We start from the raw sequence: 72,089 nt of genomic DNA, 5'->3' as shown, positions 1-72,089 counted from the left end.
CATTTGCGGTTTGCGTGATAGCGGGGATAGGTGATTTAAAAATGAAGAAGTTAGTTTATTCACTTCCACGGAGAGAACATTTTCAAAATTCAGAAACCAGTCATTAGAATTACATCTGATGTCACTCCTAGATCATCATGCAGAGACCTCTTTAAGAAACTTGGTATTCTAACTCTACTTCTCAGTACATATACTCATTGATGTCCTTTGTCTCTTTTTACACAAAATAGTGCAATACATGATTATAGTACCAGAACCAAAAACAATCTGTATAAGGACTATAAAAGCTTAGCATTAGTACAAAAAGGAGTCAAATACATGGGTACTCATATAATCAATAACTTACCAGAGCATATCAAGGGTCTTGTATGTGATAAAGATCGGTTTCAGACTGAATTAAAGAACTTCCGGTTTGCTAACTCCTTCAACTCCATAGCTCATAACTCGGTCTGCGTTAGAATTGTACAATATCCATGTATCTGAGTAAAAAAAAAAAAAAGAACAAAAACAAAACAAAGAAACTTCGACTCGTAATGTATCTGTTTTTTTCCATATATTCATCCGCTTTTAATGCTGAAGGGCGATCCGGACGCGATTCACCTTAAACATATTCTCGGTCATCTTGGAAACTCTTGAACCACTCAAAAACTTGCGTACGTGGTAAACTGTTTTCTTGATACACTTCTTTTTAGTGAAAGACGAGTTTCACTAGCAGTTTTTCTAAGTTTCATGTGAAACTTCCTATAGTTCGTTGCTCTGTTATTATACTAACGATATTTCCGGGAAACAAAATAACAGCTCTTACAAAACCTTAGGCCATGGCCACATTGATTTGTTTACAGATAACACAAATGTTACATTCGACTGATACGGCTTCAGCTTATAGCCATTGGTCACTCATATTCGGCGCATGCGTACTTACTCTGTGACCGCACCAGTCCCATTATTTTATAGCCATTCCTCACATTTCTGTATGTATCTAAAGCTACACTCAATAACTTGATTCATTTTCTCGTCAGCAGCTGTTAGCTCACTGTGCCTGAGGTGGAAGTGCTTCGCAGAGACACCTGTTGTAGATTCCACGAAGTTAGCGGCCCTACCCGGGCCGTCGTTATGGGCCTATCAGCGTAATTACGGCGGCGTTAATAGCGTTAGTGTATTGACTCCCGGTCGATACACAGACCGCCAATTCAGCTGTCAACTGATTGCCGGGGCCCCCTCATTACAGCCGTGACGGCGACATGTGTCAGAGCTAGGCTATCGGTCTGACACTGGGAAACCATCACGTGCTAACGTAATAGCGTATAAAGGAGCGTAAACAGTCCTCAACGAACTGTCCCCATACTCTTATGCTTCCGTCCGCTGGCGAATTGTATTTCCTGAAAAAGGTTATTTTCTTGCGTGATCCGTGATTGTTATGTTACAGACTAAATTTCGTTTCATTTGCGATTAGCAAATTTCGACCCACTTGGCATCATCAAGTTACGTTATAGAAAAATTACTTTATAAACGTCAAGCAGTTTGGGAAGCATGAAAATAAGACCACGTAATGCATCCAACCATGTATCATACGTCCATACGTCTTAACACTCTCCGAAAGTATGAGCTTAAACGTAATGATGCAACTTTGACAGAACTACTTTATCGACGCCGAAAAGCATGGATGTCATGAACATTACTCACGCGAAATCGAACTGACACTTCTCTGTTGCTTTTCTTTACATGATCCTGAAAGCCATCGATCTAATATTACTTGAGGTCCAAAACATAGAACACGTCAATCGAATCGTATTTTAATGAAGGTGCGGTCATTTGGGGTATCAAACGAAATTTGTTGATGGACTGATGAGGGAAAACTCAGAACGTAATCTTGCTTCTAAAATCCAGAGAACCTGAAGTGTCAGAAATTTGAAGATAGGCGCTGTCTATCCCGTGGAAGTATACATTAAAAGTTTCACGAACCAGTGTTAAGTAAAGTTTCTAGGTATGTACTTCAGCTCGCAATGTATCGCTCTCAAAGAGGCCCTGAAGAAAAGATTGATCTTAGTGTCCACAGAGGCATCTAAGAATTCATTTCGGGCTCTTTCACCACATAGGACAGAAAGAACTCTTAATACTGCGTAAAACGTGAAGTATTCTGTGCCACACACTTCTAAGTGTTTTGCGGAGTATGGATGTATATGCTGATCTGAACGTATCTTGGGTCTACATAGAGAACATCTTTGATTCGATGCCAATACACTTTATTCCTTAAACACTGCTGTGCAGTCGGGCTTTATCTTGCTGGAATTTAAGCCCATGATGCCTTGCTATGTAGCGCAATAAAACTGGGCGTAGAAAATCGTCGACATACCTCTCTGATGTAAAGTGCCGCGAATGGCAACCAAAGAGGTCGTGTTATGAAGTGAAATCACTCCTGGATGTTGGGCGTCAGTCAGATTGCCATCCCACTCTTGCCCGTGGCATCCCCGGACGCTTATTTGGGCTGAAACACATTGACTGGAGCAGAACTGGCTTCTGATGACCAGCAAAGACGTAGCTGGACTTCCCCCAGACAGCGGTTTGATGGCAGTCTGACTGTCGTCTGCCATACAGCCCAACAACCTGGGGTGCCATTTCATTTCATAGCTGGATCTCTTTGGTTGTCATTTGCGGCACCCTTATATCACAGCGGTTCGAGAACGGCTGAGCCATTTTGGGGAAGGCTCTCGAACAAGCTCGTGATTTTGACGATCTAAGGCGCCAATTCGGCCCACAGCAATCGCAGGGTCGGCGTGATTACAACGGATTTGGTAATGTTAGTGTTAGGGATGGCCAGATGCAATTCCTGCCACCAACCTCGTATCCCCCAACAGCGATTCGATGTACCCCAACTGTCTGCGTCTAGTGTAAATCGTGAAATAGTGCAGACACGTTTCAAACGTCTGAAACGGAACGTGGGGACCAGCCCAGTATTCACCTAGCAGGATATGGAAAACAGCCTAAAAACCACATCCAGGCTGGCCGGCACACCAGCCCTAGTCGTTAAACCACCGGGCGGATTCGATCCGGGGCCGGCGTAAATACCCGAGTCCAGAAAGCAGCGCGTTAGCGCGCTCGGCTACCCTGGCGGGTCCTTGTCTGTATATGTACATAAAATCTTCTGATTTCCGTCCTGTTTCAAAAATTCCTTCGTGATTGATGAGTATTTCTTTTGTCGTACAGTGTATGATCATGTTTCGTAATGCCCAATCCGATGAAATTATCTGATCATATATGAAATACAATAGGACGCTCATTTCAAGTTAAAAAACAAACAACAGCCTCAAGCAAGAAAATTATTTCTTTCGAAACTTACATGTTCACTGCAGTGTACCCATTCTTCGTCGAGACAACATAGGCTGCTTTCGATTTCGGGTTTGTGTTTCTGAGGGATCTTCTTTTTGTAGATAACTGTTGCGAGAAGAATGTTGAAGAAAAAGCTGATTCATGAAAAAATGACATACGTAATAAGCCATCAGACGAGAAGTGAAAAACTTCTGTTCGTAAAATGGATCATAGTTTTAAAATTGTTGGCATACGGTAATTCCAATCCTAACGATGACATGGTAGAGGATGGAAATCACCGACAAGCGACTCTTCATCAAAAGCTTTAACGAAACGTTTAAGCACAATACAACTGAAAAACTCATAATGGCGCGCAGAAACGAAGACAACGACAGCAGCGTGAAAGATAGCAGCGTCAAATACGAACGATAGTGTCCTGGTGGTAGATGGTCGCCACATGCACCTCCTCGCTTCCGTAGAGCGCACCTGTGCCGAACAAAGATGTAATTCTGCAGTTATTCGAGCCTAGCATTAAAATCATTAGGTTCAAAGAAAAGACAATGCAGAGACTACTTAGCTCCGTATACTTACCATTCTCAAATTAACTGTACCACGTCAAAGACTGACTGATATGTATGGGGATAATCTTAAAATTCTTCAGTTGAATATAACAACAGCTTGCAGGTGAAAGCACTGTTAAATTACTGAATTAAAGCAGTACTGTTACGTTGGAACAAAAATAAGTGAGACAGGAGACGATGTGGTTTATTGTGATTACCTTTGCCGAGGAATGAAGCGATCTATATAGAAGTTCAATTGTAAGGAAGCTGAATGAAGCAAAGTTACATGAAAGAAAAGTACTGAAACAGTATAAAAAAGGCCATACAAATTTAGAGAAAATTTGGTTAATTCGTACAAAGCATATTTATTATAAAATCTGTTACCGTTAATTTGGAATCGACAACAAAAAAGGATAATTAGTCAAATAATGAGGTTTAATGGTAATGCTAGCATTTAATTAAATACAATTACACAGAAAACAGCATGCTATGTGTTTTTCACTACTCTTTTTATTCTCTTAGATGCGGCCACTATTCGGAGCTACGATAGTCGGAACACCAAAAAAGTAAAACATGGTGTCTAGTGTAACCAAAGAAAAGTGCTCTAGAAATATACGACAGCCACAGTGATCACAAGAGGTAGTTTGGTAATCATGGATGAAACGTATAGTAATTGTACGAACTTTGTCTTCACTTGGACTCGATAAATTCAATAGCAGAAGACAAACAAGCGATTAGTTGTATAGGTGATTTAGTTCTGTATTATCGATGAAAGGGGTCAACGGACGTACCCATATCGGATTAGATCCAGAGATTGTCTCATTGAAGAAATGATTAGTTCAATTCCGTTTTGGGTCACGGCGGTGTTACAGTACTAGAGGGACTCGTATCGTTTTTATAGTTTTAATTTTGCACAGTTGTTAAAATATTATTTTTATTCTCCGGTGGACAGTTGGGTAGCGTAAACAGGTCGGATGGGTTAAATGATTTCTGAACGAGTTTGACTCACACCCGCATTACTAATCCACACAATGCGTAGAAGTTTGATTACGTACATTAACAGAACATTGATGTGGGAGCGAAATTGTTTGGTACCAGAAGAAGCTGTTACGTGGGTGAAGAAACTTACATGCAGGTGAGTAACATTTCAGCTGATGGCGGTTACAGAGTTAATTTGTGTGCTTATTGGGAAGCTCTGATAAAGGGTCCACAGTTAAGCAGTACTGTGGCTCAGGAAAACTAGCAATGAACAACCTGCGGATGGCTAACCGACTTTCCAGCGGTTAGTACATGTAATAAAATATTAATCATATTTCATTCAGCTATTTCCCATGTTTAAACACGAGCATCATCTCTAAATGTCGGACTGCTTAACTGGATGGTAATGTGCTTGCCTCCCATGCACTGGGCCCGGGTTCTATTCCTGACCGAGCTGCAGATTTTCTACGCTCGTAGATTGGGTGTTGTGTTGTGCTCATCGTCATTTCATATTTCATCTTGGGTGTTGTGTTGTGCTCATCGTCATTTCATATTTCATCTTGGGTGTTGTGTTGTCCTCATCGTCATTTCATATTTCATCTTGGGTGTTGTGTTGTCCTCATCGTCATTTCATATTTCATCTTGGGTGTTGTGTTGTGCTCATCGTCATTTCATATTTCATCTTGGGTGTTGTGTTGTCCTCATCGTCATTTCATATTTCATCTTGGGTGTTGTGTTGTCCTCATCGTCATTTCATCCTCATCATCGGCCGCAAGTCGCCCACTGTGGCGCCGACTGAAATGAGACTTGCACTTGGCGGCCGAACACGAATGGGACCTCCCAGCCAACAATATTATACGATCATTTCATTTAATCTCTAAATCAAATGTTTCGTAGCACATTTGGGTTGGAACGTGGGAGGGGGAGGAAGAGAGTATATGTAACCAGAGAAAATTTATTACTCTTGGTGAAACTCTAAAACAATACTGTGTAGTACAAGAAAAGTGTCTCTTCTGTCTTTGTTTGCCCATCTGCTCCCCTTTCTACTGTCGGACGGAGCCCAGTACTACATTACTGCATGCTTCCCGGTACGTGTCGTAGCCTCTTCTTTCTTGTAGCACTAGAGAAGTCCGAGTTCAAAATACACTGTTGCCATGCCGACTTAGATATCGGTAAATCTCTTCAAGTGATTCCTGAGCTGATTTCTTTCAAAAGGAAACGGTCGAGTGCATGCCCCATGCTTCTCGAATCCGACCATGTGCTAAGTCTCCATTTCACTTATGCTTTTTACTTAGTATGTGTGATGTAGACATCATTCTGAGATATTGATCCCTTAATCGTCTTCACTACCGTCTCTGTGAGAACAATTAAGGTACAGACACCGGGTTATGAGATAAACAGATTACCTACAAAAAATAAAATACTTTATGTTATGAAATTTTAATTAACATTTAGGATTGCATTTTTTATTTATATAAATCCACAAAATTTTCAAATATATGCCAGTGGCAATAGTGTCTTAATGACTGTTGTGTAATTTGTAACTATTGTGAAACTAGAATCAGAATATAAAAAACAGATACTGAATCTACCACGCACACAGCTATGATCTATCCTCCTTATCATCATTTTCATTAAGCGCATTCTCTGGCTTGACGTTCAGACAAAATTGTCTATTGACTACAGGCAGGAAACCTAGTAAATTTTGTTAAGACTTTGTGTTTCAGTGATTATCCTTGCTTTCCACCTACGCATTTGGGTACTAGGTTTTGCAAGGCAGCTACCAACTCTGACGAAATAAACTGTGGTCTCCCTTGATGTGACTTGAAGAAAATCGTGAGCTCGCACGACTTCGATAAATATTATGTTATTTTAAAAAACAGCTCATGGCCAACTGTCGAAAACTTAATCATTGTACGAGGGCAGTTCAATAAGTAATGCAACACATTTTTTTTCTCGGCCAATTTTGGTTGAAAAAACCGGAAATTTCTTGTGGAATATTTTCAAACATTCCCGCTTCGTCTCGTATAGTTTCATTGACTTCCGACAGGTGACAGCGCTGTACGGAGCTGTTAAAATGGCGTCTGTAACGGATGTGCGTTGCAAACAACGGGCAGTGATCGAGTTTCTTTTGGCGGAAAACCAGGGCATCTCAGATATTCATAGGCGCTTGCAGAATGTCTACGGTGATCTGGCAGTGGACAAAAGCACGGTGAGTCGTTGGGCAAAGCGTGTGTCATCATCGCCGCAAGGTCAAGCAAGACTGTCTGATCTCCCGCGTGCGGGCCGGCCGTGCACAGCTGTGACTCCTGCAATGGCGGAGCGTGCAAACACACCCGTTCGAGATGATCGACGGATCACCATCAAACATCTCAGTGCTCAACTTGACATTTCTGTTGGTAGTGCTGTCACAATTGTTCACCAGTTGGGATATTCAAAGATTTGTTCCCGCTGGGTCCCTCGTTGTCTAACCGAACACCATAAAAAGCGAAGGAGAACCATCTGTGCGGAATTGCTTGCTCGTCATGTGGCTGAGGGTGACAATTTCTTGTCAAAGATTGTTACAGGCGATGAAACATGGGTTCATCACTTCGAACCTGAAACAAAACGGCAATCAATGGAGTGGCGCCACACCCACTCCCCTACCAAGAAAAAGTTTAAAGCCATACCCTCAGCCGGTAAAGTCATGGTTACAGTCTTCTGGGACGCTGAAGGGGTTATTCTGTTCGACGTCCTTCCCCATGGTCAAACGATCAACTCTGAAGTGTATTGTGCTACTCTTCAGAAACTGAAGAAACGACTTCAGCGGGTTCGTAGGCACAAAAATCTGAACGAACTTCTCCTTCTTCATGACAACGCAAGACCTCACACAAGTCTTCGCACCCGAGAGGAGCTCACAAAACTTCAGTGGACTGTTCTTCCTCATGCACCCTACAGCCCCGATCTCGCACCGTCGGATTTCCATATATTTGGCCCAATGAAGGACGCAATCCGTGGGAGGCACTACGCGGATGATGAAGAAGTCATTGATGCAGTACGACGTTGGTTCCGACATCGACCAGTGGAATGGTACCGTGCAGGCATACAGGCCCTCATTTCAAGGTGGCATAAGGCCGTAGCATTGAATGGAGATTGCGTTGAAAAATAGTGTTGTGTAGTTAAAAGATTGGGGAATAACCTGGTGTATTTCAATGCTGAATAAAACAACCCCTATTTCAGAAAAAAATGTGTTGCATTACTTATTGAACTGCCCTCGTATACATCCTGTACATCAACTTTTGGTTTGGTGGTGGGATCGGTAACACTCTAAACGGTTCCCAAAACCTCAGTGTCGATTTTACAGACTGATAGGCTGAAACAATGGAGTGTGAGGTTACGGGGCGGCACTCCTTCAAGAGCTTCAAGATTTTACGAAGAACTGGGCATTTGTGTAGCCAATGAGCCTTCCTACACCAATGAAAATTTGTGCTTTTGGCCCGTATGGAAGTGAATATCAGAGAAATCTATGAAACAGCTATTTGGAAATATTCATATATACAGTGTAAGAGTACAGCACTGATATAGCTTGTTCACCCTTAAGATCAACAGATGTACGGGGCACGACTTACATTCGACAATCCCAAAATCGACGAATGTGTGAATTAGGTTCGTACAGTTCTCATCGACTTAGTTCCTACCATTCGGCTTCCATGGAATTCTTCAGAAGAGTTGGCAGTTCGTCTCCGTGTACTTAAGTTCTCAGATATGTCAACGTAACAGAAAGATAATGGCAAAATATTTGACGGAAACCAAACTTAAAATTGTAACAACTTTGAATGTTTCTTGATAGCCGCATCCGTAAAATAAATCACGCACAGAGACTGTCAACAAGTAGTAAGTTTCCAGCTTAAAATGACACAGCTACACCTGTCCACCAGAAGCCACCTTACGGTGTGTGATGGAGGGTACTTTGTGTACCACTGTCACTGCACTCCCTTCCTGTTCCAGTCGCGAACCGTCTGCGGGAGGAACGTTCGTTGGTAAGCCTCCTTGTGAGCTCGAATCTCGTACATGTTTTTTTACCGAGATATAAGTAACAAGAAGTAATATATTGATCAGCTCTCAAAAATGCGTTTGATGCAGTAATACTAAACGTGGGATAATTCAGATTTATTATTGACTCGGAAGGTAGTGCAGAGACACCTCTGTGTGAAGTATAGGTAACTGTTGAGAACCCGTGAAGTATCCGTGACGGTAGTAAAACATTATCAGACTTCAGTAGAGGTTGTTCAGCAGCAGCCTTGGCTGTTGCCATACCAGCTGCGTATTGGATCCTACCTGACATCCACTGAGTCAACTCAATGTCTGCACAACCAGGAGAACTCTGGCACCATGGCAAGTTGTTCGCTGGCAAGTGCAGCCATGGCCCAGCACAATGTGGCTCTCACTCTGGCTTGTGGAATATCCTTGGTCACACTCCGAAGTCTATGATGACCCTTGGTGACCCATATGCGATAGTGTTGATAGTCATGTGTTCAGTTGATCATCTCCTTAACCATGGTAGGTTTCAACACCCGGAAGTACTGAAACTTCCCCTTTTAACAGTTACAAACGACTGTGCTTAAACTGACACACAATATTTTGTTAGCGCAACGCAATCTGACTTTCAAAATTCCCTACAAAAGAATGGCCCTGACTAGCATTAAACTATACCTTTCACAAATCACTTACCTCACAAAAATCTTCGCTGCTCAAGCTACTGCAATACAGTGAGCGCCACTACTGCCAGCTAAATAAAAGATTCAAACTATGGAAGGCACTAACTACTGATAGGGATAGTTAGCAAATGAAAGATATTAATAGAGAACAAACAATGTATTTACCTTGATATCATCATATATAAATATAGCAGTTCATGACAAATTACAAAACTCCGCCATCTCTCTCCCCACATCCACCACTGCTGGCGGCTCACCTCCAACTGCGCAACGCTACGCGCTGTTCACATCCAGCTGCCGCTGCCCAACACTACAATGGCGAGTATTACAACAATGCAAAGCAGCCACAGACTGCACACAGCACAGCCAGTGATTTTCATATTGAGCGCTACGTAACGTTGCCAATAAGAAAACATAAAGAGCCTACTTACATAGAGAAAACATAAACAGCCTACTTACATAGCCCCCATGCTCCCCACAAAAAATTTTACAAAATTTTTTTTGGGCAGTGGCCAATAATGATTTGATAAAATTTTTCATAATTACAATAACAAAGAAATCAAATGCACACACTTATTGATACAATGTTGGTCAAAAGCTAACCTTTTCTCACAGTCCATAAAGACAGTCCTAATCGTACATAACAGGAGAATAGCAGTGTTTTTCTCCAAGTCTGAGCAGTAAAAGAAAATGCCCACGGAAGTAGTGGATTTCCATGCAGTCTTGAAGAAGTAGTGTTGTCCTTCCAATGGAAAGACAGTGCTGACTCTTGACATGCAGACAGGTAATGGGCCACAACATAGCAAACCCACAGCAGAGTCATTCGACGTTTTGAAGAATATTGGTAGGTAGGTCATCACAGAACAGACCCACTGTAGTCCTGGTAGAGATTACGGTATTGGTGGGCCACCAGAGGTGCAGACCCACTGCAGGCCTTGTAGAAATGGCCAGCAGCCATCTGTTGCGACTGTGCAGGTGCACAATCACCATCGAAGAGTCTTGCGGAGAATATAGCAAGTCCATAAACCACCACTTGTGCACTCACAAAGTTTTTGGAATTGTCCTTAGAACCAGCAATGCTGTTATCCAGTCCCTTGCTGAATTAATAACACACGTGCAAACACTAACAGTCCCAACTTCTCACATATTGTCCATATACTATGACCAACAGAAACGTGTGCAGTGAAATGTAACTCACAAGTTACTTAATTTGATGAACTGGTGTCAAGTACAATTTTATAACATGAGAATACAATTACAAAGATACAGAAAACATCATTGAAACATAATAATACAGATAACATTTGTAGATAATAGGGGCTTTACAAAAGAATAGAAATAAACATATACATCAATGTTACAGGAATTATGACATAAGCAAATACATAAAAGATCAGAATAACTTGCGAAACATCAACTTCACACATGAGCATTAAAACAAAACAGAATAAATAATGTCTAAGCATCTTTACAAAGTAAATAACAGAGTATTAGAAAAATTCTACAACATAGCTCTCATCAGCTAAACACATAAAGACAGGAAAAACACAAATACACAAGGGTACACAAACATATAGAGGGATGACACAAAAGGAAAGGACAGGGTTTGTTTTACTGCAGTATTTTGCATGGAGATCTCCCTTCATTCATCATTATTCCCAAAAGTCCTATCTAAGCCTGCCTTCTGTATTTCGTTCACGTCCTCTGTCAAAAATAGTTTTTCTCTCTGCTTTCCGTATTCTGTTCTCATCCTCTGTCAATAATAGTTTTTCTCCACTGTACAGTATTCTTTTTATTTTGCCAGACCATTTTCTGATAGCTCCTCAATGCATTTCTTATAAATTTATAATAGTTAGTTTCTTATATAGTCTCCTCTTAACCTAACTTAAATCTACTGAGCTCAGATACTAAACTAAGGGACGAGGCAATGCAGCAGCACATAACAAATTAACACAAACAGCAATGCAAAAAAAATGGAAAATTGCAAAGCAAGCTACAGTAAATATAAATTACCAAGCAATGCAACATTACAACTAACATGAGCCAATGTACAGTAGCAAGAAAAATAAGTCAGTAGTAAAATTAGCTTAACAGAGTAACACAATTTAAAATTCAGTAGCACTATGCCTGGCAAACAGCAGCAACAAATATAAAAAATATAAAAAATATAAAACTTATATCTATACATGACAAAGCTCAAGCAGAAAAAATATTACAGTAAAACAACAATGCAGATAAGGGAAATGTATATTCACATCTTAATATCTATGTAATTAAAGTGGTGCACCACAACAACTGATTGTAAAAAGAAATATTACCATGTACTTGAAAAGAAAATTATGTGTTACTGTTACTAGTTCCTTCTTATTGTTCTTTCCTTTCCAAGTGCTCCTTTTTTAAAGAATGTGGATCATAAAATAATTATTTAATAGATCTGTTGACAGAAAGTGTTCACATTAGCAACTGCATTTTATTTTATAAAAGCAATGCTGCAACACAGCTGGAAACCAGATATCAAGTGAAATAAGCAACTACGAAAAGCAAAGCATAAAAATATCATTCAATAGTCATGTGGCATTTCGTAAGTCAGTAGCTCTCAACTCTCGTAGAAAGACACTTGTCATAATCAGGTGCGCAGATGTACGAATATATCCCATCAATTCATAAGCATTTCAGTAATTAGCACAAAGTACGAGTAATCATATGTTTTCAGGTAATGAGCGTGTAATATTTGCGATGCTTTCTACAAAGGAATGTCAATAGCAAGGTTAATGGAAGTAATGAGGGTGTCGCATTTGCAATATTTTCTCTAAAGGAATGTCAATGGCGAGGATAAAGGCCTGCCTTTTTTCTTTTTTTTTTTTTCTACCTGTGCTTCCGGAAAGGCACACCCTAATGGCTTGTTCTCCAGGTGTTTGACACAGCTGCGTGCTCACGACGCATTACGTGCAGGTGGTCACTTAACTTTCTTACGGAAATATTTACAACACCAGTTTCCACTACAGTGACAGTCTCACATAAAAATATTTCGCAGGTCAAGAATTAGCGTTGCAAATCTGTAGAAAGAAAATCCTATGAATATAACGTTGTCCAAAAAATTTTCGCCGGCATTGTGATACATTCACGCAGTTATACACATTTCATAACTCTTAAAGTACGATTCTTGGTTTCCAACATCCTTTTCATAAATCAGAGTCCCTAAACACTACTCATTATTCCTTACCTCATTATACATATACATATTCGTCGACACTTCTTCAATATTTCATCATGAGAAATACGTAGCATAATAAACATTCCTCAACAACATAATACACATCGTCGTCGTAATAATAACATCATAACACTTCAGTCAAATCTCAAAATCGTCGTAACTTCCTCCAATAATTTCTAAGCCTAAAAAAATTCTCTGCTCATGTCAAAAGTGTCAGCTGCCTCAAACGTACTTTAAAAATCATGAATCCATACCAAATACATCATTCAAAGCTCTCATAGTATCACAATGGTTCTGAAAAAATATGAGCATTTCACAAAGTACAGACAAAATACAGTTTTATAAGTGTGAAGTTATCCAACTGTGTAATTACGTAAACATCTGTCACTGATGTAATAAAAAAAGTTTATCTCTCAGTTAAATGATCAGATAGCTGTGTAATTTGTGTGTTAGAGAAATATGGTACCGATGTGTAAAGTTGTTTAAGCAAATACCATATTAGCTAGGGTTCCTTGTGGTTGCCAAACACATGGTACACAAAGTAAGCATGTACCCCCCTGAGGATTAATGTAATTATACCCTCAGGTGTTACAGATTACACCAATGGAATGAAATATATCACGGAAAACTTTCTTTGTAATTCAAAAATCATTAAAAAAAAATGTTTTAAGTATAAAATTGATCACTCAAATACGTGTAATGTAGCGCTAAACTGTGCGTCTTGTAACATAATCTCTGTGGAAGTGTCGTACTTATCGTCCTCCGAAAGCTAAGTTCTGCAGAAGTCAATGTACACTCCCGGAAATGGAAAAAAGAACACATTGACACCGGTGTGTCAGACCCACCATACTTGCTCCGGACACTGCGAGTGGGCTGTACAAGCAATGATCACACGCACGGCACAGCGGGCACACCAGGAACCGCGGTGTTGCCCGTCGAATGGCGCTAGCTGCGCAGCATTTGTGCACCGCCGCCGTCAGTGTCAGCCAGTTTGCCGTGGCATACGGAGCTCCATCGCAGTCTTTAACACTGGTAGCATGCCGCGACAGCGTGGACGTGAACAGTATGTGCAGTTGACGGACTTTGAGCGAGGGCGTACAGTGGGCATGCGGGAGGCCGGGTGGACGTACCGCCGAATTGCTCAACACGTGGGGCGTGAGGTCTCCACAGTACATCGATGTTGTCGCCAGTGGTCGGCGGAAGGTGCACGTGCCCGTCGACCTGGGACCGGACCGCAGCGACGCACGGATGCACGCCAAGACCGTAGGATCCCACGCAGTGCCGTAGGGGACCGCACCGCCACTTCCCAGCAAATTAGGGACACTGTTGCTCCTGGGGTATCGGCGAGGACCATTCGCAACCGTCTCCATGAAGCTGGGCTACGGTCCCACACACCGTTAGGCCGTCTTCCGCTCACGCCCCAACATCGTGCAGCCCGCCTCCAGTGGTGTCGTGACAGGCGTGAATGGAGGGACGAATGGAGACGTGTCGTCTTCAGCGATGAGAGTCGCTTCTGCCTTGGTGCCAATGATGGTCGTATGCGTGTTTGGCGCCGTGCAGGTGAGCGCCACAATCAGGACTGCATACGACCGAGGCACACAGGGCCAACACCCGGCATCATGGTGTGGGGAGCGATCTCCTACACTGGCCGTACACCATTGGCGATCATCGAGGGGACACTGAATAGTGCACGGTACATCCAAACCGTCATCGAACCCATCGTTCTACCATTCCTAGACCGGCAAGGGAACTTGCTGTTCCAACAGGACAATGCACGTCCGCATGTATCCCGTGCCACCCAACGTGCTCTAGAAGGTGTAAGTCAACTACCCTGGCCAGCAAGATCTCCGGATCTGTCCCCCATTGAGCATGTTTGGGACTGGATGAAGCGTCGTCTCACGCGGTCTGCACGTCCAGCACGAACGCTGGTCCAACTGAGGCGCCAGGTGGAAATGGGATGGCAAGCCGTTCCACAGGACTAAATCCAGCATCTCTACTATCGTCTCGATGGGAGAATAGCAGCCTGCATTGCTGCGAAAGGTAGATATACACTGTACAAGTGCCGACATTGTGCGTGCTCTGTTGCCTGTGTCTATGTGCCTATGGTTCTGTCAGTGTGATCATGTGATGTATCTGACCCCAGGAATGTGTCAATAAAGTTTCCCCTTCCTGGGACAATGAATTCACGGTGTTCTTATTTCAATTTCCTGGAGTGTACTTACCTCATGATAAACAAAAGTGAAATGCTTTGCGTATAAATGTCTTAGTTATTACGCTTATTGCCGTGATGAGGAAAGTACTGTGCCGTAACGTATTGTTGTGCTACGAAAAGGCTGTCTCATTGTAGCTATACCATGAAAGTTACTACTAAAACATGTTTTTCTTCCTAGAAGAATTCAGAAAACTGTGCAGATATAAAACAGATACCCTGCAAAAGCAACATTGTAAATTGTCACTCATTAGTAGCGTCGTGATAACATCATGTAGCTGTCACATAAACTAACCACTGTGTCCTTTGGTATCTCACAGAAAGTACTTTAAACCCAGAATGTATTTTCAAGTAAACCAAAATGTTGCATTAAAATCTTATTAGCAGTACCAGTATGTGTCCTAAGTATGTAAGCCTGATAGTCATTACGTAGTCGTGCAACTAACAAGCAAGAATGTACAAATGCAACACTGTGTAGTCTGTTCACTATAACAATGCATTCGTAATTTCTGTTTAAGAAAGTTCTCTTGGTTCTAGACTGGATATTTAACTTCAAACATTGTTGCATGTTAACAGATTCTAAGTCTGGCAAAGCATACTAGAAATGTGAAGTGAAAAATTTTGTGGGAAAGACAAAGTTAAAAGGCAGATTATCTTTCAATAAACGGTTTTACAAGTGAAATGTGGTACAATCTTTTACTCTTCAAAGTACTCAGAATTTCAGCTTGAACGCAATTATCATGCAGTATACGTCAGTGAAGAATACTGGAATTTTTCACAAGGTTAGCGTCTATGTTATTTTTCTCTGAGCCAGCCGGCGCACGTGGGTGCCTGCGGCGCGAGTCATTGTCTGTCTCTTTGTTGGCGCGCGTTGTTAATGGGATTAGGAGACCTAACTTCTACAAATGCACCGTGACGAGAGGGCCCAGCTCTGTTAGAATCCCGCCAGTTCTGATGAAATTCACGTCTGTCGTTTTGTCGGTAGTTTACATAGTTTCTTGTTTGTCGGTCATGTGGTGGAGAATTTCTCCCTGAATCGTAACTCTGCGCCGAACTGTTGCGTCTGAAGTTATTCTGCCTCCCTTGATAATAATTATTTTGGTTCCCAAATTGTCTGTTTCTCTGATTGTCTCTGTGATAGTCACTACCGCGGAGAGGTGATCTTTCCCTGTAATTATTACTACTCTGCCAACGGTTGTCATACGGGTGGTGTCTGTTTTGGTCACGATTTGTGTTGTGAGAATAGCCTTGTCGTGTCAAATTATTACTTCTTTCATCGCGGAATTGCGACGGATGTGACCTGTAATTGTTGTGTTCCTGGTTTCGCGTTCCGCGATTGTCAGTGTCAATTTCTAATTCTTGTAAGAGTCCCTGAAATGCTTCAATGTCGTCTTTGCAACGTCCTGCCAAAATAATATGTCGTAAATGTTCAGGCAGTTTGATTAAGCAAATGCGGATGAGTTCTGAGGGGCTGTATGGGTTTGAAAGATATTGATTCTTATGCAACATGTCTTCAAAATATTTCATAAGACTGGAAAATTCAGATTGTTCGAAATGTTTCATCATTATGATACCATGTTTTACTCGGTCCTGTGTGGCTTGAGACCAATATGCTGAGAGGAAGGCATGGTAAAACTCTCCTTCACTGTGGCAATCGTGAATTATCGATCGCATTCTTACAGCTGGTTCATTCTCTAAGTAGCCACACATAAATTCTAATCTGTGTTCCAACGACCAGTTGGGAGGAAAACAATGAGAGAATTGATGGAGCCATGCTTGTGGATGAATGTCGTTGCCAGAATTCTTAAATGTTTTGAATTTACGTGTAGTAATGAACAGCTTATAGTCAAAATCATCATGTCGGCAAGTCGCATGTCGGTCATGGTTACGTCGTTTCGGCGGTTCCATCTCAAAATTCGGTGCACATTGCCAATTTCTTTCATAACATCCGAAATGCCCTGTGTTATTATTTTGCGGCTTTTCCGTGTTTCTAAGTCCCTCTTCCCGTGTTGGAGCGCGAGTGTCCTCTGAAATACGTAATTCTTGTACTACTTGTGCCAACTGATCTTGCACTTCCCGGATTTCTCTTTTGTACTGTGTATTGATTTGATTTTGATTTTGTTTGAATTTTCTAATTTGTTCATACTCTTCTGTGTCATTAAAGACTACCGGTCTTGCATCAATCAGATTATCATCTACCTTCGTAGATAAATTAGTGAACTGATCCAAAAGTTCGGCTACTTTCTCCGATAGTGTACTTATTTCCTCAGTGTGTTTTTCTGAACCAAGTTTCAGAGTATCTACTGTGTCCTTAAAGTTTTCCTGAGTTTTTGCAAGTTGCGTAACCGAATCGGTAGATGCAACTATGTCAAATTTAGCTTGCAAGGTCTCATGATTTTCATGAACAATAATTTGCAGTTCTTTTATGGCTGCTTCGTGATTCTGTAATGCATTTTCATGCCGCGAAAAAATAGGTTGAAAATGCTCACAAATTTGAGTTTTTACGTCATTACAGACTTTTTGACATTTCGATTCAATGTGATGTAACTCAGTAGTTAAATCTTCACGCGTTTGTTCAAGAGTTTGTTCCAATGAGTCTAACTTTTGAAGATTTTGTCCCATTTGTTTCCGATTTTGTTCAAGTGTTGTGTCTAACTTTTGTAGTTTTTGTCCCATTTGTTGCATTAACTGTAATAACAATGCACTGGTGTCTGAAACATGTTCCTCAGTGCTTTTCGGCAGTGAATTTGCACCGGCAACATTCGCATTTTGACAAGCGGGAAACGTGTCTTGACTCATTTGGGAAAACGGTGAGGACGCAAAACCTGAATCTACAGTATTTGCAAAATTGTGTCCTGTCATTTCGGATTCCTGAGGCGAGCTGTTGCCGACCGATCGATCGATAATGCTTCCCTCTTCACTAATTGTTTCACTGTCCACGCCATTGTTTGCAGCCCGCTCCATTTCCCTATGCACAATTACCAAATTACTACTTTGAACATCAGTTAATTCATTACTCGGTGGCGCTAACACACTGCTTTCATTTTCACTGTCATTTCTCAGTTTACTTTGGAGCCTAGTATTACGTTTTTCACACGCCATTACTGTCACAATATTTCAAACGACAACACAGAAAAGCACAATTTGAAGAGCAAAAATAAGAGAACACATTAACATAGCACTGAAAATAATATCTAGTTAATTGCAGCTGCGAAATACTTGGTGCAAATCTACATGCATACCACAACTGTTTTACTGTACAACAATGAAAGTCTGCAACTACAAAGGAGATTTTCTCTACAATTACGCGCTAGCAGTAAACAATAGCTACACTAATTACACAAACTACAAGAAAAAATCAGAAGATTCCAGTGAGGTATCCTCGGCTAAGGGTCGACATATGAAACTTCCCCTTTTAACAGTTACAAACGACTGTGCTTAAACTGACACACAATATTTTGTTAGCTCAACGCAATCTGACTTTCAAAATTCCCTACAAAAGAATGGCCCTGACTAGCATTAAACTATACCTTTCACAAATCACTTACCTCACAAAAATCTTCGCTGCTCAAGCTACTGCAATACAGTGAGCGCCACTACTGCCAGCTAAATAAAAGATTCAAACTATGGAAGGCACTAACTACTGATAGGGATAGTTAGCGAATGAAAGATATTAATAGAGAACAAACAATGTATTTACCTTGATATCATCATATATAAATATAGTAGTTCATGACAAATTACAAAACTCCGCCATCTCTCTCCCCACATCCACCACTGCTGGCGGCTCACCTCCAACTGCGCAACGCTACGCGCTGTTCACATCCAGCTGCCGCTGCCCAACACTACAATGGCGAGTATTACAACAATGCAAAGCAGCCACAGACTGCACACAGCACAGCCAGTGATTTTCATATTGAGCGCTACGTAACGTTGCCAATAAGAAAACATAAAGAGCCTACTTACATAGAGAAAACATAAACAGCCTACTTACAGTACATGAGTCTTAAACAGGAGTGTCGACCCCATGAGGCCCCTTCGCTGGCTTGTGCATTGAAGTTCCATGCTGCAGCACTCTGTGATGTGGCATTGTTGGAAGAGACAGTCAGTTTCTCCATCAGTAAATGGTAGGCGACGCGTTCATCAGGTGCACATCATCATCTTGAGCACATCTTCAGCTAGTTTGTGCTGGAGCATGTAGGACATGGTTGTTGGAAGTGACAGTCAGTTTCTCCATAAGTAAATGGTAGGCGACGCGTTCATCAGGTGCACATCATCATGTTGAGCACATCTTCAGCTAGTTTGTGCTGGAGCATGTAGGACATAGATTCACTACAGTACCGTAATCATGGAATCGAGTGCTATTGCTGTGAATGTCATCGATCCCAACGATCAACCCGTCACCAGAGATGGAGTGCTGATTTAAAGCAGGCTTGTGTGAAGTTATGACTAGTGGCTCGCTTTATATTGACTGCGTGTGATATCCTCATTCTGCTACATTCCCTAGACTGCTAACCGATGTGTCAGTTCCTCTCTATGTGCTCTTGTGAAAGAAATAGGGTTTCTTGTAACATGTCTTACAAGCTAACAGATAAGCTTTTTTCATTTCTTTTAGTTTTCTGTCATTCTCCTTCCTGCTGAATGTATATCCCCCCAGCACATACTTTCACAATGTGTCAATGATCTGACGCGTTTGCGACATACTGACTCACTTCCTACTTCCGTCTCTGTCTCTGGTCTGGCTTGATTTCCCCTCTAGCAATGTCAATGGATTCCAACAAAATTTTCTTAATTTCTAACCCTCTGTACTGTAATAGAATGTACTTTCTCCAAATGAGAAGAGTAGATCACACTATGATGCAGAATGCCTATCTTGACACATCTGCCAATGAAATTACACTACTGGCCATTACAATTGCTACACGAAGAAGAAATGCAGATTCATTGGACAAATATATTAAACTAGAACTTACATGTGATTACGCAATTGGGTGCATAGATACTGGGTGCATAGATACTGAGAAATCAGTACCCAGAACTTCCGCCTCTGGCCGTAATAATGGCCTTCATACGCCTGGGCATTCAGTCAAATAGAATTTGGATGCCATGTACAGGTACAGCTACCCATGCAGCTTCAACACAATACCACAGTTCATCACGAGTAGTGACTGGCATATTGTAACGAGCCAGTTGCTCGGCCACCATTGACCAGACGTTTTCAATTGGTGAGACATCTGGAGAATGTGCTGGCCAGGGCAGCAGTCGAACATTTTCTGTGTCCACAAAGGCCCGTACAGGACCAGCAACATGTGGTCGTTCATCTTCATGCTGAAACGTAGGGTCTCGCAGGGATCGAATTAAGGGTAGAGCCACGGGTCGTAACACATCTGAAATGTAACGTCCACTGTTCAAAGTGCCATCAATGCGAAAAAAGGTGACCGAGACGTGTAACCAATGGCACCCCATACCATCACGCCGGGTGATATGCCAGTATGGCGATGACGAATACACGCTTCCAATGTGCGTTCACCGCGATGTCGCCCAACACGGATGCGACCATTGTGATGCTGTAAACAGAACCTGGATTCATCCGAAAAAATGACGTTTTGCCATTCGTGCACCGAGGGTTCGTCACTGAGTACACCATCGCAGGCGCTCCTGTCTGTGATGCAGCGTCAAGGATAACCGCAGCCATGGTCTCCGAGCTGATAGTCCGTGCTGCTGCAAATGTCGTCGAGCTGTTCTTGCAGATGGTTGTTGTCTTGCAAACGTCCCCGTCTGTTGACTCAGGCATCGAGACGTTGCTGCACTATCCGTTACAGCCATGCGGATAAGATGCCTGTCATCTCGACTGCTAGTGATATGAGGCCTTTGGAATCCAGAACGGCGTTCCGTATTACCATCCTGAACCCACCGATTCCATATTCTGCTAACAGTCGTTGGATCTCGACCATCGCGAGGAACCATGTCGCGATACGATAAACCGCAGTCGCCATAGGCTACAATCCGATCTTTATTAAAGGCGGAAACGTGATGGTACGCGATTCTCCTCATTACAAGAGACGTCACAACAACGTTTCACCAGGCAACGCCTGTCAACTGCTGTTTGTGTATGAGAAATCGGTTGGAAACATTCCTCATGTCAGCACGTTGTAGGTGTCGCCACCGGCGACAACCTTGTGTGAATGCTCTGAAAAGCTAATCATTTCACATCACTGCATCTTATTCCTGTCGGCTGAATTTCGCGTCTGTCGCACGTCATATTCGTGGTGTAGCAATTTTAATGGCCAGTGGTGTAGTTGAGAACTTCCATGGAGCTTTCGCAAATAGCAGATGAACCTGCAACGTAATGAGCTACTCTGCTTTGGATCTTTTTTATTTCTTCTATCAATTTTATCTGGTACAGATGAGTGACGAGCAATGTTGAAATAATGATAGTGTAAGATACCTCTTTTTTGGGAGGACTACATGGATTACACTTCCTGAGAATGCTTCCAATGATTCTCAGCAACAGCCGCTATTAGTCTTATGTGGTTGTCTCACATGATATTATTCTCCATGTATACGAGTACTCCTATATGTTTTGTGGATGTGACACACTAACAGGCACGATAAATATAAAAGCAGAGTGCTAGGCGATGAGACGTGAAGTAGTGAACGCTCGTTCCATTATTCACATCGCGTCATGCCTTGTTTTCTATCATTGGTTGCAGTCCAGTGGTGTCTTATTTCTTATACAGTTACCGCCATAACGTTGCTGTCTTCTCTTCGTGAGTGGCAGCAGCAGTGTGTATCGATACTAGTACTGCTGTACAATCTTTGGTGTGGCGGATATATTTTCTGGGTGCGCTGTGTGTGGCAGTCGGTCAGTTGGGGGAGAATAGCGAGGAAGTTTCCGTGGCGCGTAGCCGGGCCGGAGCTGCTGGCTCAGTGCAGTTGTGGAGTTGCGAGGGTTCGTCGCCCACCGATCCTGGACACTAAAGTTGAGTGCTCACTTAACCTACTATCAAGCTTCAACTGCTAACACAGCTCTTCCTTTGATACTGGTTGTCGCTTTCTGGGAGATTCCCGTGAGCAACAACGGGTGTGCATTGAAGTCGGCTAGAATTGCAGCCGTCTTCCTGTGTGGTGTTTAACTTAAGTTAATTCATTCCTTCATTAATGAAGTGTACCAGCGGTATCTTCTGCCTCGTGGCCGTCGACGTTCCGGTTACCTGCCCTGGTTGTTGAAGTAGTTTTCGGCAGTGTATTTTCCTCATCGTGTTGATGCTGTCCAGCACGGCGTGTAGTTCGGCAGCTGAGGTTGTTGGTAGTTTTGGGCGTTTATTCTGACTTGGCACCAGTATCCAGAATGTTGTGCTATTGACAACTTGTTGTCGTTTTGCTGGTCAGGTGGAGCAGAACTGATCTTGTTGGTTGGTTCGTCGTGTGGCTATCGGTTGGGTTGCCTTCCGATTAAGAGGTTGTCGGTCTGGCTGCCTGTCTCACCACGGATTCGATCGTAACATAAATATACACATCCGGAAAAAGATGAAACAGCATCAAGGACTGTGTTCAGTGTCACAAGGATGTAATATGTGCCTCCTGAAGGCCGTTGTGTTATGTTTAGTTTGTCACGGCCATCGGCGATCAGATGGCGCCCAGGATGCCTATGTGCGCCTTCTGTTGTGACTGTACTGAGTCTAGAAGTGATTAGTGTTTGCAACATTCGTTTTGCGGTACAACCATGTCCCCTCCACCGAGTACGTACTCTCGTTGAAAGGGGTGGCACTGTGGACCTGTGGGAAGCTGGATAAACGTGTCGACTGATTGATGCTCGCGTTGTATCGGTGGTGTGTCACTGCTTCCAGCAGTGTTCCAGTGCCCCGGGTTCTCGGGTTCTTGACATGGGCGTGGCACAGACGCACATCATGATCGACTCATTGTGCGAGGGGTGGTGATCGACACAGCACCATCGCAGGGAAGAAATCCGGGCACATGTGGCGCCTGTCGTGTCACCAACGACCACTGGGAACCTGCTTCCAGCAGGATTAAGATCACGTGTGAGTCTGACAAGGTTAGCACTCACACAACTAATCTTCCAGACATCGCTGCTCTGGCGTCGTGAAAGAGTCGCCTGGAGAGTGGAATGCCGCCCTGTGGTCTTCAGTGGTGAGAGTAGGTTCTACATAAACGTAGCCACTGTCAAGTTCAATAAAACTTTTCTGGGTTTGTGACGTCACTGTCAGTATATATAAAACTACCGAAGTTTCGGTCTCTGTTGAAAGGTACCCTCTTCAGGGTGTTTACAGTAAACAAAAGCACCCTAATGTAGGTACCTAGCAACAGGGGTCGAAACGTCGGTGGTATTATCTATACTGAAAATGCGGTCACAAACCAGGAAAAATGTTATTGAAAGAATAGGTTCTGTCTACATGCGAGTGATGGATGTACAGGTGCACGGTGTAGGCGTGGTGAGTGGTCTGCCGGAGTGAACTTTCTCACGACATGCAGGTCCCACCACCACAGGCCTCTTGGCGTGGAGGACTATAAGTTACAACTCGTGGTCGTATTTGGTGCTTTTGCAGGGTCAAGTAAGCAGTGCCCGCTACATTGCAGAGGTTGTACGTCGGTGCAACTGCCATCTCTTCGACGGAAAGGGGATGTGTTTATTTTTAGCAGAACAATGCAGGTTTGCATGTGGCTACTGTACCGCAACCTGCTGTTCGTGGTGTACAACAGCTATCCTGGGCAGCAAGATCACCATATCTGGTAGCAAATGAACAGGTATGGGGCATAATGAAAAGAAGGGGTTGCCGCAAGAAGGGAGGGAGGGGCGGGGGGGAGGGGGAGGGAGGAATGTTACGCTGTGTATTGATCCGAATGTTTGGGACACGTCTTCTGTGACATGTATGTTTTATTTGGTCTGAATCTGTTGTATAACCCTACAATAAATAACTACCTATCACATCACTTCTCAACAACCCGGCCTTGATCTTGATGGTGTTTCATTTGTTTTGCGGTATAGTAGATGGACCGTACTCAGTAAGTGGATCTTTCCATCCCTATTACATCCCGAATGCATTGGAATGTCCTGTGAGGGTAAGGATTTCACCACTCATCATTGAGAACCCTTCGATAGTCAGTACAGAAAATGGTACGAATGGCTGGATTTCAGACCCAAAAGTTCTTTTTCCCCGTACAGTATCCCATAATGACATCAACCTCTTGAAGTATGTTAAGTAAACTAATTTCAGTGTCCCAATGATGCTGACTGGGGGGAGGGGGGGGGGGGGGGTACTCTGACAGTCGTAAGGGTGGCTGCGTTAAGCTTTTGCATAGTAGGTATTAGTCTTCCACGAATGCTACCGATCATCAATCCTATAAATGTAGAGCCTTCTGTTTTACTAATCGTGCCATCTTTATAAGAGAGCGGTAAGCCAGCATGAAACGAATTGCGTAAGAAATTGCATCTACTTTACAATTACACATGAGTCTGTCTTTCAGACACAGGAGCTCTTAGATACAGGAGCTCCATTTCTCCAGAAAATGATGTGCTGTACTGTTAATTTTATGCTCTGAGTCGTTATCATCTGCAAACAAGACAGTTTAAAATTTCTGTGTTTTAAAGCTGACTGTATAAGGAAAAGAAACGGCCCAAGAATAGATCCTGGTGGGACACGTAGCGATGTAGTAACGGAGTGGTTAGGTTAGCTCACTACGTAGATGCCTGAATATTTTGAGTAAAAGGTTTTCTGCTACTCAGACAACACAGGAACAATCTGAACAACTTATCTCAAATTCCACAACGTTCTTCTTTCTTTAATAACATTTGGTTGACTGCATATTATGTCTCAGACAACAGGTAATGATCTCAATTTTCAACATGTTTCCTTAACTTCTGTAAGAATAATTATGTTTGTTGCTTAGAGAATAGCCCCCGGTTTTTCGGCCTGCTGTTGGTATTCAAATGGTACAGTATTTTTTGTGTTAGATCCTGTCGCCATGATGAGGAACGCTGGTAAACTGACAATCTGACGTGGTGCATCTTCTCCGGTTTTTTGTTACCCGTACATACACTGACAGGCAACGGAAACTTCGACAGACATCCCCATTAGCACGGTAGCCAGCCAACTGTACTGTGAAAACACTACCAACTCACACTCATGCCAGCTGTGAGGATTGTAATAAAACCGTTTAGCTCACTGGTCTTGCATCTATCCCCACCACCGTCCGTGACCTCCAAAACAACTGCCTCTGCGTTGCTTCGCAAGGCGGGTGAGGGGGGGGGGTGAAAGGAGGGAGGGAGGAAAGTTAAAATCGCAGTCTAGTCTCCTCAGACATACATCAGTCCAGTCCATTATATAGGACATTCCTCCATTGAACGGGATTTTCGCATCTTATTATTTTGATATAGCCAGGAAAAATGGGCACTATTTCATAATCGAGTTCCTTCCCTTTCATTTATTCATGTAACTACATCCAGTCTCTTTTCACGTTAACCCCGATTCCAGTTTCAGACAAGTTATTCTTAAATTCAGTAGCGTAGTACTGACTCGTTATCGTTCACAATTTGTTAGGCTAGTGACCTTGCACTTCCTCAACTAATAATGCATAAGCAGTGATTTGGTTTGAGTGTTTTTCATTACTTTTGCTGAGAATCACTGCTACCTTATGTAAAAGCATAAACGTGAGTCATATTTCAAGTTAATATGAAAGTATCTCCATACAGCTTACAGTACGTTGGGAGACGTCTCGTAGTTCGAAGAACTAACACACGCTGTGGAAACACGTCCAGTAAATAGATAATACATTCAAACGGACTTTAGTCCAGGTGACGGTTTATTTTCCAGTCTTAGAATCTGGGTTCAGTAGTAGCTAAGTTAACACAGTGTTGCATCTTGATAGCTTCACATTTCCCTGGAGAGTAACATTTTTCTGTTCAAAGCAACAAAAAACTCACATTTTAAAGGACTTGGATAAACATATCGTCAGATCTGTACGTACATAGGCGTATGATGGATTCTGATGAGAGGCGTTCAGTAGGTAGGTCTGCCAAATGCAGAATCGATCAAGACGAACAACACGTTACTTGGTGCTGTTAAGATCGCGGACTCGTAGATTTCATATCATTCGTCGATACAGGATATCTCAGTAGTAAGTTTTCGATCCTCACGTCTATATTTCATAATTTCTGGTGGGCTTTTTTCTTCTGGTATATGTACAACATAATGGCCTAACTTACCAGTGAGTTATTTTTCAGCAGAGCATTTGGGACAGTTGTTGAGGCCCTTACGCTGTCACTGCATTCCCGCGTATACCTGCTAGGTGCCATAAATAACCGTGCCGCCAGTTAGCGAAGAATGCTGTAGGGATTCCCCGGACATAGTAATACACCGTCATTAAGCTAACGTGGAGGACCACCCAGGCACGCCAGCACCGTTTATCACCGCGATTACCGCGAGACGTTAATTAATTTCGTCATTGTAGCGCAGGCGGCTAATGGTCGTGTTCCGGGAACAGTGGGAGCCAGGCTGCGTGGCTGTGCGTGGCTGTGCGTGGCTGTCCCACGGCGGGACGACGTCGCCCCCCTGCTTTGTTATGGTGGGGGGGGGGGGGGGGCGTGGGGGGACCCCTCAACAGCCAGTCGTCAACGGCTCCATCTACGGGAGAACCTTGTACACGCGCGCGCAAGGTCCCCATTCGTTACCGGCAGTACCTCTGGAAATCTCTGCGGATGAAGGCATTAGGGTTCCAGAAATATTAACACAATGTCAGTCTGGTACGTAAGCACACGAACAATTAAAAAAAAAATCGCAAACTGCAGCGGAAGGTTGGGTTCTTTCGGACGTGTAAGTTTGTCGAAGTTATAAATTTTTCTGGAGGTTTTATTGGAACATTCTTCGCGGTAAAGCTTACTGTGATACGTTACTTAATCTCTAAATATTATAAAAATGTGTGTGTGTGTATATGTTTGTGCCACATCGTCTCTTAAACCACTTTAGCGATTTCAGCCGAACTTGGTACGTGTACTCCTCACTCTCAGGCAACAGTTGCTGTGCCAGTAAGAACACATTTCAAAGGGGTGGGGGTGTAAAAGAGAGCGTAGCCAGTGACGCGTGAATTCCCGCAACCCAGTAGTTGAGAATCAAAGCACATGGTTACTTGCAACAAACTGTACCCATAATTTCAAACATTTACGAAATTTCTCGCTGACAACCCCTACAAAATGATGAAAGGAAAAATGTTTCTCGCTTGCTACTTTACTGCTGTTCATGCAGTAAGAGTATCGCACGAGACATGACGTCATAATTAGCGTCTTTACAACTAACTATATTCGCGACACATTTTACAGACAGTATGCACATACACCACTGAATGTAAGTGCAAAATTATACCATTGTGCGACACAGTAGGACAAATGACATCATAAACAACGAAATGCGTGAAAAACTGCTGCATCGTGCATGGCGTTTAAATTTATTACTTATTTGCTTCTAACTATATTAGCAACAAATTTCTCAAAAAGGATCCACATAAGGCGCTGAACGTACCTACAATATTACCTCATTGTGTGACACATAGCTGAGGAGATATGAGGTCATAAACATTACGCACAAGACCGGACGCTGCATGGTACAGGCGTGGAAACTCAGCTATAAATAAATATCTGGGCAACGGCTGCTATCTCAGCTAGTAGAGTTATAAAACTCCGTAACATATGGATATAATGTTTCCGGTCTTTGCATTTTAATCGTGTAAATCTTAGGTTCAAATAGCTCTGAGCACTATACCACTTAACTTCTGAGGTCATCAGTCGCCTAGAACTTAGAACTAATTAAACCGAACTGACCGAAGGACATCACACAAATCCATGCCCGAGACAGGATTCGAACCTGCGACCGTAGCGGTCGCTCGGTTCCACACTGTAGCGCCCAGAACCGTATGGCCACTCCGGCCGGCGTAAATCTTAGAAATGCCGTAACAAACATGTAACTGTAACGCGTAAAAAAGTATTTTTGTTACAAAAAGTTTTAATTGAACTGTAAATGATTATGAATATTAAAGTATTTATCCACGTTGTTGCGAACGTTGACTAAAATAAATAGAAATCAATAACAAAGTAACTGGGTTAACGTTTGACCTTTAGTGAAACATTTATCTCACGCACAATGAAGACTGTAAAGTTTTATACGCGCTCAATTATCATGCTACAGCCTTTGGACGTATGGGACTGAATCCAGTGTTTTAGCAAGGTTTCATGTGTCGTACAATATTATAACCTGTTCAGCACTGAATGTTCTCTGGAAAAAAACCTGTTATTTACTAAAACAGGTTTACGGCTATCTCTTTGCTTCCCCGTATAGCTTTAAGTCTATCATCATATGTATGTGTTGGAACTGAATTATTTTCATAGCTTCCTTGATTATCGTCTGAAAAAGTCTGATTTTTATATGGCATCCTTCACGTTATTTTCATGCCATTTATGTCGCGAACTTTTTAGTCTTTGTCAGTTAATGCAAGCCATGGCAAAAAATTAATTTTTTACTTTATGTGTCTAGTTTTAGGTACAACACGTAACGGTTATGCCAATACTGTCCGAACATACCACTTACTTTAATCATAAACGTATCTCCGAGTGATGATAAATGTTATTGTTTTTACATAAAAAAGTATTACCCTCTCAATAACTATGAAACGTGAGTTACATACTTAATTTCTTATTCACGAAATTAGTGAATTTACTTATGGCACTTTTGTTGCCTATGCCTGTGGACACTTTCAGAACTCAAAGTAACTAATTTACTAAGGGAGAATCTTGAACTGCTGGTGTACTCATGTATTACTAAAAAAAATAAAAACGGTGAATAGTTAACAGAGTATAAATGAGAGCAGTAGCATATTTAAGTTTTACAAAGATATTGACAAGTTTCTATTAATCCTTTTATAACTACAATGAGCTTATAAATCTTATAAAAAAACGACAGATCAGAAAAGGGATGATGCTTGATTGGCAAAGCATTCATTGGGGCGGAAACTATACAAATTCTCCCCTGAATTAATCCCTTTTACAACACAATCTTAGTTTGTTTACATGAATCTACTGCGAGGCCCAATTCTATTGAAATGGAATCAACTACGACCAAGTACACCACAAACTATGATTCGCCGGAAAACAGCGAGCTGGTGCCGCAATACTTTCCCCTTTCATCTTGATTGAGGCGGGAGCTGTAATGTTCTGACACGTCCACGAAAATTTGCAAACTACACGGGCTGGCGTTGTGATTATTACAACATGGGAAATTTCCCTATCAGAGCTCAGAGATCCCGGCAGATTCAGCGTGGGGAGCTCCCGTTCGCTGGTCTGGTTAAACCAGTTTGACTCACAGGCAAGAGTTTGCAAGCTGGAATTCTCAAACATGAGATGGCCGACTCTCGTGACACACAATGTGTCCCAGATGGTATGCAGTTCCGCTGTCGGTACAGCTGGAAACTGCCACTGGGTCTTAGTAAGCCACAAGTTCCATACCACAAGTCTCTCCCACTAGGGGAAGACCTGAAGTTCTCCAGCAGTCAAGTACCAGAAGATGAAGGAAGCGAAGAATCACAATCACTTTCCACCAAGCCTCGGTATAGCACTCAAAGTAGCGAAAAAAGAGGAAAGCCGCCTCCATGTTGTAAAAATCAATCGAATATCTTCTACTCATTGAATCTCCGCTCTTGACTGTTGTGTTAGTCTGGTAGCCAAACGAGACACAACACTGGAATTCCCCCACTGGGGAGCAAGTCTCGGCTTTCCATATACTGAGAGGAGTCAATCAGTGACGCAAAATCTCTCTTGCCTGAAAAAGAAGATTTTAGGCTAAGGAGGCGTCGTTCTCACGGAAAGCATGGCCACGTTTCAGCAAAAGAACGTCTACCCAGCCGGGACCACAGTCCCTCATTTATGGAGAGATCTAATCTTTCCGGGCCAATCATTCCCCATTTCTGAAAGAAGGCTGTTAAGCTTCCCAGACATTAGTGCCCATGAAATACGTTTTTACCACTCGCTAAAAGAACGTAGAGACTTCCTAGCATCAGGGAAGTTAACAGTCTTGCCTCCAGTAAACACAAGCACTAGCTGCTCTGTCCGTATCGCCTCAACTCCTAACATGAGAATGCTGGGAGTATTATATCCCTCCACCTTTTGCACGAAAGCTCAGATTACAGCAGTCTGTCTTAAATGACTTGCTCCACCCACTTTCTGCTAACTGGCCATCTTCGCGACGGTCTGTCACCTGGCCCAGGTTTGTTTTGCGAACCGGCACCGTCTTGCTCCGACTCTAAGTAGGAAGAGGGGAGTGCCTGAGCTCGAAGTCCCTCTGCTGTTACAATCCACAAACCACTGCTACCCCGATCATTCGCACAGCCACGTCCCAGGACACAGCATTTATGACCCACAATCCATCTCTCTCCCTGCTCTTCATTGCCTCCACTATGGCCTCTTGGGTACAAGTTCTCTACAGGCTACACATGCACTTATATGAACATTCTGCCCACAATTTCGTCATATAAAAAGCCATAAGTCACATATACCAAATGTGGTCTTGGGGAACACCGAGATCATGATCTAAAATATAAATATTAATGTGAGTGACACTGACATTATGGAATGATTTAAGCATGGGGTGTGTCGCACTTCAATAAAGAGGTTAGTGTGACATGGAGCAGGAGAAATTATAACACTCTGACTGGGTATTTGAGAATGAAATGCAGGACCATGACAGCTTTGCCAAGCAAGAACTAAAAAAGCACACCCTGTGTTGACCTCATTCAACCAGGAGTCATACACTCACTCACTTCTGCGTGCCTGCAAGGTTTTGTGACTTGCTGTGTGTTAGAATTGTTCCTGTGGACCCTCAGGTTTTTGACATACGTCCCTGACCATAAATACAACGATTGAATAGTAAAAGGTCATGCAGACATTTAACTAACCCATTCACAGCGTAACCGAGGTAAGAGATGACTGGTTTCCCCAATCACAATACAGTGTCATTGGGCATTGAATATTCTCTGCCTGAGAGGTTTTGTTACCCCCACCCAAGCATTCACAATGATTCAATATGACAGATTCTATCCAAACAGTCAGTAAAACTAGTTTTTTAGTATAACAGAGTAAATAGTGTTAACAAAAGCCGGCCGGAGTGGTCGAACGGTTCTAGGCGCTACAGTCTGGACCCGCGCTACCGTTACGGTCGCAGGTTCGAATCCTGCCTCGGGCATGGATGTGTGTGATGTCCTTAGGTTAGTTAGGTTTAAGTAGTTCTAAGTTCTAGGGGACTGATGACCTCAGAAGTTAAGTCCTATAGTGCTCAGAGCCATTTGAACCATTTTTTGTTAACAAAAATAAACCAAATTTTACATGTGTAACATCGTGAAATTTCACACAAATAACAAAGATAAAATACATGCATGAGTGAATTTCAAGAGGTGGTTTGATTATTAGTGTATTTGTTGTGTGTGGTCTTTTGTCAATCTTAGATTTTAGATGAGAGTGACCTTGTACCCCAGTACACATCTAAAACTTGTGTTGTCCCTTAAAGATTATCTTTATCCTAATGACATAAATACAGCAAGGCACACAAAAATAAGAATTAAAAAATAAACAAAGTCTCCTACTGCTTTTTCTCAAGAGTCCTTAGGAAGTCCAAAAATTAACTTTAACATTATATGGTGGTATAAACACAGCACTACGCTCAAGAGGTGTGTCACAAGTTGGATGTGGCAGGTGTAGCTGATGAGTTGGTGCTATGAGAAGGGTAATCCCTTTACTTAATATCATCACTGGTGGCAGCAGTGTCAGGGCAGGACCTGTCTCGAGTCTATGGCAGCAACGGATAGGCATCTGAACTGCTGGCACCCCAGAGATGGAGCAGCAGATGACAAATGATTGCCTTTGCTGAAGCCAGTACTCCAGTGGCAGTTGTCAGTGTCGTGGTAAGTGTGCGGAATCTTCACTCGCTTGACCTGCCACTACAGTCCCTCCTTTCTCATCAGGTCCCTCAAGACAGCGGTCGCCCCAGGTGGTCGCATAACGTCAGGAGCGAGCCTCCGTTACCTGCTGGCTGCCTACAGGGCACCCTTGCGGATGCTCCCACTCTCCGTTGGCACAACTGAAAGAGACGAGCACGATTCTGTCCCCACAGTGCCATCACGTCCGCTGGCTGCCTGCACTGTCGCCTCAGGGTGGCGGGACGTGTGGTCTGTAGCTGACATCTGCTCATGTGGCCATGTGTTGATGTCATGTCAGCTGGTCACTCACTTGGCGTCGTCGCCCCTATCTGACTTCACACTGGCAGCCGCTCCAACGCCTCGCTACGACACCCGAGCCCTCCAGTTCCGTTGCGATAGGGGCCTCTGTTCTGCTCCGAGCCACGCCCAGCCAAGATCTACTACTCAGTCGCCATTTGAAATGTCGTATCCCCTGTACAATATTTAGCACATGTTTTAGAGCGGTGTTTTTCCAAAGAATGTTTACAGAAACACGTACATAGAAAATCACAACAAAAATGTGAACCGATGGTCATTAAGCTTTACAATACTGTTAATGGAGAAATGCCCTTTAATGCTTCCTTTCTTTTAAATAATGTGCTAAACAACATGATAATTAATATCTTATCTAAAAAAGAGTATACTAATGATTTAGTTTTGAAGCTGTGCTGCTGTTGTGTATGTCAGCGTTATTTTAGTTTCCCAACACAACTCATGCATCCCAGTGGGTTAAGCTGGCACAGCCTACACATTCATACTTCAAGCACTCTCACATCATGCGACACTTACTTATAACTATTCTACCCATTACCAAGTTTAGCTAGCTCTAACCTTTTCCTCTATAGGCTCCTCTGGACTTTGACACATCTCCTGATGACAACGTATTGGATGGTGACACTCATGTGGATATCTGGCGCAGAATCTGGGTTGAACACTGCTCACCGCTGTCTATGCACTCCTCTCTGTGCCGTCAGCATAGATCAGACATCAGCACAAATTCACCTTTCCCTCTGAAACTGACCAATAACTTCCAAAAATCAACATAAGGATATCATCAATTAACAGCTGCTGCAATGACATAAAAATACCAGATCTTTTTAATAATTTTTCAGTGCAGAAGGATCGGTATCTTCAGCTTTCATCTAGTTCCATTGGCTATTTCCTTCCTATCCATCTAAAAACTCACTTCCATGACTCGCTCCCATGTGCTTCAAAAGTTTGCTGACGACGCACCTCTGTCGCAGGCGATCCACAATCAAAATACCTCAAGGCCAACTTCATCGCACTAATGGTGACAATCCATAAGCGATAACCAGACGAAAAAGTACCACCAGCGAAAAATATCACACCATAGGCGATTATCCATAAGTGTAACCAGACTCAGAAACCACCAACGAGAACACATCGTTCTGCTGGCGATTCCAACAATCGAAACACAGCGAGAAAAATAACCATACTCGAAATTCGACACGCCGCAGGCGTCGAAAACCTATGTCCATCTCGTAAGACGGAGATAGGTGTCGGTGGCAAGGTCCAAATCACACCAAGATCCACTATCAGATCAAAAATCAACTTATGTTGCACCACTATCGCCTCCTGACTCCCAATGGTGAAACAGACCGTGCATACGCCACACCGGCAATGCAAACAGTATAAACGAAAGAAACCAAACCATTCATTTGAAGATGAATTCTGAGAATAATTGTTTCTCCTAAACTTGTGCAATTATTTCTGAACCGAAAGATGCAAATTTCACGTTGTTCCAATAAATATCTTTGCTGTGGCGTGACAGACTACTAATACAGCCATGTTCAGGTGCTGAACCAACCAGTTTAGTCATAAAGCCAAGATTTTTCCACCGAGAAATCGCCACGTTACAATCCACGAAATAACTTTGTGTCAGTGAAACATGAGAGGCTACCAGGAGGGTCACAATTTTGTGGTAAATTATCAAATGGAAACTGATGGACAGAAAACTATGAACGCCAAACTCATTGATCAGGTGTCACAGGACAGGATCTTATCCGTTAATTATAACAATAAAACATCCAAAACTGCAAGTGTGAACAAATAAAGAACAGTACACTAAGTGACTACATAAATGAATCGGAAAAAAATGATTCTTAACGTTCACTTAATGATATAACAGTACAAATTTGCAAGTACCGATCTTATGTGCGGCTTTCTTTTGAACTAAGACATAATTGTGCATTTCCTCACAGTATATATTTTCTTTAATGTCGTTTGTTGTTAGCAATATTAGCCTATTCCCAAGAGTTAGCAGCTTTCACTCAGTTAATACTAGGCAGAAATCAAATCTGTATGTAGAATGCACTTCCTTGACTCTTGTGCAGAAAGGAGTGCAGTATTCTGCTGCATCCATTTTCAATAAGCTACCACAAGAACTGTAAAATCTTAGCAGTAGCCCAAACTCTTTTAAGTCTAAACTGAAGAGTTTCCTCATGGCTCACTCCTTCTATCCCGTCGAAGAGCTCCTGGAAAAGCTAAAAAACTAAGCAAATTCCAGTGTTACATTGTTGATTGTCTTCATTTAAACTTACGACTTGTCACCTGAATATGTTTTTTTTATATTTCATTTTATCTGTTTCTAATATCGTGTTATAATTTCATGTATTGACTCGTTCCATGACCATGGAGACTGCTCCTTAATTTGGTCCCACGGAACAATAAATAAATAAATAAAATTGCTTACTGTTAATTCCTACGGCGACTCCAGCCGCAGTTTCTATCTGAGGGGTTAGGTGGTCTGATTTCCAGTACGTTGTTCTGGTGATCATGCTGCGGACTTCGCCTACCAATCCCTCCATTATTCCTTGTTTGACCTGAGTTCCAGACCGGCTGTACGAAGTGGCTAGAATTGTGCATTTCCCTCCTGTTGCTATTTTCGTTTTCGGGAAAATTACCGCCATACGTCCCCCGTCTGATTCTATTCTTCCACTAACGCTCATTGTTAAATCTTTGGTCTTGATACTGATTTCTTGTTGACTTGTTTCTACTTGTGTTTTGCCCGTCATTATTTCCTCCAGATGCACTTTTAGAATTTTGTTCATTATGTCTTATTCGGTCCCTCGCGTTTTGTGCTTGCTTGGCCGGCCGCGGTGGCGGAGCGGTTCTAGGCTCTTCAGTGCAGAACCGCGCTACTTCTACGGTCGCAGGTTCGAATCCTGCCTCGGACATGAATGTGTGTGATGTTCATAGGCTAGTTTGGTTTAACTAGTCCTAAGTTCTGGGGGACTGATAAACTCAGATGTTAAGTCCCATAGTGCCAGAGCCATTTGAACCTTTTTTTTTTTTTGTGCTTTCTTGACAACATCTAACTCTTCTAGAGCACTTTTCATTGACTCTATAGTGTCATTACTAGAGATCGGATTATATGCATTTGCATGTTGCATATGCATTTACGTATTTGGCTCCTTTTCGCCAGTTTTCGCTTATTTCAACTAAAACCTAGTGACGATGCATATTTTCGCTGTATGTTTACAATATTTTAAATATTTAGACGGGCGGTCTCTAGCTCGATCTAGTTTTGATGTCTCACAGACTGACCGTGACCGAGAACTGCGTGTAATCGCTAACCGAGAGGCCACTGCCTAACGAAATCATTACAGAAGAGGAACAGGAACATGCTCCTGCGCCCTCGCCTTCCGCTGTCATACCGTATGCGTCGGCAACAATTAAACTACGCAGGCCTTAAGGCGCACGTCCACTTCTTCAGTTCAGCTTTCTATTGACTTGGACACGGTAAAACGTGTTTACGACGTGTAGTGTGTAACGTGTTGTGTGCCATTCCGTCCGAAAAAAGAAACGTCGTTTCGTGGATAGCTGATCGTCCTGGAACATTTACATATGACAGAATTGTTTTATATTATCGAATTTCGTGCAAAAATGTTTCAAATAGATCAGCATGTCAAGACAAGTCTTCATATCGTAGGAATGCAGATGAAAGGACCACAACAACAACTTCTGACAACAGCAAGTTGCAGCAGCAGGGATTTGTCCAAAGGTATCCAAAAAAGTTGGTTTAACGTGGATCTATGTGGAGCATTCATTGCAAGCAATATTCCTCTTTAAAAACTTACAAAACCTATCCTCAAAGGCTTCCTGCACAAATATTACTTAAATCAAAATGTACCAGATGACTCAACATTGCATCAAAATTACATACTGTCAATTTACGTAATTGTTCTGAAAAATACGCAGTGAACTCAAGGACAGCAATATCTGGATTTCAATTGACAAAACTATAGATACCTGTGGCCGTTGAATTACAAATTTAATTGTTGTTGCTTTAAAAGAAGAGCCTTCTTATTCCTATTTATTGGCCTGTAAAGAACTAGAAAAAGTAAATCATTCTACTATCGCCAGATTTGTGAATGAGGGTATAGGAAAAATATTTCTAGAATCCTGTGCAGACGTGCGGTTCTAGGCGCTCCAGTCCGGAGCCGCGCTGCTGCTACGGTCGCAGGTTCGAATCCTGCCTCAGGCATGGGTGTGTGTGATGTCCTTAGGTTAGTTAGGTTTAAGTAGTTCTACGTTCTAGGGGACTGATGACCACGGCAGTTGAGTCCCCTAGTGCTCAGAGCCATTTTGTGCAGATGAAAGGGTGTTTGTGTTTATTTCAGATGCTGCTCCTTATATGATCAAAGCAGGAAAAACCCTCCGAGTATTTTATCTAAATTTGATTCATGTGACGTGCTTTTCTCATCGAGTACATCGCCTTGCTGAGGAAGTACGTTCCACGTTTGTGAATGTAAATGAACTGATTTCATCCACAAAGAAAGTGTTTATTAAGGCCCCTGCTCGCATCAAGACCTGTAAAGGAAAACTATCAAGAGTGCCTTTACTTGCCAAACTAGTGGTAACTCGTTGGAGTACGTGGGTTGAAGCTGTGTTGTTTCACAAGGAACATTTCGAGGTCATTAGAGGGGTGGTAAACAGCTTCGATAGTGCAGCTGCTTTGGCAGTTTCTCAGTACAAGGAAGTTTTTAATGATTCCAGTATTAAAAAAGACATTGCTGTGATAAGCACTCATTTTTCCCATATACCTGCAAGTATTAAAAAGCTTGAAACCCAAGTATTGGTGTTGAATGAATCTATTCAGTTAATGAATAAAATTATTACAGTTAACGCCTCATTGTTGGAGGTATTCCCAAGAAAACTTAAAGAAAAGTTTGAAAACGTTTTAAACAATGACACAGGCTTTGAACCTTTGTGCCAAATTGATAGTTTTATTAATAGAATTGTTGAACTTTTACCAGAAACAGTAAGTGCCAACATAGCACCCAAATTCAAATACTGCCCAGTTACCTCAGTTGATGTAAAACGGGCCTTTTCTGCTTATAAAAATGTTTTGAGTGATCGAAGACACAATCTTACCACCGAACATTTACAAAAGTATTTGGCCGTTTATGTTTAGAATAGTAGAAAAAAGTAATATAAATTGTAAATGATGCTTTGGTCTATTAGTATTAATTAAAAGTTAATGGTGTTCAAAAGAATTCATCACTGCATGTTGTTTTTTAAATAATATGTTACGAAGTTTTTGAGCGTGCCCCTCGGCGTGCGATATATCTCAAGTTGGTCCTGTACATATCGATTGTTTCTCTGCGGCTGACTCGCATCACATCCGCTTTGCCGGCCGGTGTGGCCGAGCGGTTCTAGGCGCTTCAGTCCGAAACCGCGCGACCGCTACGGTCGCAGGTTCGAATCCTGCGTCGGGCATGGATGTGTGTGATGTCCTTAGGTTAGTTAGGTTTAAGTAGTTCTAAGTTCTAGGGGATTGATGACCACAGATGTTAAGTCCCATAGTGCTCAGAGCCATTTGAACCATTTGAACATCTGCTTGATACCGAAAACAACAGCAAAGAAGAAACAATTCTTGAAACACGGTATGCGTCCCCATTTTGCAAATTTTTCGAAAATAATCCCAGAAAGGCCCCCTTTCTAGCCTGTACTAGTAAATATTCAGAAAATGATATCAATGTTCTAAATATACCAATTTTTCGCGTGGCCAGCGCTCTTCCTCGCAACTGATATGCACAGGTTCGACTTTGAGATATAATGCATGCAGTAACTACCATGTTTTTTTATTATTTGATGTTGCATGTTTCGACACATTTAATACATTTTTTAAACATTTTTCATGCATCCTTGCATGCACATTTGAAGTTTTTTTATGATGCATATAATTCGGTGTCTAGTCATTACATTTGCCAATCAGCTGTCCCTGGCACCTCAATGGCAGATTCATGTAGCTGGACTATGGCACCTCGACGCATTGTAATCCATCTCCTGCTTAATCCTTTCTTTGGTGTCCTGTGACCAGTAGGTGACAGCAGCAGGTAACTGCAGCAGTTTGCTGCAACGCTATGAATGTGAGGCAACAAGGACGCCACCCCACGTTGCATTGTTGCCAGATTTATTCAATATGGCGGATCCAAGATGGCGGCGACAGACATGGCAAAATCGTAATGATGAGAAGTTCAAATTTTGTCGGGAAGATAGGTCAACTGGGCTACCTCCATTAACCTAACACTCTCGCCTCCCCCCTACTCCTCCCCTTCCCCCTCCCGTCACCCCTCCCCTCCCCCCCCTCCCCTCCCACAGAAAATGGGGGGAAGTTCAAATTTTGGTAGGGAACAAAGGTCACTTGGGCCACCTCCACTAACCCAAGAAAATGGCAGGAAAATAGGTCACTTGGGCTACCTCCCCTAACCTAAGTCATCTGACTGCCACCTCTTCCTAGGAATTGATGGGAAAAGGACTCGGCCTGTTCTGGGCTGCTGGAGAGAGGAAGGAGTGTTCTTTATTTATTTTGGTACAATTTATTTAGTGATGAATTTCACTTAGTTTGTGCATTACACTGATACAAAACACTTACTCTGAAGTGATTGGGATCACAATACACAGCCTACAGACGTGCAAAATACTCTAAATTATCTAAATAACGCAGTACACTGATCTACAGACATGCAAACAATGCAGTACACAGCATACAGAGAGGCAAAGTACTCGTAAATCACCGAAACAATGCAGTACACTGATGTGCAGACACGAAAACAACTAATAAATTATCAAAATAACGCACGTAAAACTCTCTGCAGACATGCTCACTAACACTAAACTGACTAAATAATGCAGCACAGAGCCTACAGACCTGCAAACTACATGTAAATCACCGAAATAATGCATACATAACATTCTGCCAACACGCTCACAACTCTTTAAACTGTCGAAAATAGTGTAGTGTACAAACACTCAATGAACGTTTCGAACTATCGTCAACCACAACGTATAAAAGGCTCCAATGCATGTACATGCCGATGGCGCCACGAGCTTCCATCAGACAGACGAGTAGAGGGGCACAAGCCATTGCCCTCAGGTCACTATCATCTACAGCCAGCAGGTGAAAGTCACCTCTATTTTGGGGTGTACAATTAGAGTTCTTCGAGTGTTATACTGACGTCGCATGTCTATGTTAATAAGAGCCAAGTCACTCCTCTGGGCTGGGCATGCGCGTTTACTGTTGCTGGTGTGATACCCCTCTACCTGTGGATACTAACGTCACAGGTCGCGCTATAGAAATCTGCTCCAATGCTTCCCAGAGTAGCGCAGGGTAAAAAGTTCCTAGTGATCCTAATGGGACATGCGGGCTGCATCTAGCCAAACATGCATGTTTACCTGCCCAGCATGGCTCACACATTGCTGCGAAATGTTAGTGTAGCGACTCACCACTGCAGGTACATCTAAAAGGTTCTCAATGTCATACTAACCTCACAAGGCTATGTAAATAAGAGCGAAGTCGACCTCTCGGAAATTGTAAAGTGCCGCAGAATTAGTGAACAATTGCTTTTGTAAGAGCTTTCATGATGTCTCAGCTTGTCTGCATGGAAATTCTGGTCCTAACAGGACCTGTTAACGAAAATAGCCCAGAATAACACTGACTGATTTCTCCCTCGCGATCCTAACGGGACAGCCCATCCATAACTTCTCGTAATTGGTAAAGTGTCTCAGAAACAGTAAACTGTAGCTTTTGTTGTAGCTTTCGTGATATCACAGCTCGTCTGAATGGAAATTCTTGTCCTAACAGGACATGTTAACGAAAAAGCCCAGAATAACACCTACTACATTCTTCCTGGTGGTCCTAACGAGACATCACGTATTACCCTTCTCGGAAATCGTAATATCCTGCTTTCAAAACTACGTCTCAGAAACGGTAAACTCTCACCGCTAAAAGCCTTCATCATGTATGTGCATGCCTGCAAAAACATAAAAGCATTCTTGGTACTTGAAGAGAGAGACAATGGTCGCATCAAGCCCTTCCAGAAATACAGACATTCCATAAAAGCTTCTCATTGGCTGTACATTCAAATGAATCTGTCTGATTGGGCACCTCAATATATGTATCAACCCACAACCAACCTCCATTGTCCTCAGTCCACTGCCGTCTGCCTTGTTGTGCATTTCATTGTCTCTGTGTATACTTCTTGTTTCCTCTTCGCAAGATGAAGAGAGGTAGCTGCAGCGATGCTTCTTCAGAGTTTAGAAGCAAGAGGCGTAGAGTTCTAAGCAAGAGGCGTAGAGTTCTGGAGGCAGGATTACCAAATTAGTAAATAATTTCTATTTTGAGCGTAAATTTTCGTGTGTTTGTTAAATTAACCTTATTACTTCCGTATTCTAGTTATAGTACAACTACAGGGTTTTGTCTTGGAGTGTGAGGAGAGATACGAAGGGGCTGGAACGTGACAGACTCTCGAAGACCAGCCTCCTGTGGTAGGTTCACAGCCAGAATTGCCATGTGAGTATAATTTTCATTGTAATTTGTTCTTATATAGTAGCGATTCAAAATTTTTTTATTTCATACTAGTTTTTTTCTGTAGCTCACTTGATGCAAATGCAGACTGAGCTGGAGGCAGATCTGGGGACTGAAAAAAAGTATCCATTGCAGCTGCAGCAATGGTATGTGGAACAGCCTCCAGCTGTAGATAACCAACAACACCCATTAAGTATAGAAAAAATATCCATGTGTGATCTTTCTGTGTAACTCGACAATCAAAATATATCAATTTATATCTCGTCCCATTACAGGAACAGCTCTGGAGGAGGAGTTCGATTTGTTGGACATACAGCTGGAGACTTTTCATCGGCAGATGCAGGAACGTTCTTCAGCAAATAATGAGATGCCGAAGCAGCATAATTGTAAATTGAATAAAGATTACATTTGTACATGCCTCTAGTAGTAGTGGTAGTAGTAGTAGTACTGGAAGTTCTTTTTCTGTAACAAATCGCTTTATATATTTTGTTTCTTGGTGTTGATGTAGGCGAGACAGACCAATTGCCTGATTCTGATGAGGACAATGACATGCCTGAATGGGTCAGACAAAGGCGCTCTGATCCTGTCCTATTAGATGATGATGATGATTACTTTTTGAGGGTATGGTGGAGTAGCCCGATGAAGTTTAATGCCTTGTAGCCAGGGCACAAATGTAATTACTCACTTTTTTTATAACCTTGTGATTGCCAGAATTCTTTCTTTCACTGCGCCAGCAGCGATAAGCAATGCACGTAACTATTACTTATTTTATCTCTTCTTATACAGATATTGCATCTCTGCAGCCGCAACACAGTGTGGTGCACATACCGGTGGCGGCTGAACCTTCTGCCTCACCAAAGCAGCGCCCGGTAAGGCACGCATCGCCAATAAGGGCGCCGCTAGTCGCTGCACGGGAAGCCACTGCCACTGCCGCCGCCGCTCCGGCGCAGCCACTCTGGCATCCGTGGCCCGAGCAACGAACCACCACCCCTCAAGTTACCAGGTCAGGTCTACACCAGCATCAGGAACCATCACCACAGCCTGGCTGCTCCCATTGCTCTGACCCGGTAGCACCACAACACCCTCCTCCGTCGTCATCATCATCATCATCATCGTCATCATATGAGCCTTGTCAGAATTGGCGTAAGGGAAAGGTATGTGTACCTCGGCATATACCAACTTGCACCTCCCCAACACCATCATCAATGGAGTGGCCTCAGAATAATATTAGTAGTAATATAGAATATCCTGTGGCTAGGCGCAGTTCTGTCTCCCGTCCTTTTAGAGATGGACATCAGGTCAGTGATACCATACCGCAGTTAGAATACTCGGTGATTGGAGATTTCTTTGAGAAGCGAATCTCATTCACGAGAATCGAGAACCCAGCAGGAGACTACCACAACCCTGTTGGTTGTCTAAGGGTGTGCCTTCCTGTAATGGAAACGGAGCTCCTCCGCAGTATCCCGCCAATATATTCAGTGCAGTGACCTGCATCGAATTATCGCACCCCCCCCCTTCCGCCCCCCCCCCCAAAGATGAGTCTGGTATTGAACAGACAACTCTTCATTACCTTTGGGGGGGGGGGGGGGGGGGAATTGCGTGATAACACGGAGCACATCAGTAGCTGAGTGGTTTCATAAATCCACCCTGAGTTGTATACTGGCCCAGTTTTTCCAAGATGGAAGTCAGAGGGTCACCTAAAGCACTCAGCCGAATATTACACCTGGACATCCATACACATGTCTATGATCTGGTAAATGGAGGGTCAAGCTATATCAAGCTCCCTAAATATATAGCTAATAAGCAGGCATGTACAGGGTGTTTCAAAAATGACCGATATATTTGAAACGGCAATAAAAACTAAACGAGCAGCGATAGAAATACACCGTTTGTTGCAATATGCTTGGGACAACAGTACATTTTCAGGCAGACAAACTTTCGAAATTACAGTAGTTACAATTTTCAACAACAGATGGCGCTGCAAGTGATGTGAAAGATATAGAAGACAACGCAGTCTGTGGGTGCGCCATTCTGTACGTCGTCTTTCTGCTGTAAGCGTGTGCTGTTCACAACGTGCAAGTGTGCTGTAGACAACATGGTTTATTCCTTAGAACAGAGGATTTTTCTGGTGTTGGAATTCCACCGCCTAGAACACAGTGTTGTTGCAACAAGACGAAGTTTTCAACGGAGGTTTAATGTAACCAAAGGACCGAAAAGCGATACAATAAAGGACCTGTTTGAAAAATTTCAACGGACTGGGAACGTGACGGATGAACGTGCTGGAAAGGTAGGGCGACCGCGTACGGCAACCACAGAGGGCAACGCTCAGCTAGTGCAGCAGGTGATCCAACAGCGGCCTCGGGTTTCCGTTCGCCGTGTTGCAGCTGCGGTCCAAATGACGCCAACGTCCACGTATCGTCTCATGCGCCAGAGTTTACACCTCTATCCATACAAAATTCAAACGCGGCAACCCCTCAGCGCCGCTACCATTGCTGCATGAGAGACATTCGCTAACGATATAGTGCACATGATTGATGACGGCGATATGCATGTGGGCAGCATTTGGTTTACTGACGAAGCTTATTTTTACCTGGACGGCTTCGTCAATAAACAGAACTGGCGCATATGGGGAACCGAAAAGCCCCATGTTGCAGTCCCATCGTCCCTGCATCCTCAAAAAGTACTGGTGTGGGCCGCCATTTCTTCCAAAGGAATCATTGGCCCATTTTTCAGATCCGAAACGATTACTGCATCACGCTATCTGGACATTCTTCGTGAATTTGTGGCAGTACAAACTGCCTTAGACGACACTGCGAACACCTCGTGGTTTATGCAAGATTGTGCCCGGCCACATCGCATGGCCGACGTCTTTAATTTCCTGAATGAATATTTCGATGATCGTGTGATTGCTTTGGGCTATCCGAAACATACAGGAGGCGGCGTGGATTGGCCTCGCTATTCGCCAGACATGAACCCCTGTGACTTCTTTCTGTGGGGACACTTGAAAGGCCAGGTGTACCGCCAGAATCCAGAAACAACTGAACAGCTGAAGCAGTACATCTCATCTGCATGTGAAGCCATTCCGCCAGACACGTTGTCAAAGGTTTCGGGTAATTTCATTCAGAGACTACGCCATATTATTGCTACGCATGGTGGATATGTGGAAAATATCGTACTATAGAGTTTCCCAGACCGCAGCGCCATCTGTTGTTGAAAATTGTAACTACTGTAATTTCGAAAGTTTGTGTGCCTGAAAATGTACTGTTGTCCCAAGCATATTGCAACAAACGGTGTATTTCTATCGCTGCTCGTTTAGTTTTTATTGCCGTTTCAAATATACCGGTCATTTTTGAAACACCCTGTATTAATGTCGAAAATAGAAAGGATCAGGCTTGTTTTGGATGATCAATGTTGGCTTTTGAAAGAAATTACGATTACAGATCATCCTGAGTGTCCAAGTACATACCATGTAGGTGATAATACTCGTGGGTGTTATAACTTTGATGGTACCCTGTTCTCCATCAAGATCCAGGACATACCTAATTTTGAGGTGTGGAATACTCTTACATCGGTTCATGTTTATTGCCTGGAGAAGCAAAACAAGTCAGATGAGCAGGCCAAGCACATTGTTAGCGGCCACCTCCATTTCTCAGAGTTTGGTAGCGAGTGTGAGTTGCATTTAAACATCCTGCTCTTCTCTGAACGTGATAATTATCACTATGTTTCGATCATAGACATATACTGACTCCTATTCTCTCAACCGAAAGCGACAGGTCTAAAAAGCACATTTGCTTGAGGTGCCTCAATTATTTCTCCTCAGACAAGTTATTAGCAGTACATCTAGTAGATAGTGCTTCCAAGAACCAAGTACGTAATATTATGCCTGCTGTAAAAAACAAATTCATGAAGTTCAAGAATGCTCACCACCAGGAGCAATGCCCGTTTGTAGTGTACGCTGACTTTGAATGCCTCTTTGCTCCTGTGACCCACTGTGAAGGCGACCCTATAGCCTCACACCTTTACAGAAAAACGCATACCATATGCAGCAGTGTACCAAATTGTATTGTCCTATGATTCCAGTCTTAACTGCAACAAATCTTATGTTGGGGATAATCATGCTATTTGCTTGATAAAATTTGCAGCAGCAACGATCCCCTGACCAAATCAAAGGAGAATTAAATTTGTACAATAACGCGGTTACTTGTCATATTTATGGGCTGCCGTTAGACACAAAAGTGGAAACTCCTCATAGGGACAACTGTCATCTGAAGGGGAAGTTCTGTGGCGCAGCTCACAATGCATGCAATTTGAAGTATCAGCTACCAAGACACATATCCGTTTTCTTCCGTAATTTAAGTGGGTATGACACTCACTTTCTAGTTGAGCACTTGACTGATTTCGGTTGGGAGAAAAATCATGTCAGTGTCGAGAAATACATTTTATTCTCCAAACGAATGACACCAGGAATTACGCTCCGCTTCCTTGGTACACTACGTTTTATGCGGGTGCCACTCCAGAAACTCGTAGAAACTGTACGTCGGGAAGATATGCATATCACTTGAGCTGTATTTCCCGACTCGGAAAAGTTTGAACTTGTGACAAGGTGGGGGTTTTCCCATATGAGTGTGTGGATAGTATCGCGAAACTCAATGAAACCGTGCTACCCGACATAACTGAATTCTCCAGCAACCTTACAGGCAATGCCTTACTGGATGAAGAGTATGAGCATGCCATGAATGTCTGGTGGGAATTCACTATTTTCACTTTAGGAAAGTACACACAACTTTACATGGGCACAGACGTGTGCTTGCTTGCGGACATTTTCGAGGAATTCCGGAATCTGTGCACGGTCACATATTCTCTGGATCCCACCTTTTATTACATGGCGCCTGGGTTGTCTTGGGCTGCAATGCTCAAAAAAACGAAGTACAGCAATAAATTATTGATTGCTAACATGCAAGAGATCTGTGGCAAACTTTGCCAATGTGTTCTTAGGCACGCGAAGGCAAATAACCTGTGGATGGGTAACAGGTTCAATGCATCCCTTGATTCGAGTTACGTAATGTACTTGGAAGTTAATAACTTATATTGGTACGCCACGCAGCAATCACTACCGATCGGTGAGTTTCGATGAGTGCCCAAAGATGAATGCAAGGGATTAGGTGGAAAAATCAGGGAGGGTATGTCAGCTGATTCTGAAGTAGGGTATGTGGTGGAGGCAGAACTCACATACCCTGTTAGTTTGCATGATGTGCACACCGATTTGCCACTGTGTCCAGAGCAGCTAGTTCCGCAGGGAGGCTCCACACCAAAACTAATAACAACACTTGGGGATAAGTGGAGAACCATTATTCATTATTGTAATCTCCAGCAGTGTCTCACCTTGGGTATGGAGGTGGTTAAAATCACCCACGCTATATCATTCAAGTAGTCCCCTTGGTTAAAGGAGTATATTGATTTGAATACGGGACAGAGAGCTTCCGCGATGTGTAACTTTGAGAAAGACTTTTATAAATTAATCAATAATTCAATTTTCGGTAGAACAATAGAGAATCTGAGAGAATGACATGAAATTTTGATTAGAACCAAATGAGATGGGTGTAAGGAAATGCATTGCCAGAACGAATTTTAAATGGGTCACCATATTCAATAAGAGCTTTGTTGCTGTGGAGATGGCGAAGACTGCAGTAGAGTTGACGAAACCTATTTATGTGGGGATGTGCATACTAGACCTGTCCAAGCTCCACATGTACCGCTTTCATTATGAGTTTGCGAAAACTCATTTCGCAGATCCTAAATTACCTTATATGGATACAGATAGCTTCATCTATTGGGCGAAGAACTGCAGTACATATGAGGTAATGAGGTGCCACGGTAATGAATTCGACACGTCCTCATACATAACCGATAATCCTTATCGTATTATACAACAGAACAAGAAGGTTATCGGTCTTCTGAAGGACGAGACGAAAGGATTGCCGATTGTGATGTTTGTAGGTCTACGCTCGAAAGTGTATGTGTATTATTGCACACTGGAAGGTGCCGCCCAGAGACGGCTAAGGGTGTGCATCATATGGCATTGAGAGACCCTCTCTATTGAAGACTATTTGCTGTGCATGTACAGTGGTGTTCACAGTGCTGCACTGCAGCCGCCACATATGGTATGGCAGACCAATATTCGATCGACAGGACACGAGGTGTACACTGTGCTACAGTCTAAAATCGGTCTGTCGCCTTATGATGATAAAAGGGTCATTTGTGATGACGGGACTAAAACTCTCCCATACTCACACTACTCACTTGCAGCGAGAAAATGGGTGGGGGACTCTGATTGAGTGAGAGAGAGAGAGATTGTCTGCAGAGTAATAGTATGATCCTTTCATCATAGTGTGAGTAATTTTGTGTTTGTTTGTGTGTGTGTAAAATGTAGACTGGCAATGGCAAGGATAGCATTTCTGAAGAAGAGAAATTTCTTAACATCGAGTACTGATTTAAGTGTCAGGAAGTCGTTTCTGAAAGTATTTGTATAGAGTGTAGCCATGTATGGAAGTGAAACATGGACGATAAGTAGTGTAGACAAGAAGAGAATAGAAGCTTTCGAAATGTGGTGCTACAGAAGAATGCTGAAGATTAGATGGGTAGATCACATAACTAATGAGGAGGAATTGAATAGAATTGGGGAAAAGAGGAGTTCGTGGCACAACTTGACTACAAGAAGAAATCGGTTGGTAGGACATGTTATGTGGCAATCACCAATTTAGTATCGGAGGGCAGCGTGGAGGGTAAAAATCGTAGAGGGACACCAAGAGATGAATACACTAAGCAGATTCAGAAGGATGTAGGCTGCAGTAGGTACTAGGAGATGACGAAGCTTGCACAGGATAGAGTAGCATGGGGAGCTGCATCAAACCAGTCTCAGGACTGAAGACCACAACAACAACAACAACATATCTATATAGCTCACAGCCCATCAGAGTTGTTACTGTAAAAACCTTTACTATTGCAGAGTGATCAAATTAGATTTTAATTGTGCACAGTCCATCAGAATTATTGTAAAAGTTATGCTACTGGGCCTGTGGAATTTAACTGTAGTAAAGAACGTATCTCCACATTAGTTTTTTGCGTAGATTTATAAAAAATTCCCTACGAGTGTTACTGTTGCAACGAGAAAGTTAAAAGCATTTCTGCACTGGAATAGCAGAGTCACCTTATACCTCAAGAATGCTATATTGTACCTCATAAACAACACTGTACCTCAAGCATTATATTGTACCTCAAGAACCACATTGTATATGTGTGAACTGAATAAATGAAAAAAAATCGTTACCATACGTCTTTGTTGTTGTTATTACGAAAACTGTATCCCCTGTGCAGTTTTGCTGAAGATGAGTTCTAGTAGGGTGATGAAGTTTAAGATGGTAGTTAACAAAACATATAGACTGGTTGCATGGAACTACGCCTGTCATGCAGCACGAATTTGGTTATGGAAGCAGAAGGCACATGACCATGTCCACTTCCATAGATATATAGGAGACGTAACTAAAATTATATCTCCTGTGCTTGAAGAAAACCACAGACATAGCATGTGGTTAAAACTGAACACTGTCAAAGTGGAAAGAGGGTTGAAAGAAAAACGCAGACGTTGTACAGTAAAAATTCATTTATTTCTAATCCAACTTAAAAGTAATTTTACATTTTCATAAGCAGACACAGAAACACTATTTTCATACATGACCTTGAGTCGATGGAGAGAAGGACACCCATAGCGTTCCAGGTCTTGAATAGCAGCAAACATAAAGATTTGATGCATCCATGAGATCTTTTCCTTCCCCTTCATGTAGACAATGGTATCCGTGTGGTCGAATAACTTAAGCACTGTCACCATATGTTTATAGGGTATGCCAGGATCATCCCAGTGAATTCCATGGTAGAAATGTGTAAACCACATTGCACTCTTCCGTGTCTTAGCACACTTCCCATACTTGAAAGACATCGGTGATGCAATATTTTCTGAGAATGGCTCTATTATCTCTGTACCTTCTGTGTACGCTGCAAATACAACGTCTTTAATATGAACTGTCTACGCACACCATCATAGAAACCATGAGCGTCCGCAATAATATTCACACCTTGAGACATCTTTGTGAAATGCTCTAGGTATGATGGAGCACCTACTCATTTATACAGTTCATTGCACAACACCGGTGAGCAGGCAGTAATTGATCATCTGGTCATGTAGAACTAGAGCATACGGGACAGTGTGTTCTGGAAAATTTGTCGAAGATTCAAAATCAATTCGCACATCTATATGCCCAGACTTAATTATCTCGTTCTGTTTTGAGCAGTCTACTGCGATGATTGGTGATAACACCTTGAACTTCCTTTGACTGAGTAGACATCCCCCTAATTCTTCTTCAGCACTTTCATAGTAAGAAGCACAAAACCTTACATACATGTCATATGCTAGACTGTATACATTTTCATTCCACTGCAGGTGTAAATTGTAATACGGGTAGAATTCCGAATTCAGGTAGACTTTGGCACTAATCAACTTTCAGCTATCGGACACGGTGGAATCATTTGCCATATTACCTCTTCTATCAGTCTGAAATGCTAGTATTATGAATCTAGATATCTCCAGCTGCGAAGAGGTCTTAATAGCCCACGTTTGTCTGGTAGCAGTCAGTTACACTGGGTACTCGAAAACCTCCCACGAGTGGAATGCCAGTGATAGAAATGTACCGGAATTCAGGACTTTTAAAAGCTTCAAACGCTCCTCTTCTGATACACTGATGTGAAGCATTTTCCATATTATCTTGCTGATTCTGATCAAATTCTCTTCTTGAGCTCCTTGAATGAGTTCCTGTTTAGCGTTCATAATAATCTGTCTCATGTCCTCAAAGTAGCCCATATGCATTTTTAGAGGTACGCATGCAGTAAATCGCTTGTACTCTGCAACTTTTCTATCCTCCAGATCGTCTATGAACCATCCTGCACTTTCTAAACTACGCAAATCTGCTGGTGATGCCGAGACGTATGTTTTAAGGGTTGATTTTATGCCGACATTGAGTGTACAGTCGATCTCAGACCCATTGAGTTCATAGCGCATCTCTTGGAACAAGAAAGCTAAAGCATTATGTGTAAATTTGGATCCTACTGTAACGCTGCCATCGGTTTGAATGACCCCTCTACAAATACAAAACTCTTGCATGGAAGCGTCAGTGCGTCTTGGTGCTGGATGACAATCCTAATTTCATTGTTCTTGTTAAATGTGGTTGAAGTGTAAGGTTTGTGAAAGATTTATTCCTGACATATAATTCTCTCATCGAACTCTACTGGACTGGTTACATTGAGTGAGGACGTCATTGTGAGGTTTCAGGCCAACTGATTTAAGAATAAGAAGCTCGTAGTTCGCATGTGTTATCACTTTGTGGTTCGGTAGCGAAGTTACGTGCTGTGGATTGCACGCACTTGTTTTATACCATATGCTCATCCTGTCTTACATGTAATCATACAATGATTTCCTCATCATGAAAGTCAACAAGTTGATTATTCTGGTCCACAATACGCAGCTCCAAATAGTCCAATGTCTGAGCTGTTACTGGAAATTATACTGCATTGGCAGTAGTCTCAACAATCTTATACCCCACCGCAACTGAAGGGAAGAGTCCTTAATTAGTATGAAGCAGACTGTCGTTGAGATAGCAGTTAGTTGCAATGTTACAGTCGAATCGGACTGTGCTGACGGGAAGTATGTCCACAGTCTGATCTGAACTGTAAAATTTATTTGGATCCTTCTTCAAAACCTGCCCTTTTGTGTATCCCAGTAGACGCCCTATTGAACCTTTCTGGTTAAAGTCAATCTTTGCATTTACAGTCCTTATTCCAGATTTAAGTGTATTGATGTTTGCACACAGCTCAATACCTTTTCTACACTGTTCTAAGACTTTGTTTAAATCATCGATATCGTATCCACCCAGTTCTATTTCCACAACGTCTTTTTCACCATTGATATCCAGATGCAGTTATTTGTTTGTGTTAGTGATATTTGGGATGCTGTTGTACGTCTCCAGTCCAATCAATGCAATACTCCATTCACCAATGCTCAAATCAATTGGCGCGAAGTAATCTGCACGCAGTACAGACGATCGTTCTTTCAACGTCAAAGTGTACGACGTTGCATCTGAACGTCAATCGATGAAGGAATGTTTAAAGCTCCTCCTTAGATAGCATGCCTCCTCTTCTTTGTAAACGTCAAGAGAAACATGATGCATAGATATCCACGGAGGTGTGTACTAAAGTCCTGATAGCGGCGATAATTGTAGAACACACGTCTTCTGTTAGTGAAGTATCGTCGTAATTCTTCTGGCGGTTGCATGTCACCAAATGAGTCGAAATAGTAGACGGTATCCGCATTTTTCATAACATATGATACCGAATGGTTGCCGGGGCCTCTAGCAACATCTTAATTCACAATACTACATTCACCAGGTTTAAACACAGTCTTCGGTAATGCATCCCGCATAAACACACCACGGAATCTTGAAATGTTGAATTTGTTTCTAGCAAACTTAATATCAGTATTTGTGAGTGGTCGATCTGGTAGAACCGCTAATGGTTTTTTTTTATTTTTTTTATTTGTGAATAGACCAGTCCCTTCCTGTACGGTTTCAAGTGTAGTCCTTTACCGATGGCAACGGCTTCCATCATGCGATAATGTCTTCTTGCCTCTTGTAACTGCGCTTGGGAACTTTGCGCGTTCTTGACCGTTCGAGCAATAGCTGCAGCACCACCAGCGAGGGACCCTACCGCTGAGTGCGCGGAGAGGGCCGGGATGAGGAATGTAAGAAAACCGCCTGATGTCTTAGGTATTCATAGAACTCAAGGTGCTTTAACTGACTTTCTTCTTCTTCTTCTTCTTCTTCTTCTTCCTTCACTTTTCTGCTTCAGTGCGTTTTTAGCCGTGTACATCACTGTCAGGATACAGTTCTTCAGACAGCTGTGCTTCCCTCCCTTGCCCTTCTTGTTTCGTGCACAACATGCAGTATTCAAAACTCGCTTGAAATTCATCACTTCTAACCCAATTTAATTTTTCCTCACATCGTTTTATCAACTGCAAATGCTGCGATGCGTTGACCTATATCAGTATCCATTCTTCTCCGTATTGCCTTAGCCTTATCAGCTAAAATCTTTTCTGGAATATGACGACTTGATAGGCCTTTATTTGCAGCGTATGCAGTGTCATGTTCCATATGCCAAGGGTTTATGAAGCTTTGTCCCAGGTCCACAGTAGTAATACCCCAGGATGTGTAATTCCACTGGCAGTTTGTCTAGAATACCACCACCCCCTCTAATGCGTCTCCTAGCACACATGTTATGCTACTGTGGCGGTTGTGGACTGTGCGTCCCCATTATATAGCAAATCGTTAGCATCAATCCAACTGTTTTGTGCTGCAGGAAAACCGAGCCATTAGACTAGTGCTTTATTTCCCCAATGTCTTATGACTCTCTACACGAGAAACACATCCGGTTCTGAGCTTTTATGCAACTCTTTGGTGTAGAAGCAGCCTGCACTTTCTTCGCCTATTCTTAAATATATAACACTGTACTCGCATTCGGGAGGATGACGGTTCAATCCCACGTCTGGCCATCCTGATTTAGGTTTTCCGTTAGTTCCATAATCGCTCCAGGCAAATGCCGGGATGATTCCTGTGAAAGGGCACGGCCGACATTCTTCCCCATCCCTCCATAATACGATGAGACCGATGACCTCGCTGTTTGGTCTCTTCCCCCAAACAGCGCTTAAATATATAAGTTCTTTGATTTGTTATTTGCCCCTTTAAAACTGTAAATATCTCTGTTGATGAGTTTGGTACGTATGATTCTCAAATGCCGTCTTGTGTTTTGAGATACATACCAAATCACCTACATAAAATTTCTGTCTGCGTGGATCCAGCATTTTAATGCAATAGTACACCGAATGCATGAGTCTATTATCACGAACATCGATTGGTCTCATTTTTATTGTGCTATGTTTGGTTCGATTATACTGAGCAATTATTTCTGGGAGGATATCTGTCCATTTGTATGAGCCGCAAAGGTTGAAACACATCCACATTCAAACTTTTATTGTTATGTTCAGATGCTCCACGATATTTGCCTTCAGGTGAGTGAATGTTGAGTAGTGATGTATTCTGTTCCGCTGCATCATGATCTTTAAATACCCATCGTAAAACTCTCCACCATGATTAGTTTGGAGGTTGTGTGGGAATCGAGTCGTCCCTGTCTGCAGCAAACACTCAAACACATGCGAGACATTTCTACCCGTTTTTGTTTTAACAGGTAATGCCCAGGCAAATTGGGAGTATGTATCGATAACCATTAAAAGACATTTGAATTCATTATTCTCATGTGAATATTCCCTCATATCTACAAGATCAGCTTGCCACAAGTCATCCAACCCTTTAATCATAACATAGGTATGTTTTGCGTGCTGGTTTGTGCAGTTCTCAAACTACTGTCTCCATACTTATTCGATGATACCTCTCTCTCTAAGCTCAGAAATAATTGAAACAGCCTCATTCGAATGAGCTTTATTACCTTGCTTTTATAATGGTTTTATATTTCTTGTTGCTCAGGCTTTTTACGATCTTATGTATATCAGTCATGTGCAGTACTTCACGGTACGTTTCCCTATCATTAACTGAATAATTTATAGGTTTTTTGATAGGTCTTAGAAAAATAAGATTCATTAAGCCAGGTGTCCTCTCAAACTGCCTTTCACAAATCTGTATTTTGTCATCACCTACAGTTATTGGATGCATGTCCAACATGTACGGTCTTCCCATGCTAACGCCGAATGTTCTATTATCTGATAAGGAGCGTGACGGATAATGGATTCGTCAGTAGCAACAACATCGTTATCGCGTGTTTTTGTTTTTGCTGAGAGCTGCCTGCGAGATTCAGTAACCGGCTTAAAGGTCTCTCTTAATGTTTGCTGTCGATCCATATGCCCTAATCTTAGCAACCGTAATTTCTCTCGAACTGCTTTCTGCGCTTGAATCACTTTTTGCTTCGTTGACTTCTCGGTTGACATCTCCGCTGCTTGAGGCTTTATATATCCGGTTTTCTACTTCCTCTTACTATGTGCATGCTCCCCTTCTCAACGGCAAGGAACTCTGCATCTATTTTCCCCTCAATAGCCTCGACTTTTCAGTTAAGTGGGTTACTTTCTTGCCGATTTTATTAACTAACTCATTTAACGCATTCACGATTCTCAGAAGAGTCTAATAATACGTCTCTAGTTCCCTCTGCATACCTCCAACTTCATGCACAATAGCCTGAATTTTCGTATCCATGTGCAGGTAAATATTCTGTTTGTATACACCCACTCACTCGGGTTGAGAACTGCACGTGCGCGCGAAATTGTCCATGGTGCAGCGTATACTGATGTACTCACTTCTCTTACCAGACTACATATACAGAAACTGCTGAAAGTTTCACCTTCAGCTTTCTTGTTTTATCAATAACGAGAAACCCATACTGTGAATGGTTCCAGCAATCAGCACATATCTTCGCAAAATCATTGAACGATATGTCACTTCCGACATGTGCCTGTTAAATGTGTTTTAAATTCAGATTGTCTTGTTTGGAAGCTATAAGTGGTAAATGTGTTTTAAATTGAGATTGTCTTGTTTGGAAGCTATATGTGGTTTACATTATCCCTAACCAACTGTTTCGGGATTCTGGAATATTTCTAGCTTAGATAAAATCAGCACCCATATGACGACCGAAACAGAAATATTTTCGAATTTGGTCTTGGTTTTTCATAGCAACATCGTCAAATATGGTGACAGTGTTTGGCTTTGCTTTTTCAGGTTGCGGGATATCACCGCCTTCACTGAATGTCGTGTATGTAACACCGTCTACGCCATGCAATACCTCCTGTAATAGCTGATACTTGGGTTGAAATAGTGTTTTTGAGAATACACAAACATGTTCAAATCGGACTCCATCTACATGTGTTAGCAGCTTCATGAGGACATTAGTCTTGCCATAATTGGATGTATCTACAATAATTGCTCTATATTATCAGGAAGGGGAATTCCTTTCTTCTGCTTCTTCATGTCTTCTTTTGCATCTTCACAGGGCCAGTCCCCGACAACAAAGTCCTTGTGATGAGGATGTTTCGCCCACCCTGCCATGATATTAACTAGGCCAGGTATTGACAAGTAAAATACAGTTGAAGGGGCGGTAATAGTATGCGTAGCCGCTGTAGCTCCTTCACTTAACTGACAGAGCTATATTGGCTACACAGGGAAATCAGCTATATATATTTTACCCATGAGGAGAAACTTTATCATTCATTTTGTGAATAACTGGTGAGCCAATGTTTAGGGTAATTGTCTGCTGCTGCATCATTATAGGTGTATCACTGAAAGATAATGATATTAATAAGCATAATACTTTGAGTATAATGAGAGACGTATAAAATAAAACGCAAACACGATTTGAGGTAATATATACATACATTATGTATTTCAATATCATACATTGGATGCACTATTTCAAGAAAATCATCAGACTCTTTCTGTATCTTCTTCTTCTTAGCACCTGTACAGTATTTCCCAGACAAAGCTTTTTGACATGCAATTAATTCCGAGCATATCTCCCTCAAGCCAATGGATGCCTCACTGTGCTCGGGCTTTTCACATGCACATTCAATCTGTTTCCCTTTTGGTTCAGTGTTCATGTGCTAACGAAGGTACTACCCAAATCATCAATATGCACACTATGCACACGTAGGAACTTTACAAAATCATTGTATGCAAAGTCCATGCTTGGCACATAATGGTTCAATCTCTCCCATGCAAGACATAGCACAGAATCCAGATCGTATAAGTTCATAACTGAGGCGTGCCTTAGGTAAACACAGTCGTCACCCGATTTCACACATAGCGTACAGTCATCTTACACTGTTGTAATAGATAAGTGTAAAACCAGTAAGGCGAATCTCGGGAGAGAACGTGTTGGATAATACTCTGTAGTCATCTGCTGAATGATGTATCGCTCTGCACAACAAATTTCGTCCCAGACGAAGTCAGACATTGGCACTTTAACAGCCTTGGATGCATTTTCAACTTCTATTACGAGCCCCAGACATGATGTGCTTCTATACCAATGTTTATATGTTTCGTTCCACTGGGAGTTAAAATGTATCTAGAACTGGGAAGCATAGGTACACCCAATGCCTTCTTATCCACAGCATCTGCACTCTGTGCCTGCACTAACACAGGGATGTTCTCCTGGGATGGGTCATATGTTGGTGACCAGTGCTGTTCATCTTGCTGTTGTTTAGGACCACCAGCAGCGTTCGATATGTTCGGAGCAGATTGCGTGTCCTCATCACACAAAACGATGAATGGGACAGATAACAACAGCACCTTGTCCTGCTCCAGCAAGTGGGCAATGGGCATTACAATATCCTATGTGGTCGCTACGGGATCAGACATGGTGGAGGTTGTTGCTGCCACAGGTCCAGAGGTCAGTGCAGGTCCAGATGCAGTAGAGATCAGCATGTTGGCACTTGACCCTGCGGACTTGGACGCCTCAAAGGCTACTACTGAATAAAGATGAGGAAGCATTACATATGGACCAAGACACAAAAACAACCAATAATAATAATAATAATGCTAACCACAGACAAAGGTGTCATAAGGGGTACTTACTTTTCCGTTTCGTCCTGTTCTGCAGGGCTGTGTGGGATTGCAACTGCTGTTGAGACTTCACAGTTCTTCTTCTTCTGCTGCTGCTGGCTGACTGAGCGAGACTGAGGTCCTAGACCTGCTGAGTCTGCCCTATATCCCCCCCCCCCCCAAATGACATTAACAGATACTGCCATCCTAATGGCTGAAGTCTAACACGTGAGTAGATTAAGGGTTTCTATTGGTTCTCGCCATTTTTCCACCAGACCACCATCATGAATTATGTCATGAGAGGGACGACAGTATCCTCTGGTGGCAGTACTGTGTACTACATCAGTTGGACTCTAGACCTCATGGTGGACACACTTGATGGAGGTAATGCCTCAAATTGTTTAAATAAAGACTGCCTGCTAAATAAGGTTCGAATGGTTTAAATGGCTCTGAACACTATGGGACTTAACTTCTGAGGTCATCAGTCCCCTAGAACTCAGAACTACTTAAACCTAACTAACTTAAGGACATGACACACATCCATGCCCGAGGCAGGATTCGAACCTGCGACCGTAGCGGTCGCGAGGCTCCACAGAGTAGCACCTAGAACCGCTTGGCCACCCTGGCCAGCTGCTAAATAAGGACTTACATCCATCCTATCCAGTGAGGTTGAGTCGTTTTCATGTCACTTCCTAGGACGAGGTGGCAGTTGGATGACTTAGGTTAGTGGAGGTAGCCCAAGTGACCCTTCTTCCTCAGAAAAATTTGTACTTCCCACCATTTTCTGGGGGAAGGGAGGGGCGAGGGAAGGGGCTTAGGTTAGTGGAGGTAGTACAATTAGCCTATCTTCCCGCCAAAATTTGAACTTCCTGCCATGACGTCATTGCAATGTTTCCAGATCCATCGCCACTAACTTGGATCCGCCATGTTGAATAAATTTGGCAACAACGCAATTTGGGGTGGCGTTCTTGTTGCCATGCTACTCATGTGCTCTGCTATGGAGCCTTCTGGGTATCCACAGAGAAACTGCAATTTGTATGATAGTGGCCATGGTTCGGGTAGTAAGTACCCTATCATACTGAGCAATCCATGACTTGGTGTGTAATGAACTGTGCTTTTCTTTGTAAACCTGAAAATTTGGAATTGAGAGACAATGTTTTAATCCGAAACCAGACAGATTTCTCTTTTGCTCAGCTTGTTAGCCTGTTTGCTCCGGTGAAAACCTGGCTTAAACTATACGAACATATTTTGAATAACTGCATATCGACAGTTCAATTCTTGCACATGTAATTCAGAAATAGCGAGCACAGAAAGTAAAATTATGGAGGAGTTTGATGCCACAGAGGACTTCCATCAATGAGGACTTGTAATTTGTTGAAATGAAATGTGTCTTGCAGTTCTATATTTTATAAAAATTTCTGTAGGCTATTCCTTATAATAATGTTCGAATGTTGTACAATGAACTATCAGTGAAACAGTTCTTTGCTTAATCCCTGTAGTCGTCACAATAACGCGAACTGTCTATTTGATGACAGAAACAAACATTTTTCTCGCACCAGGGACACCGAACAAAGGAAAAATTGATGCAATCAGGCAATTCGCGGTAACCACTAGTTTTATTTAGACAGAATTGGGATGGAATCAGAAATGGTTTCGGCCATTGTTTTGCATATTGCGTTGCATATCAGGCATACTTGATCAAATCCGTAAAGTGTGGTGAAGAAAATTGGTAATGCACAAATGACTGGAGCTTAATAATACTGTTCCGCTGATAAATCTGAAATGGGAAAGAAGTATTACGTTGTTTGATAATATCTAGAAAAATGCTTTCAACTGTCGAAGGAATTCTTTACGAGAGGTTGAATAGCATTAATAGTTCCAGGCGGAATCCACATTACATCTACAGATTTTTCGTCGTCCTCCTCAAAAACAGAGGCGTCGTTATGTCCAGACCATGATTCCAACAAAAGTAATGAATTAGTTTCTGCAGCTGATAGAGTTTGATACGTCGATTACAATAATTTTGAAACTAAATGGTCCTAATGTGCCATGCGGTTCTGGCATTATCGTATATAAATGTGTCACTACATTCATTGGTTGGGCAACCGACTCCGTCTTCTTTTCACCCCGAAATGATACAGTGCGGTGTACACGCAGTTCTTTCACGAAACCTGACTGATCAGCGTTATAAACAGCACTTGCAGCGATAACAGCAAGTTTCGTCATTAAGTCCGCTATGAATTTCTCTATAGGATTGTCTATCACTCGCAGCTGCCTTACACGTTTACGTGAAGTAAACTTGGTAATTTTGCGACTTCCTATTCTGTACGATTTCTTGGAACTGCGTAGCCAGGTCGACGATGTCTGGAAATTAGCAGTGTTCATGTCAGATGCAATTCGGAGGGCCCAGTCTCGTAGATCTCCATCGGTGCATAGCCTCTCAAGAGCAGTTCTAAATCTATCGAACAGTTTTTCATTCAGATGGTTTTGGGTTTCCGTTTGGCACATATTTCTTACTTCGTCCAGTTTATTCTACCATTTGTACAGTTCACGATCCGACTTTACAAAGGAAAACGACTTTGCACACTGCGTCACTTGAAGCTTTTTTTCCCTCCTTCATTTAACCAATTTTTCACTGCCTTTTCTCTGTCACTGAATGTTGTTGCAGTACTTGATTTTTTTTAGGTTTGGACGGTATTCTTCTTCAGAACTGTTACTGGCACAACTGACGTCGTCCGAATCATAATTCATGGAATCGTCATAGTTATTTCCTATTTCTTCTAACGTATCCATAATTTGAAACGAAATGAACGTCAAGGAAATCAACTAACAAATAACACATATGTACATCCTCAGGAGAAGTGGGTGATTTCGGCTGAAAACCACGTCCTTTATATTTCATCATTGCTAAATTGAGAACGTTAATTGGATTCGACATTACAGTGGGGCTGGAAGGAAAAGAGAGGTACTATTAGCAGGCATGCCTCACGAAAGCACAATAAATATTAACTCAGCTTTACCCGTATGGTCAGTACTTACCAAAACAGCAAAAAGCAACTGATAATTTGTAATAGACGTTACCTGAGTAGCTAATTCGAGAGAATAGTAACTGTCTACTATAGTGTCAGAGAAACTATCGACGAACGGTAACCTGAAACGTCCTTTACCAATTACGACCGGGTTACTTCGTGTTTCCTGTTTACAAATGCACCGCCGAACTCGGCTGTGTGTGTGTGTGTGTGTGTGTGTGTGTGTGTGTGTGTGTGTGTGCATAGTTGCGCATGCGCAGTAGCTACAGAGCCTGTACGGGTGTACATTTCTACCGCCGCCTGGCGGGCTACGAATTTGGCAAAATTAAGCTATTTTTTTTAAATACTTGCAGTGCCTTTCAGCAGCTAAAATTTTGATAGTGCATGTGGTGTCACCGCCAGACACCACACTTGCTAGGTGGTAGCCTTTAAATCGGCCGCGGTCCGTTAGTATACGTCGGACCCGCGTGTCGCCACTATCAGTGATTGCAGACCGAGCGCCGCCGCACGGCAGGTCTAGAGAGACTTCCTAGCACTCGCCCCAGTTGTACAGCCGACTTTGCTAGCGATGGTTCACTGACAAAATACGCTCTCATTTGCCGAGACGATAGTTAGCATTGCCTTCAGCTACGTCATTTGCTACGACCTAGCAAGGCGCCATTACCAGTTACTATTGACTCTGTAAAACATGTACCGTCAAGAGCGATGTTCACCATTTATGGATTAAAGTTAAGTATTCCACAGCTACGTCCTTTTTGTGCTAGTCTCATTTCCTTGAGCTGTTCCAGACCTCACGCCAGCCTGCGTGAGCTAAAACGCGTGCCTTTCGGCTTCCTCTCATAGTGGGTTGGCTCTCTTGCCAATCCACAACAGTGCATTTCTTTCGTTGCCTTCTTCCTGTGTAAAAAATTCGGGGTCGGTTTCGACATGTCGTATTGGACCATTCCTTTGTGAGTCCAACGCCGTGTGGTCTGGCTCAGTACTACGTGCCACAGAATGCGCGCGCACGGTAGCGTGTCGTACCCCGTTCACGTGGGATTTAATGGATGTTGGTCTAAAAAAACGATTTTTCAAAATTTTATTTTATTGAGCTACACAGTTTAAATGTTGTGTGTGAATTGTATCGTGATACTGCCTCTACAAATGCCTTTAAATTCTTAAACTGATTAACTATGCATTGGCGGCTACTCCCACCTTTTCCGACATTTGGGAAACTGCTTGCTTCAGCGGAATTTTTGTCAGTGTGAAGGCCATTTTCTTTCGATGTCTTTGGCTGGCCTCTGTATCTCTGTCTGACATCTCTATCGTTGCCTGAAAACTTTGTTGCATGTGGTTTATTTACATTTGCAAAATACTAATACATATTAGTAGGCGGAATGTTGAATTCACAAACCTTTATGTAGAAGTCAAAACTTATGCATAATGGGTGGTGGACAAACTGTGTTTAGGAAACGGAGGTTTCGTGGAAACTGGTTCACTAACAGATAAGGAGAAGGAGCTCGCAATGAACAATATAAGCTCTCAGTTTCAGCATCGAAACTTGGCATAGGACAGATGTACAGGTGCGTGAATGAAGTTGATACTGATTCCACTCATTGATTTAGAGCTTCCCTGCCAGGCTATAAAGTTTTCATGTTCATGTGTTAGCTGTAAAATTACGGAATACATGATTATTTTGGAAGGAAGAAGACTGGGAATACCTTGTGATTTTAACTTCATTTGTAATTCGTTTGGCTATGAATTTTGATTTTCCTCCACCAAAAAAAAAATTACACTGGTACCTATGAAAGCATTTAAGGTTAGCATATGGTCTGAGATGCCTTGGATGGGGCAGGGATGGAGGTAATTTATTGTGTGGTTTTCTGAACATGCCTCCACCATGTGCAAGGTTTGAAAAAATAAATAAAGAAATGTCTGATGCAGTATGCGATACTGCCGAAGTTTCTATGAAGAAAGCAGTGCCGGAATTGATGGAAATAAACCAAAAAGAAATGTCTGTTGCAGTATGCGATATTGCCAAAGTTTCTATGAAGAAAGCAGTGCACGAATTGGTGGAAGTAAACAAAAAAGAAATAGATCCTGGGGTAGATATTCATGGGAGTGAATCTCCTACAAATTTTGCTGACCTGGGTGTGTCTGTAGAGGGAACCTGGATGAAAAGGGGTCACACATCTCTGTATGGAGTTGCATCTGTTATTGGTATTGACTCAGGTAAAGTTTTAGATGTAGAAATTATGTCTAAATACTGCCACCAGTGTGCAACAAGGAAAGTGTCCAACAATGAAGACAGTGAGAAACTGTGGCAAGAAAAACATGCAGTAGTATGCTCCAAAAATTAAAGTTGCTCAAGTGCGGGCATGGAGGCTGCTGCAGTTGTGAGGATGTTCTCCAGATCTGAGGACCAGTATGGTGTTAGATATACTAAATACCTTGGTGGTGGGGATTCCTCTTCGTTCAAAGCTGTAACAGATAAAAATCCGTACAATACAACAATAGAAAAGTTGTAATGTGTTGGCCACATCCAAAAGAGGCTTGGTGGTAGGCTTCGTCGCTTGCTGAAAGAGAAGAAAGGTGAAGTACTTGAGGAAAAGGCAGGATTACTCTGAAATTTATTCTTTTCAATTATTTTATGGGAGAGCTATCAGGAAAAGCACACATAATTTAGAGGCAATGAGGCGTGCTGCGTAGGCCATTTTTTCCACAACCTATCCACTGACCAAACACTAATGCACAATCTGTGTCCAAAAGACGATTGGTGTAAGTTCAACAACAAAGATGAGACGTATTCACATGAACACTCATTACCAGAACCTGTTATGAATGAAATTAAGCCCTCATTCAGTTTTGTTGCAAACCCTCATTTCTTGAAGAAGAGTCTTCATAGAAAGACACGAAACGCAAATAAAAGCTTCAAGAATTTAATTTGGACTAGATGCTCAAAAATGACATTCTGTGGACCTGAAATACTCAAAATGGGTGTCTATAATGCTGTTTTATGTTGCAGTAACGGAAATAGTCGCAGAATTGAAGTGCTGAAGGGAGTTGGTATAGATCGTGGTGTGATTACAACAAAAGCATTTTACACCATCGAGGAGAGCATGGTCAAGAAAGCTAACAGATCAGTGTCTTACCTGCAAATACAGGCCAGGCAGATTCCTGAGAAGAGAAACCTGACGGATGAGGAGTATCAGTATCGAGGATTTTAAAATTGAGGTAAGCTTATCACATGTAGAAGTATGAGAAGAAAATCTTAGAACCTCATTGTCTCTGTTTTACATTATTTACGTTATTAGATGGCTTTTCTCAAATAGTACAGGTGCTAATGCTATGATATTGCCAGGAACTGTTCGCAACGTGTTGCTGTCTTCCTGGAACTAAAAAATACGAGATCCTGCAATTATATTCTGGTTTTTAGATGACTGTATGTAGAAAAAAAGTTAATTTTGGATGTGCAAAATTACCAACTCTGTTAATGATACAGTTTGTACCATAAATTAATAACTGTAGTTCCGTGCTCTTATAACCTTCCCAGAACACTACAATAAAATTTTCAGATTAATTGCATGATTAGAATTTGAGTTACGATTTTTATTAAAACGACAATAAAAAATTAAAAATTAAAATTTTGGGTAAAATATTAATCCTGCATATTTTATTGTATTTTTCCATTAAAACAAAGCTCTTTTTCTTTATGCACGCAAAATTTTAGATTTGTACATTAATAAATACGGCTTTATTGAATTTTTATCCCCCTTTAAGCGAGCGCTCCTGCCGAGTATAGGCCTGAACCGTGGATATGCCTTCAGATTGTGTTGCAAAATTTTGTCTTTGGCATTCCTGGTGACCAACAAGCTCACGGCGACGAGCTGTTGCTTCTGCCTGAATTTCTATACGAGCGACCCGTTCGCACATTTGTCTCATCTCATCCGCCAGCTCGTTCTGCTGGGTAATGAGGCGCGTTTGCTCGTCTTTGATTTCTAACACTTCTTCCTGTGTCTTTTTACCTACTCTCTGTCCCTGTTCTTTAAGGGGGGTAGGACGTCAAACGGGCCGACTTGGAGCAGGAGAGGCACCACAGGACATTTTAATTTCCAGTGCCTATGCTTTCACAAATAAATTCATAAAACTTTGTCAGCATGACCAGGATGGATTCAGGATTCACTCTCATAGCAGTGGAAGTTCAAAAACATAACAAAATAAGTTTTTTACATGTGAAATTTCATCATTTTTTCACTTACCATTGGCTGCATTTGTTGCTATAGGTACATATTTCTTCACAAGTAAGAGAGATTCTTTGATGAATTTTGCACAGCGTACAAACCATACTTACAGGTGTATGAAACTCTAGAATTTTCCAAATCTATTAAAAACTATGGTAAAAATTAAGATAATTAACTAAAAAATTTTAGTTTTTTTCTAAACATAAAGCTTAAAACGTAAGAGCTCATTCATTTTTTTCATAAATTAAATAGATTCTAGAGTTTCAGGCACCTGTGAGTATGGTTTGTATGCTGTGCAAAATTCATCGAACAGTCTCTCTTACTTATGAAGAAAAGTGTACCTATAGCAACAAATACAGCCAATAGTAAGTGAAAAAATGATGAACTTTCACACGTGAAAAAATTTATTTTGTTATGTTTTTGAACTTCCGCTGTTATGAGTGTGAATCCTCAATCCTTCCTGGTTATGAATTTACTTGTAAAAGTATAGACAGTGGAAATTAAAATATCCAGTGGTGCCTCTCCTGCTCCAAGTCGGCCCGTTTGACGTCCTACCCCTCTTAAGAGCAGAAACAGCCTTTTTGGTTGCGCTCACTTCGACCTTTGCCTGCGCTGCCTGATCTCGCACAGTTTGGAAATTTTTCCGCGCCTCTGCAGATGACCTGCATACCAAATCTCGAGTACTCCCTCGTGCATGGGTGTGTGTGTTGTTCTTAGCATATGTTAGTTTAAGTAGTGTGTAAGTCTAGGGACCGATGGCCTCAGCAGTTTGGTCCCTTAGAAATTCACACACATTTGAACATTTGGAACCAAATCTCGTGCAGATCCAGAAGAATGGTGCTCCGGGCGTAAACAGGGATAGATCAGTGAAAGCTACAGCGAGCTAGTGACATCTGGACAATTAAGGGGGTGGCACCCGAGCAGGTAAACTGGCGGAGACTTAAGCCCGGCCCACCCATGTCGCCGACGCAGTCCTGGGCTGTGTCCGCCGGCTGCCCACACACCATCGTTCCTTACCGCCGACCGGGGGCGGAACGGCTGAGCACATACTCGCCTCCATTAGGGTAAAACTCGCCTGACGCTAATTTCACATTAGAGCAGCTGTGTGCAGCGCAGAGGCCCTGCCTGCGTACGTTAATTACAGCCGAGTAATGACAGTAATCACGTGGCTTACTGGCCGCTCGCCAGGGCCGCGGGAGGCGTAAGCGATGGCGGGGCCCGTTTTGAGTAATTCTTCTTAATACACGCGCGCTAGCACGCGGGCAGGCAGTGCGACGCCGTTGGGAGGACTGGATCAGCTTCACTCTGCGCGAAGCTTGCGTTCCTACTCCCTTCCCCACCTACTGTAAATTCCCATCCGCAAACACTGTGACGGTCCTTTCAATGACAACGTTTTCGCCACGTACGAACAAATAATTCACTACGATCTTGGTACCAAAGGGAACGAAAGTCTAGACTGACAACGTTCGTGACAGACAACGATTAATAAAAATGCGTCCCTTATTGAATATCATAGATGAAGGCAATCGATTAGTATTTTTGGAGTCCCGAAAAGTCTTCGACTCATTACCAAACGTTTATTGAAGCAACAGGCCAGATGCAAGTAGAACTTGCACAATGAGGGTTCAGTACAAATTCAATTATATATGTAGACCATCCATTCAGGGAACCGAGGCTCTCGAAGATTTTTGCCTGTTATCGACCGTGGTACCGGTAAAATATTCGTCCCAGGGATGCAAAGGCTTTCGAGAAAGTTTCAATTTCAAATGACAAAAAAGACTATTTTTTGTGATAGTCTCGCTTCCCGAGCACGGGATTCCGGGTTCGATTCCCGGCGGGGTCAGGGATTTTCCCTTCCTCGAGATGACTGAGTGTTGTTGTGTCGTCTTCATCATCATCATTCATCCCCATTACGGTCGGAGGAAGGCAATGGCAAAGCACCTCTACTACGATCTTGCCTAGTACGGCGGTGCGGGTCTCCCGCATCGTTTCCCTACGCTCTCTCCCGGAGTATGGAACTTCATTATCATCATTAGTCACAAATTAACACTTTTCTGGTCCTTATCCTTTACTTGTTTTTTTTTTTTTAAATCTTTCTTCTTGTCAAATTTCATGATTGTAGAACAAAGGGAAGTACCCTAGATGTCTCGATGAGTGAGTTCGTGAGTATCAAAATATGTGACATATATGGCCGTATCTCTTGATTGCGTAGACTTGAAGGCTAACTTTTGTTATACCGCCAAGTCACGATAGACCTAAGATGCGACGTAAATTTCAAGTTGATACCTTTTTACCCGTACCTCAGAAAAAGGAGGCTTAACACACGGACAGGCAGATGGCCTGATAAAAAATGATAAAAAAATTTTCCTTCTCTGATATATTTGGAAATCCACAGTCTTCGGACTTTTTCTTTTAGTTGTAGCGTGAAACCTTGCTTCTCGACAAATTTTATGTTTATATGTCAATGGGAAGTAGCATGCGAGCTTTGATGAGTGAGTGTGCAAATATCAAAATATGTGAGAAAAATGCCGTGTCTTTTGACTGCTTTGCCTTAGACGCTTCAAATTTTTACATCGCCAAGGGACCATAGATCTTAATATTTGGCATACATTTCAGCATGATGCGTAAGCCCATTCCTGAGACAAAGAGTTTTAACATTTGGACAGACAGGCAAAGGGATAACGAAATCTTATAAGAGTGCGTTTTTGCGGACTGATATATGGAAACCTTAAAAGTGCTATTATATGGGATTTCTTGGTAGGTATGACGCAACATGTTTCCTTGCGCGACGAAGAATCGAAGGACGTACTAGTAAGTGTGTTCGAATTGTTGCTGTCAATGTTGGATATTGATGACCAAGAAGACCATGTTTATAGTAACCTCACACGTTTGCACATGATGCACATATATGCAATGAAACACTACCTAAAAGAGAGCGGCACAAATATTCAATCAGATTTTTGAAAGATTTTCACATAAAGTAAGGTTTGAAAACTTGATTTAAATGTTGAGAAGTGCAAACATCTGCAATTCACAAAACGCAATGATGTAGAAACCTATGACTGCAACATCAGTAAGTAGTACCTCGGATTAATCAGATCTTCCAAGTACCTGAGAGTAACATTTTGAAATCCTCACACACTTAGTCACAGGGAAAACAGGCGAAAGGCTTCGAGTCATTGTTAAGACACTGGAAAAATGCAGTCAGTATACAAAGGAAACTGCTTACAAAACAGTCGTGCGTGCAGTTTTACAATATTGGTAACATATGTGCGATACCTAACAAACAGGTCTAACAGTGGCTTATTATTGAACGTAGACAAGCGAAAGAAGCACGAATAGTACCACGTTTGTTTGGCCCACGGAGAGCGTCAGGAGTACGCTGAAAACGAAATGAAATGTCTCGTGAGGAGGGCCTCCCGTCGGGTAGACCGATCGTCTGGTGCAAGTCTTTCGATTTCACGCCACTTCGGCGACTTGTGCGTCGATGGGGATGAAATGATGATGATTAGGACAACACAACACCCAGTCCCTGAGCAGAGAAAAACTCCGACCTAGCCAGGAATCAAACCCGGGCCCCTGGGATTGACAGTCTGTCGCGCTGACCACTCAGCTACCGGGGGCGGACAGGAGCGCGCTGAAGGAACCGAACTGCCAGACACTTGTAGGTGGAAGGGAGCTACTCAATGAATGCTTACTAACAAAATTTCAAGATCTATTATTAATTCAGGCATCTAGGCACATTCTACAGCGCTCTACGTATCACTCCAGTAGGATCCCCAGAGCCAGGACTTGACTAATTATAGTAAGCAGAGAGGCAACTAAACAATCATACTAGAAAGAAAACTCTGATACGCGGGTATCGTCTGTAATACATTTGACATTTGTTCGTGGAGTGTTGACGTACACACTCTCAAAGGAGACAGCACCATTCAAAACCACGAGGGGCGTTACGTAAGTTATGCAACACAATTTTCTCTGAAACCTAGTTGCTTTTTTATTCTAGACTCCAGTACACAACATTATTCCCCACTCTTTGGCTACTGTATTTTTCAATATAATCTCTGTTCAGTTCGATGGCATTACGCCACCTTGTTCTGTATTGTATGGAACTGGGGACCTAGAAACGACGGAGAGGCTTCGTCCCCGCCGTAGCCCTCATCAGTGGTTCACAACTCCACAACAGGCTACAGGTTTATTGTGCGGTTCGGCCCCCGCGGACACCCTCCCCCCCCCCCCCACCCCCCCACCACCCCTCCCGGGAACGTCTCACACCTGGCGAGTGGCCAATGTTTGCGTGGTAGAGTAATTATTGTGTACGCGTACGTGGAGACAGTGTTTGCGCAGCAATCGCCGACATAGCGTAACTGAGGCGGAATAAGGGAAACCAGCACGCATTCGACGAGGCAGATGGAAACTGCCTTAAAAACCATCCACAGACTGGCCGACACACCGGAACTCGACACTAATCCGCCGGGCGGATTCGTGCCGGGGTGTCGTGGGGTTTCCTACCGTGGGGTTTCCTACGAGTAGTGACGCAGTAAACCCTTTCAGAGACCCAGGCCAGCAAAACAAATTGAGGCTCCCCTTGCTGCCCCCTACCACCCTCCTCACCACACAGTAGCTCCTCTTCTCGCCTTACGCAGTTGAGTCTTGGAGCTGTCATAATTCGGAATACATGCCATGAATTATAATCCTTTATCTTTCAAATCTCGAAATTCCTGCTTAAAAATTTGGGCTATAGGCACTGTCTTCACGAACTCTTTTTCTGCAATTATGTAGTCTTTTCTTTATCTCCACATCTGTCCCGTCAGGTAGACAAGAATATTGCTGTTGAGCAACGATTTCACCACTTGCAATTTTTAAACTGCCTTTGCACCTACTCTGTTCATAATTGACGCACATCCAGCTCGTATATTCTTCGTTTTTCCTATAAATACGGTAGCGATGGTCATCCTTGATAAGACACGGCCTCCCTTTCGTTGTTGTTATCACCTCCACCGTGTACACTGCATAGAACAGAAGACGTATAAAAAAACGCACGGAACAAAAGCTATCGACGACGAAACCGTCTGAGAAACGGTGACAACACCTGAACTGAGGGTGAGCGACTGGGGTGGAGAACCAGTGGGGGAGGCTCAATTCGCAAACACCTCGTTAGGGAACCGGTTGCTCGGAGCAGCTTCGCTACCTGCTGCACCCTTGCAGGAAACCCCACGATAGGAAACCCCACACAGCCCGTGCCGGGGACTGGCACGCATTCCCGCCCGGAAAGCAGTGCTTTAGAACGCACAGCTTATCGGGCTGTCTTTACGCCACCTTACTGGGAGGGCCTGCCTGCCTGTGTGGTACCACTCTACTGGTCAACGTCGGAGCATCAATAACCCCATCATCCACGTACTGCTTCCCGTGGAGTGCATCCTTCCTCGAGCTAGGCAGATGGAAAGTGCGAGACACGAGCACTAGGGTGAATGAGAAAGAAGAGTCCAATGACGTTTTGTGAGCTCCTCTCTGGTGTGCAGAATGTCTGAGCTCTTGAGATGTCATTTTTGTGGTGACGAACACAGTGAAGCCGTTTGTTTAATATTCAGAGGGTAGCACAATGCTCCTCGGACTTGATCGTAGTGCCTCGAGGGAGGACATCAATCAGAATAACCCGTTTAGAGTCCTGTAAGACCATCGCCCTGACTTTACCTGCTGAGAGTACTACTTTGTACTTTCTCTTAGGATGAGACGTGGCGTGGCGCCACTCAATAGATCGCCGTTTTCTTTCCGGTTTGACCTGACGAACGCATGTGGAGATATTTGACAAAAATTGTCACAATTAGCCTCGTAACAAGCTACCCATTCCGCACAGATGGGCCTTCATTGTTCTTTATGGCCTTCTGTTAGGCAGCGTCGAAACCAGTGGGCACGCAACCATGACTACCCCAACGGTGGACGAGTGTGTCAGCAGGAACAGAGATGTCCAGTTGGCAAGAGACGTGTTTAACAGTGATCGATCACCCCGAATGAGAGTGTCCACACGTTCCAAGCTTTTAGGACTAACAGCTGTATGCGGCCCGCAGGCGTACTGGAGATCAGACTGGTTTGCGCGACCTTGTTGCGATGAAGAGAGACGCCTCTCCCAACGGCTCTCTGTGCTTTTGTTCAAGGCCACGTCTCCGTAGACATTCTTCAAGCGCGTATGAATGTCTGAGATGCTCTGGTTTTCCTCTAAACCGAGCGACGTAACGCAAAGGTTAGGAAACTGGACTCGCATTCGGGAGGACGACGGTTCAAACCCGCGTCCGGCCATGCTGATTTAGGGTTTCCATGATTTTTCCTAAATCGCTTCATGCAATTTCGGGGATGATTCCTTTGAAAGAGCACGGCCGACTCCCTTCCCCCTTTCTGTGATCCAATGGAACCGATGTCCTCGCTGTTTGTTCGCCTCACTCAAATCAACCAACTAACCAAACAACCAGTTTCCTGTTTTTTTTAAAAAAAAAAAAAAAAAAAAAAAAAAAAACTCATTGACAGCATTGTGCCTGGAATTCATCTGTGTTACAGATGCCAATTTGAAGGCTAGGTGTGGTGAAGCCACCTATCGGAACTTCATGAAACTATAAGGGCTGAAGGAATATTCGACCATGCCCCACAACAAAATTCCTCATGCTTCTTAACCAAAATTCTACGAGAAAAAAAATTGTATTCTTTACTTATTGAACGACCCTGGTAGAAAACATGGTCTTTAAAGTCGAGGAAAAATATTTTTTCGGATATGGACGATTCTGTCCTGAAATAGCTATCTGTCTGTAAACGCAATAGGAGGCCCTCAAAGCACATAATGGCATACAAATTCAGTGCTACATGGTTAAGGCGAAACAACTAGCTCCTCTTGCTGTAGCACCTCATCGCTGTCGTAATGAAGCGTTCTAGGTGACTGAGAAAAGGCACAAGCTGTTTTTCATTTTTAAGGAGACACATCTGATAGGTATGTATCGCTACGTATATTCCTATACCGCTGAAGTCAGTTGTAAGAATACAAACAACTAACAAACTGGCTATTATAACCTTCTTAGCGAAAAAAACCTTCTGTACGGAAATCAACGGGGATTTTTCTCACAGAGATTTCTCTGTCAGCCCAAGAGGCAGGGTAATACTGAGTGGCAGTCAAGCTGATGCCGACTTCCTTGACTTTCGGAAGGCGGACGTTATTTGACTATGTAAAAATAGCTTGCGGGAGGACTTAGATGCCGTTACACAGTGACGCCTTGAGAAACAAAACACAGTCTTACGGTAATTTCTGTCACTGACCTGAAGAATTCTTATCAGAAGGAATTCAGGACTTGTTCTTAACGGATTGGAATCTTCAGACGCCAAAACAATTCCGGACGTGTCCACGGCAAGTGTTGTGGTACCATTAGTGTTCATAATACATAAAAGCCATCTAGTAGATTACATAGGAAGCTCCAGAAAGCAATTAGCGATAATGCTGTTGAACAAACAAAAGCCACAATGCCAGGCATTTGTGGCAAAAAGCAGGAAAATTAACAGAGGTTCGACCCTTGGTATAGGGCTTTATTACTAGCGTAAGACTCGTACAACTGGGAATGCCAAATGTAGCACTTTCCACCAACAAAAGATGTCACTTGCAAGAAATATGATGGATTGTGAACGAAGCGCCCACGCCCAATTCTCCCAGCATAAATGGAGCATTTTGCTTATCTCTTATTTCGTAAAACTGATTAGTTGTCTTTATTCCAGTTGGATCCCTCTCCGCCGGCCGTTATTCTAACGCAAATGCAATAAACAGTGCGTAACATAATGGGAAATGGGAAAAATCTCAACGTTACTATAATGAGAATTCCTAAATATTGGGGTGCCCGGTGATATTCTTTTTATTTGTGAAGTCACAAAATCACAAAAACGATTTCCAGAGTCAGTCTGAAATTAATTTTCACAGCAAAATAAAAAAAATGTCGTAGAATATACATCACATGATCTTAAGATCTACATGAGATCAGATCGCACATGCGCGTTTTCCGACGGAAATTTTAACAGGTAGTTCCCTTTATACTCGATGTCGCACTTCACACAGGAAATCACATGTTGCCCCCCCCCCCAATCCCCCCCCTCCCGCCCCCTCCTTGTGAGCTAGCTTAACTGTTTGTCTTGTCCCATCCCCGCTCAGGGCGCCCTTATGATTGGTTGATCACGTACACCAGTTTCGGAATTTGAATTTAGAGTTCTTGAAATTATTGTTAACAAGTTTTCAGTGTGGATAACGTCAGCACACATGTATCAAAGTCTAAAGAATAAATCTGTATTGTGAAAGGTGCGCTTTATAACGAGA

This window comes from Schistocerca serialis, chromosome 5, assembly GCF_023864345.2.
Source record: "Schistocerca serialis cubense isolate TAMUIC-IGC-003099 chromosome 5, iqSchSeri2.2, whole genome shotgun sequence".
Taxonomy (NCBI): Eukaryota; Metazoa; Arthropoda; class Insecta; order Orthoptera; family Acrididae; genus Schistocerca; species Schistocerca serialis.
The sequence above is the reverse complement of the archived record's forward strand: the minus strand, read 5'-3'. Positions refer to the sequence as shown.